Raw genomic sequence first — 72,089 nt, 5'->3', positions numbered from 1 at the left:
AATAAAAGTCTATATTTTAATAGTTACAGTGCTGTATTGTTATTGTTAATAACATTCGTTACAGAGCGTATTATATGAACAGTATTTGAATAGTGTACAGCTTGCTGACTTTTTCTGCCAGGTGGCCCTCGACGTAACCAAATGTGCCGTATAAAGACCGAAAGAACAGCAGCACCTATCGTTACAGGTTCATGTAGTGAGAGCAAAAGCGTCATCGAGATGGTCAGCTAACTCCAATGGCAGACGCTGTAAGAGAGGCCTTGTGTTCCCGGTATGGTCTACCGTTAAGTTTCCGATAGCGAAGGTTCCCAGAGGAGTCAACCAGTATATTGTTACTTCTTACGTATATTTCGCGAAAAGACCATGAAGATAAAATTATAAAGATTTGAGCCCACCTGGAGGCTTCCCAGCAATCGTTCTTCCCGCGAACCATACGCTATAGGAACAGGAAAACAGGGAAATGACGCTGGTACACAAAGTACACTCCGCCACACACCGTACGGTGGCTTGCGGGGTACAGATGCGGATGTAGATTTACATCGCTAATAACGAATAAAAAACTTTTAGCTAGTTTGAAATAGTTTCCGAACATTACATTTTACGAAACGTTTGAAAGTGCGTGGGCTTCTCATGTCCCAGAATAGAAACCCTTTGGTAACAGGCTTTTGTCGACAGTAACAAAGTATTAAAACAACAAGTAGTATAAAATATTTGCGTTCCCGGACTATTAGGATAGTGTCTTTCACTTTCTTTCTTGCTTTAGTCCCTGCTGTTTGCCACTCCTATTTGTGGTGTCATGAACCGTGTTAGATTTGTCGTTGGCAGGGCCGGCCGCGGTGGTCTAGCGGTTCTAGGCGCTCAGTCCGGAACCGCGCGACTGCTACGGTCGCAGGTTCGAATCCTGCTTCGGGCATGGATGTGTGTGATGTCCTTAGGTTAGTTAGGTTTAAGTAGTTCTAAGTTCTAGGGGACTGATGACCACAGATGTTAAGTCCCATAGTCCTCAGAGCCATTCGTTGGCAGGTGACTGTAGGCCTTTACGTCGCTGGCGGTCAGGACGCCAATCCATTCACATAGAAAAGAAACTAAAAAGTATATCATGTTAAACATATCTCGTATTTTTCTTGGATTCTTTGCAATTTTCGAGAAGTTTTCGTGTTTCTTTATTCTCTGTAATATGGTTCAGAAATGTGGAGATTGATATACGAATATGTAAAGATGCAAACACTGTGATTAAAATATTTTTGGGACAGGTCCGTCTCCCACGCCCCTCGCCTTGGGCCGGTGCCTGTCTCCAGGCTTGTTAGTAGCCGTTCTCGTACTCTGAGGGCGAAGCAGGTAAGATTGGCCACCACAGATACATACATAACGAGTAACTACACGGAAGAGCGGAAGACTGGAAAAACTGCCTAATATCGTGTGGGGCCCCCGCGAGCACGAAGAAGTGACGCAACACGACGTGGCATGGACTCGACTAATGTCCTAAGCAGTGCTGGAGGGAATTATCACCACATATCCTGAAGTGCTTTCTATATACCCGTAAGAGTACGAGGGGGTGAAGACATTTCTGAACAGCACGTTGCAAGGCATCACAGATATGCTCAATAATGTTTATGTCTGGAGAGTTTGGTAGCCAGCGAAAATGTTTAAACTCAGCCACTCTGTAGCAATTCTGGACGTGTGGGGTGTCACATTGTCCTGCTGGGATTGCCCAAGTCCGTCGAATGCACAATGGACATGAGTCGATGCAGGTGATCAGACAGGATGCCTACGTGCGTGTCACCTGTCAGAGTCGTATCTAGACGTACAGGAGTCCCATATTACTCCAACTTCACACGCCCCATACTATTACAAAGACTCCACCAGCTTGAACAGTCCCTTGCTTACATGCAGGGTCCATGGATTCATGAGATTGTCTCCATACCAGTACACGCCCATCTACTCGATACAATTTGAAACGAGATTCGTCCAACCAGGCAACACGTTTACAGTCATCAACAGTCAAATGTCGGTGTTGACGAGCCCAAGCGAGGCGTAAAGCTTTGTGCCGTGCAGTCAAGGATACACGAGTGTGCCTTCGGCTCCGAAAGTCCATAACGACGATATTTCGTTGAATGGTTCGCACGTTGACACTCTTGAAAGGCTCGGTATTGAAATCTGCAGCAATTTGCGGTGTGGTTGCACTTCTGTCACATTAAACGATTCGCTCCAGTCGTCATTGGTCCCATTGCTGCAGGATCTTTTGACGGAGGCAGCGATGTCGGAGATTTGATGTTTTACCGGATTCCTGATATTCACGGTACACTCGTGAAATGGTCGTACGGGAAAATCCCCACTTCATCGCTACCTCGAAGACGCTGTGTCCCATCGCTCGTGCGCCGACTATAACACCACGATCAAGCTCACTTAAATCTTGATAATCTGCCATTATTGCAGCAGTAACAGATCTAACAACTGCGCCAGAAACTTGTTGCCTTATATAGGCGTTGCCGACCGTAGCGCCGTATTCCGCCTGTTTACATATCTCTGTATTTGGATACACATGCCTATACCAGTTTTTTGGCGCTTCCGTGTATGTCGAGGTGCAGCCTTCGCCAAGCTGTTGCGGACAGTTAATCCAATTTATTGACCTAGGCAGGTCATTTGTTATGTTTACAGCTGCCGATTTAGAACACATTGTTTTTTAATAGTACTGTATACCTTTTCCTGCGGCATGACTTCAGCGACATAATATGAGTGGAACTTGATTCACTTGATAACAGAGCCTCAAATAGCTGTCCCGCATGCGTCAGCTCTACTGTACGAAACGAAAGCAGACACGCAGCTCAGGTACAAAAAAAAAAAGGTTCAAATGGCTCTGAGCACTATGGGACTCAACTGCTGAGGTCATTAGTCCCCTAGAACTTAGAACTAGTTAAACCTAACTAACCTAAGGACATCACAAACATCCATGCCCGAGGCAGGATTCGAACCTGCGACCGTAGCGGTCTCGCGGTTCCAGACTGCAACTCAGGTACAGTTTGCGTATTTATTATTATCACTGTCTCATCATCTGCTCAAAACGTTGGCCACGATCGCCTATGCACTTTATAGAGCAATTCAGGACGGACGGTACCGCAATTTCACCCCGACTTATTGCAGCACAGACCAGACATTTTGTTTTTTGCCCACAATGTGAATCAACGAAAGGGAATGGAAGTCAACGTTACCATCAAATGAGGGCGTATTCACACTAGATGGTGGGATATAATTCTACTGAACTCACCACTCTTTTTATAAGACTGCGGCCGACTGCGACCACTGGAACCATATCGAATCGATTGCTTCAGATGAACACTGGGCTTGTAAAGCCCGGCGTGGGATAATAGCCTCCACAGAGATTTTTGATCGACTGCCATTGATGTAAGAGTTAGCCACCAGATGGCACGTTTGTCTTATTGTAACTTTTTGTCCCAAGAAAGTACGTAATGACAGGGAGCTCCTGAGGTGAGAAAATGTAAATCTGTTTTTTACTACCTACATTTATTCTTTCTGATGTTTTACATGAACATTGTATAATGTAAGGTTTGAAAAGAAGAATCAATGAATTACTCGTTGATGATACTGCATTTAAGCTTCAGTTCCGCGTTGACATAATTGTTTCAGTTGGTCACCAAAATCATCGGTGTCACATTTGTCGGAAAATGGCGAAACTGGCAAATCTCCACAGGTGTTCTGGCGTAAATCCCCGAAGCTCCAGGAATGTATTTACAATTCTTAAAAGATAATCCCCGCAAAAAATGACATTCAACACATATTGCGTGAGATTATCTGATCTGAATATACAATTCCGCTTTCTAAAATAAAGATTTAGAGGAAACTTAGTGGCAAAAAATTTTATGTGTGCTTTTGATGTCGACACGCAATAAAGAACGAATCGAAGAATGATGAATGGGAGAAGGAAACGTTGCTGCTGAGAAGGAAATACACGCAAAAAAAAATGGTTCAAATGGCTCTGAGCACTATGGGACTCAACTGCCGTGGTTATCAGTCCCCTAGAACTTAGAACTACTTAAACCTAACTAACCTAAGGACATCACGCACATCCATGCCCGAGGCAGGATTCGAACCTGCGACCGTAGCAGTCCCACGGTTCCGGACTGCGCGCCTAGAACCGCGAGACCACCGCGGCCGGCAAATACACGCAAAGAAAGAAACAAGCGTGCTTTAGAAACAAAATGACGTAATACATAAATGTCAAGAAAAGAGAAGAAAACAGATCAAGCAGCCAGCTGACTATTTCAAATGGTTCAAATGGCTCTGCGCCCGGGTTCCCGGGTTCGATTCCCGGCGGGGTCAGGGATTTTCTCTGCCTCGTGATGGCTGGGTGTTGCGTGCTGTCCTTAGGTTAGTTAGGTTTAAGTAGTTCTAAGTTCTAGGGGACTGATGACCATAGATGTAAAGTCCCATAGTGCTCAGAGCCATTTTTTCAAATGGCTCTGAGGACTATGCGACTTAACTTCTGAGGTCATCAGTCGCCTAGAACTTAGAACTAATTAAACCTAACTAACCTAAGGACATTACACACATCCATGCCCGAGGCAGGATTCGAACCTGCGACCGTAGCGGTCGCTCGGCTCCAGGCTGTAGCGCCTAGAGCCGCACGGCCACTCCGGCCGGCAGCTGACTATTCTTCACAGTGAGATTCAGACTTCTCACATCATGACAGACGTAGATACGGGTCCACTATTTAGCGAAGAAGAATATGAATAGGAATAGGAAGAAGAAGAAGAATAATAAATTTTCAAGGAAGAATCAGAGGACATAACCATATTTACTAGGTACCTACGTAAACTGAACTCTTTCAGGTTACTCTACTATTCCTCCTTTCGTGGAGAAAGAAGTACTACTTTTGCACAAATTGTTTTAAGCATTATTTTCTGATTTACGAGATATTTCAGTTCAGTATCGGCCTCAAGACAACTATATTATTACAAAGGGTTACTTCAAGTGTTTTCATTACGCGGTCACTAAGACCTGCACTGTGGGGCTTTACCCCACTTTGTGAGATAAAAACATAAAATTTTTGTTTTAGCTCAATTGTAAATTTCTTTGTAGTTCAGACAGAGCTAGAATTTGAATGGGTTATAGGTAACAATCTAGCCTTTGATTGTGCTCATTGAGCACAATATTAGAAAAATTGAAAACTGCGGGGCTTTAACCGCATCTTCCCTACTTTGTAAACTATAACCTAAAAGTTTACTTAATAAAGTTTGATTCTGATATAATGCTTACTGCATATCAAAGTCAAAGTAGAGCCACACAAAGCGAATGGCTAGGGGTGCAGATGCAGAAATGCTGCGTCACCTTTCTCGGCAACGTCGTAGTGGAGATGGTTTGCCATTGCCTTCGTTCGTCCTTTTATGAACTGTCAAGTATGTATCTGTGTGGATGACTATGATGAGCGCTTGTGCACTATAGTGTACTTGTCGACTACTACAATACTGCACTTGGCCTCTCGTGGCCGTTAAGGGAAACACACGATGACGTTACAGTAAACACTGCACTTGGCCTCTCGTGGCCGTTAAGGGAAACACGCGATGACGTTACAGTAAACACGTACAGTGGTGAGTAAGGAAAGCTAATCGCACTGTGAACCCTTTCAGGACAGTTGTGGGTATGCTATGAAATGGTTCACGACAGCCGACCGAAGCACCCTCACTCCCAAGTACAATAGTACTGTGGTCGACTAATATAGTGTTGTGTCTGTGTTGTTATGGATGAAGGGAAGGGAGAGACTGAAACCCAGTGCAGGCACATAGACTACTCGTTTCGAATAGCACAAAAGTGATCGACGGTCTTAAGTACCCATGCGGACGGACCACCATCAGCAGTATCACATGACTTCATTTCGTGAGACAATGCGATGAAGTTCGGAATTTAATCCATGACATTGGTGCAAACACTGATGATCAGGAACTTCACGCCACAAACCCTCCTCTTCTTACCGCCCAAATACTGGCTGCTGCTGAGCAAGCGTGTAACGAGACTAAACAGTGAAGGTCATCAGTCTCTTCTTCACCCCCTCCCCCCTCCTCCCCCCTCTTCCAGAACACAAGCAGTGTACCCAATGTGTCTGCATATAGAGTAAATACTATGTGCAACTGTGAGAAACTGTTCTGAATGTTTGCGTAGCGTGTGTCTGAGGCGGAACATGGGAACCAGCCTGGTGTACACCTTGTGGGATGTGGGAAACCGCCTAAAAACCACATCGACACCGACCAGCACGCCAATCCCTGATAGTTGATCCGCCGGAAGGATTCGATCCAGGGCCGGCATAACCAATATACAGTGACGGAAAAAAAATCGAACACCAAAAAGTAATTAATGTTGAGTACTGAAATTTCGGAAATACATTTGTCTAGGTAACATATTTAAGTGCCTGACATTGCAAGATCAGAGGCTAATGTAAGTGTGAGATAACCCATTGTTAACTGTGAAATACTGGTACATTAATAAGCCTTGTAACCGCCAGAATGTTGAATGCAATCGTTTTGTGAACATACGAGGATGATGGATGTGTTAAAGGGAGCACCGACTGGAGGAAGGAAAAATTAAGAGAGGACAAAAGTGTTTTTTGGTTAAGATTCGCATGTAAGAAGGAAAATGGAAGATATTCAGAATAACTTAAGTGATGGTTAACATTTATTTGACATTCAAGTAGCTTCGTAGCACAACGGACGAATGGGAGAAGTGTGAAGAAACTGTTAATATCAGACGTTAATTATCTTGTTTATAGAAAGGGTAGCTATTGAATGAACAGTGTACTCGGCTAATTAAAATTGCATGTGAACATTCAAACTAAAAACTAATTAAAACTATCCGATGAATTAATCAGGTGTTCCCCAGGGAAGCGTCCTGGGACCTCTGCTGTTCCTGATCTATATAAATGACGTGGGTGACAATTCTCCTAGGTTGTTCGCAGATGATGCTGTAATTTGCCGTCGAGTAAGGTCATCCGAAGACCAGTATCAGTTGCAAAGCGATTTAGAAAAGATTGCTGTATGGTGTGGCAGGTGGCAGTTGACGCTAAATAACGAAAAGTGTGAGGTGATCCACACGAGTTCCAAAAGAAATCCGTTGGAATTCGATTACTCGATAAATAGTACAATTCTCAAGGCTGTCAATTCAACTAAGTACCTCGGTGTAAAAATTACGAACAACTTCAGTTGCAAAGACCACATAGATAATATTGTGGGGAAGGCGAGCCATAGGTTGCGTTTCATTGGCAGGACACTTAGAAGATGCAACAAGTCCACTAAAGAGACAGCTTACACTACACTCGTTCGCCCTCTGTTAGAATATTGCTGCGCGGTGTGGGATCCTTACCAGGTGGGATTGACGGAGGACATCGAAAGGGTGCAAAAAAGGGCAGCTCGTTTTGTATTATCGTGTAATAGGGCAGAGAGGGTGGCAGATATGATACGCGAGTTGGGATGGAAGTCATTAAAGCAAAGTCGTTTTTCGTCGCAGCGAGATCTATTTACGAAATTTCAGTCACCAACTTTCTCTTCCGAATGCGAAAATATTTTGTTAAGCCCAACCTACATAGGTAGGAATGATCATCAAAATAAAATAAGAGAAATCAGAGCTCGAACAGAAAGGTTTAGGTGTTCGTTTTTCCCGCGCGCTGTTCGGGAGTGGAATGGTAAGGAGATAGTATGATTGTGGATCGATGAACCCTCTGCCAGGCACTTAAATGTGAATTGCAGAGTAATCATGTAGATGTAGATGAAGATGTAGATGTAGATGAAACACAGTTAAATGCATATTTGCTCTGATTAATTCTTGAAGGTGGATCACTTTTGCTTTGCTGTTTGGATTTGGCCCTACAGCTGGCGGCTTAGTAAGTAAAAATCGTTCACGTAACGTTAACTCTCCGTTTCTGTATGCTTTTGCTACCTAAATTATCATGTGATAAACTTCTGCTACGAGTTTATTCCATGTTCTTGTGGTGCGTTTGAGAGTATAAATGCGATTATGAATGTGTGTAGTCGACCCCGTTTAAGGACAGCTTGCTGAGGAAGCAGCTTATTCGAGTATAACAGTCTACTCAGTTGACCAAAGGGAAGACAACAGTGGTTTTAACGAAAAGTAAAGATTCAGCAGTAGTGATGGTAGCAAAGACATAGTAACACAAAGTATGGAAGCTATAGGAGAAAGTAAAAGTGGGGAATTAATGAAATGGTCTACGTCTTTCTATGATGCAGCCATCGGTAAATAACTGTTGAAACCAGTATAGTCACTAACAATACAAGACGGTCAGAAACAGTCTGAAAAATTGTTAGGGCGTTGCAGGGTAGGTCGCGCGGAGAAATAATTGTTAAGGAAAAACAATCGGTACATTGCTCCATTTCTGAGTTAATTAGAACTGAAGTTAGCAAATTAGGCTGCTGCGTGCGCAGATCCAAGCGGCCACTCCAGATACGATTAGCGTCAGTTGTTCTGATAGCGTGGGTCAGGCCTAGTCAATCTTTGTACCCACCGCTCACTTTTGTATCTCTGTTATTATTAATTTTTTAGCTGCCCACCGGTGCCACAGTAATGGTGATTTATGAAGTCGGGAAGTGGCTTTACTTTACAAAATTTTTAAATCAGTGTTACAGCAAATTAAAGCAGACAGCAATGATTACTTACCAAATACTTTATGTCCACATTTTATGGTAAAATAATGAAAGTGTTTTTAAACATCCCTACCTACAAGTATTACCGTACATTATGAGAGCTAGAACGTCCGCTAGTGGACGGTAGGGACCAGGTTGACTACCACTGACATAGATTGTAGTGCATGAGTCTGTTCAGTCTCTGGGTCGGGTTCGATTCTTACTACCGTCCCATGTCCAATTTTTGAATCGCTCTCTTGTTTAGTTCAAGGAAATCAAACGAAGTATACGTTTGGCGACACCATCCCTGGCGCGCCACGTGAATTTGCGCGTGCAACGGCCTGATTGACCAACTTCAAACCTAATTAACTCGGAAACGGAACAACGTATCGAATTTTTTTCTTAACAGTTATTTCTCAGCACAACCTATCCTGCGACACACTTAAAAGCTCCTAAGACTGTTTCTGGCCCCCCTGTGTTTGTGATCAATGACTGAAAAAAATTGTATGGTGAAAAATAAAGGCTTCAATTTGATAGAGAAATCACATCGCTTTTCCGGCTTCTATCAATTCAGTTGCAGAATTTCCAGCCATGTATACTTGAATATAGAGCACTGAAATTAATGCTGTAATTACTTGTTCCTTTCCTCTCCGGCTAGCCAGATAGAAAAAGGGGAAACATGAGTTGGCGTGAAGCGTGCCTGTGAGCCGAATGATAACAGAGTCCATGATGGTGGCGGGAGTGGCTGCGCTGACGTAATGGCGTAGTCGGCCACAGCGGCCAAGGTTGCTGACGAGACAGACTGTCTTGTGTATCTCCGTCTCTCTCTAACGCCGGCAGTGACTTGCGGGATCCGCTTTCCTCATGCAGTCGCATCATTCACGCAGTACTCCATACACTGGACACAGTGCGCACCTTTAGTGAATTCTAGTTTGTTTAAAAAAATAGATTAGAGCCACCCCATTTTCTCAGAATGCATGTAATCTATAAATGAAATTAGTTTCTCAGTACCAAGAGTAGACAGTTTCAGATGTGTGTTCTCTTGCTGCAGTCTTCAGCCCGAAAATGGTTTTATGCAGTTCTCGGCTCCAATCTATCCTGAGTGAACCTCTCCACGTCTGCATAATCAATGCAACCTACATCCATTTGAAGGTGCTTGATGTGTTCAAGCCTTGTTCTGCCTCCACAGCTCTTACCTCTCCACACTTCCTTCTACTATCAAACTGACAATTCCTTGACGTCTGAATCTCTTCTTTTAGTCATGTTACGCCACAATTTTCCTTTTCCCCCTGTTCGATTTACTACCTCTCATTTGTTATTATATCTACCTATTTTTCAGCATTCTACTCACGCATCACATTTCAAAAGCATGTTTTCTTTTTGCCTGAGCTATTTACCATCCGCGTTTCATTTTAGTACAAGGCTACACTTCTTACAAATAACTTCAGAAAACACTTCCCAACACTTAAATGTGTATTCGATTTTAGCATCTTCTCTTTTTGAGAAATGCTTTTACTTTCTAAAATGGTTCAAATGGCTCTGAGCACTATGGGACTTAACATCTGAGGTCATCAGTCCCCTAGAACTTACAACTATTTAAACCTAACTAACCTAAGGACATCACACACATCCATGCCCGAGGCAGGATTCGGACCTGCTACCGTAGCAGTCGCGCGGTTCCGAACTGAAGCGCCTAGAACCGCTCGGCCACCGCGGCTGGCTTTTACTTTCTACCTGAGTTCTGTTATAGCTGTTATCACACTTAAATCATCACTCCTCTTACAAAAACCAAAATGCTTGTCAATTTCAATGGTTTTGTGTATTAAAGTCACTAACTACACGTCTTTGTGCCATGCTGTGCTGTTACTGAAGTCAAAAGAAAGAGGTTTCTGTGCCTCGTGATGACTGGGTGTTGTGTGATATCCTTAGGTTAGTTAGGTTTAAGTAGTTCTAAGTTCTAGGGGACTGATGACCATAGATGTTAAGTCCCATAGTGCTCAGAGCCATTTGAACCGTCAAAAGAAAAAGGGCCTGCAAGACAGTTGTTATTATTATTCTCGTATTGACCCAATAGAACCGCGTGGGGTACACTCAATCAATGTCGCTCCTTTGTGTCCCAATTTGTTTCCCCCTTTCACAATGAAGTGTCTTTCTTTCATCAGATCACGGTGTTCCAGCCCGTCTTCTAATTTCCCTCTGACAAACTTTCCAATCGAATATTTTTGGTCTGAATATCAGTTATAGTGTGTAAAACCTTTGTATGATTTTCAGTGAAATGACCTGAAACGATTCAGTGTGAAAGTTAAGAATACGGTATATGATTCTTTTGTAAGTAGGGCTACCTGCTTGCCGTTTACAGTTTATTAAATAGCAATATAACAGCGAACATAATTAGCCTTTAATGTTACTCACGTAACTTGCGCAAAGTTAGTATCTTTTTAACTATCGATGCCACCAGGGTTTATACAGCGTGTTACAAAAAGGTACGGCCAAACTTTCAGGAAACATTCCTCACACACGAAGAAAGAAAATATGTTATGTGGACATGTGACCGGAAACGCTTACTTTCCATGTTAGAGCTCATTTTATTACTTCTCTTCAAATCAGATTAATCATGGAATGGAAACACACAGCAATAGAACGTACCAGCATGACTTCAAACACTTTGTTACAGGAAATGTTCAAAATGTCCTCCATTAGCGAGGATACATGCATCCACCCTCCGTCGCATGGAATCCCTGATCCGCTGATGCAGCCCTGGAGAATGGCGTCTTGTATCACAGCCGTCCACAATATGAGCACGAAGAGTCTCTACATTTGGTACCGGAGTTGCGTAGACAAGAGCTTTCAAATGCCCCCATAAATGAAAGTCAAGAGGGTTGAGGTCAGGAGAGCGTGGAGACCATGGAATTGGTCCGCCTCTACCAATCCATCGGTCACCGAATCTGTTGTTGAGAAGCGTACGAACACTTCGACTGAAATGTGCAGGAGCTCCATCGTACATGAACCACATGTTGTGTCGTACTTGTAAAGGCACATGTTCTAGCAGCACAGGTAGTGTATCCCGTATGAAATCATGATAACGTGCTCCATTGAGCGTAGGTGGAAGAACATGGGCCCAATCAAGACATCACCAACAATGCCTGCCCAAACGTTCACAGAAAATCTGTCTTGATGACGTGATTGCACAATTGCGTGCGGATTCTCGTCAGCCCACACATGTTGATTGTGAAAATTTACAATTTGATTACATTGGAATGAAGCCTCATCCGTAAAGAGAAATTTGCACTGAAAAGAGGATTGACACATTGTTGGATGAACCATTCGCAGAAGTGTACCCGTGGAGACCAATCAGCTGCTGATAGTGCCTGCACATCCTGTACATGGTACGGAAAGAACTGGTTCTCCCGTAGCACTCTCCATACAGTGACGTGGTCAACGTTACCTTGAACAGCAGCAACTTCTCTGAAGCTGATATTAGGGTTATCGTCAACTGCACGAAGAATTGCCTCGTCCATTGCAGGTGTCCTCGTCGTTCTAGGTCTTCCCCAGTCGCGAGTCATAGGCTGGAATGTTCCGTGCTCCCTAAGACGCCGATCAATTGCTTCGAACGTCTTCCTGTCGGGACACCTTCGTTCTGGAAATCTGTCTCGATACAAACGTACCGCGCCACGGCTGTTGCCCCGTGCTAATCCATACATCAAATGGGCATCTGCCAACTCCGCATTTGTTAACATTGCACTGACTGCAAAACCACGTTAGTGATGAACACTAACCTGTTGATGCTACGTACTGATGTACTTGATGTGCAGAGCAATGAGTCGCATGTCAGCACAAGCACCGAAGTCAACATTACCTTCCTTCATAGGGCCAACTGGCAGTGAATCGAGGAAGTACAGTACATACTGACGAAACTAAAATGGGCTCTAACATGGAAATTAAGCGTTTCCGGACACATGTCCACATAACATCTTTTCTTTATTTGTGTGTGAGGAATGTTTCCTGAAAGTTTGGCCGTACCTTTTTGTAACACCTTGTATAAAAATAATAGCGAACCCAGGTATGCTTCTTCCGCAGCTCCTGGTCGTGCGGTAGCGTTCTCGCTTCCCACGCCCGGGTTCCCGGGTTCGATTCCCGGCGGGGTCAGGGATTTTCTCTGCCTCGTGATGACTGGGTGTTGTGTGATGTCCTTAGGTTAGTTAGGTTTAAGTAGTTCTAAGTTCTAGGGGACTGATGACCATAGATGTTAAGTCCCATAGTGCTCAGAGCCATTTGAACCATTTGAACCAGGTATGCTTCGCAATTGCCAAATTTGAATGGAACTTGGATATACGTCCTCATTTCGCCCTCCCCCTCTCTCTGTCCACCCCCTGTGCCCATATGCTCCCCCCCTCTCTATCTCTCACCATCTCCTCCATCCCCTCTCTCTGTGCGTCTCCTCCTCCTCCTCCTGCTGTATATGCCCCTTTCCTCGCCTCACCCTCTCCGTCCATCTATCTCTCACCTTCTCTGATCTTCAGCCTTGTTTATTCTTATTTCCAATGAAACCTTCATGGCAGTTGAACTCGCTTAACAATCGGTTGGTTTCATTGGTACGCGGGTTATGGGAGACCTTTCCCGCTGCTGGATGTGAATGGATAGTACCTTCAATGATAATATTTTACATAATTTTAATCTGTCCTATATTCGTAATCAAAACTTGTATTGTATTGTTCTGTATGTGAACCGGGAACCTAGAAACGACGGAGAGGCTCCGTCCCCGCCGCAGCCGCACGCAGTAGTCCACAACCCCACGACGACTACCGCAGTCCACTTCACCCCTCCACCGCCCCACACCGAACCCAGGGTTATTGTGCGGTTCGGCCCCCGGTGGACCCCCCCCCCCTCCCCCCCCCAGGGAACGTCTCACACCACACTAGTGTAACCCCTACGTTTGCGTGGTAGAGTAATGGTGGTGTACGCGTACGTGGAGAACTTGATTGCGCAGCAATCGCCGACATAGTGTAACTGAGGCGGAATAAGGGGAACCAGCCCGCATTCCCCCAGGCAGATGGAAAACCGCCTAAATACCATCCACAGACTGGCCGGCTCACCGGACCTCGACACAAGTCCGCCGGGCGGATTCGTGCCGGGGACCAGGCGCTCCTTCCCATTCCGGAAAGCCGTGCGTAGACCGCTCGGGTAACCGGGTGGGCTAATCAAAACTTACTGTCAGAAAGAAAACGGAGCCACACAGTTTCACAGCACAAGATTTTCTTTCTTGTAGCCGACTGAAAAAGAAAATCTGAACATTATCGCTTAAAAAAATAAAATGGCCCCTGTCAGTTTGAACGCTAAATCGGTCGAGAAATTTTCGAGACCTTTGCTGACAACGTTTCCCCTTCATACAGTACACATATATTTATACGTCATTTGTATTTTAAAAAATGTTACATATGTCTGTGCGAACGTTTATTAGAGTACTGTCTAAAATTATGAAACAAATAGCCTAAGTCCGTCCAAGTGTTTATTACGTGTTATGTAAAAGTTTGATGTAAACTGGTCAAGAATTTTAGAGACAGTTTACGTGCCAACTGCTTCACCGCAGTGGTAACACCGGTACCCGTCAGATCACCGCATTTTAGCACTGTCCGGCTTGGCTACCACATGGATGGGTGACCTCCTGCGTGTTCCTACCGCTGTTCGTGAGCGGGATACACTCTGCCCTTGTGAGGCCAATTGAGGAACTACCAAGTGGTTATAATTAAAATTTGCCTAGATTTCCAGAGGGCTTTTGATACCGTTCCTCACAAGCGACTATTAATCAAATTGCGTACATAGGGAGTATCGTCTCAGTTGTGTGACTGGATTCGTGTTTTCTTCTCAAAGAGGTCACATTTCGTAGTGATAGACGGTAAATCATCGAGTAGAATAGAATTGATATCTGGCGTTTTGCAAGGTAGTGTCATAGACCCTCTGCTGTTCCTGATTTACATAAATGATCTAGGTGGTAATCTGAGCAGCCCCCTTCGATTGTTTGCAGATGACGCTGTAATTCACCGTCTAATAAAATCATCAGACGATCAGTTCCAATTACAAAATGATCTAGAGAGAATTTCTGTATGACGCGAAAAAAGGCAATTGACACTAAACAATGAAAAGTGCGAGGTCATCCACATGGGTACTAAAAGAAATCCGATAAAGTTTGGGTATACAATGAATCGCACAAATCTAAGGGCTGTCAATTCGACTAAATACCTAGGTATTACAGTTACGAGCAGCTTAAATTGGAAAGACCACATAGATGATATTGTGGGGAAGGCGAAACAAAGACTGCGCTTTGTTGGCAGAACACTTAGAAGATGCGACAAACCTACTAAAGAGACAGCCTACATTACACTTATCCGTCCTCTGCTGGAATATTGTTGCGCGGTATCGGATCCTTACCATGTAGGATTGACGGAGGACATCGAAAAAGTACAAAGAAGGGCAGCCCGTTTCGTGTTGTCGCGCAATAGGGGCGAGAGTGTCACTGATATGATACGTGAGTTGGGGTGGCAGTCACTGATACAAAGGCGGGTTTCTTTACGGCGAGATCTGTTTACGAAATTTCAATCACCAACTTTCACTTCCGAATGCCAAAATATTTTGCTGAACTCACCTACATAGGGAGAAATGATCATCATAATAAAATAAAACAAATCAGAGCTAGAGGGGGGTTCCTTTTTCCCACGCGCCATTCGAGAGTGGAATGATAGAGAAGTAGTATGAAAATGGTTCGTGAAGCCCTCTCCCGGCCACTCAAGTGTGAATTGCAGAGTAACCATGTAGATGTAAATGTAGATGTAATACGTTGTAACAAGGAAACTAATTACCGTACGAGGACCAAAGTTGGTAGTATTAATGTAAAGAACACGGGTAAGAGAAACAACACAGAGTCAATTCAGCTGAAACACTTTTAATGTGCTGCTACGTTACGTCATACCATTACATACCGGTATCATTACTTCTACAGAAGGGACTCAATATGGTGCCCATCAGTGTCCAGAAGATCTGAAAGCGCTGGATTGCATTCTTCATAGCAGAACGAAGCATGTCCGTAGGTACGCTGGCTACCTCTCATGATACGCTGCGATTCAGATCAGCACATGCGTGAATGTTCCCCTGGTAAATCCTGACCTTCAGGTAGCCCCACAGCCAGAGAGGTGCTGCTGGGTTTGAACCGGTAGACTCGATCAATACATGAATGATACGGAAATAGTTCGTAAACTGAAATGGGAACCCCTAGAGAAGTCCTTCCCGCTAAACACTGTGGAGAAAGGTTGGAGAACCGGCATTTGCGACAGACTGCAGAACGATTCTACTGCCACAAATGTACGTCTCACGTAAGGACGCTAATACAGGATGAGAGTCGCGGCTCGAGCGGAAGCTTATAGTCGTTTTCCCTTCGCTCCATTTGCGAGCAGAACAGGAAAGGGAATGACTGGTATTGGTACAAGGTACCCTCCACCATGCACCATCTGGTGATACGTGGAGTATATATATGTAGATGTAGATGTAGGTGTAGAAGCAGTAACAAGCGCCTGTTGTTTTGCTTCCGCTGGAAAGCAGCAGTTGTCGGGTGGGAGTAAGCCAGGCCTTGCTTATCGCAGTACGAATGACGCAGTGATTTCTGGCCGGCTAGCAGCACGGGTGAAGAGCGCCGCGCGCAGCGTTCTCGCAGTGACTGTCCGACAGCAGCACGAGTGTTGGGTGACACAGCAGGGAGCGCGGCAGATATAAGCAGCGGCCGCAGCCTTCCCAAGTCAGTCCGCACACCACCGGCTACCAGTACAGAGACACAGAGGCAGCAGCATGAAGCTCGAGAGCATCGTACCCAACTTCAAGGCGCCCTCCACGCAGGGGCCACTGGACTTCTACAAGTGGAAAGGCGACTCGTGAGTACTCCAGCTGCAAATACTCACATTTCTGTTTGTTTCACCCTTTCTACGGAATAACGCTATTTTTGTTTCCCACGACGTCATGCGTCTATAAAACAATTATCTGCAGTAACTAGTTTCTGTTCCTGTGTGTTCCACTTCGTAAAAGTAAATGAGTTTTCAATCTTTTCAAACTAATTCCCTAATGTTGTTTTCGTGGTCTTCGAAACGGAAATTGGTTCCTCTCCTCGCTAATACAATCTTTTTGTTTCTGTAAAACAACTGCAACACTTGAACCCCAGTCTTCACCTAAAATTTTTGTCCCTCACCCAGTCCTCTGTTACTAAGTCAAAAACTGTGTTACGCTTAATGTTTTCATTTGTCAACCTATGCCTTCTTTTAATCAAGTTGTGCCTCTATTCAGTATTTCTTCATTAGTATTCCGATCTACTCATTCAACTTTCATCGTTATTCTGTTCCACCACAGCTTATATTTACTTCTTGTCTGTACTGTTAAGCGCTCGTAATTCTGTTCTATATAAGGCTAAATTCAGTTCATTTGCTTTCAGAAGCAATTTATATTAAACGTTACAAAGTCCTCTTTTTCAGAAAAGGTTTTCTTGCTACTGTCAACCAATGCTATACATCCTCTTCACTTCTGCCATTGTCAGTTACTGTCGTGGGCAAACAACAAAACTCTTCTACCTTTCTATCTCTCTACTCATAAGCTAATTCCCCCAGAACCACCTGCTTTAATAATACTAATCTTTTGTTGCTATAATCTATATTTTTTCGGAAGTGTGGCAACTACATTTTCCTTTATTTTCTTTCTTTGTTCGTGTAAATGTGTACCTGTGAATTCAATACCCTTGCTAATGTGAAGATTTCGTTTGTCGTCTTACTACCGAAATCTCTCTTTCAAAAAGCTATGCTCCCAAGAACTATCTTCGTCAGCTAGTCATGTCTCCCAAAGTGCAAACATTTTTAGCCTTCGCTGACTGTTTTTCCATCTGTCGTCTTCTCCATGTTCTGTTTGTTACACTCATAACTTGTACTTCCGCCTCCTCACATACTACGTGGCATAATTTGTAATTAAATTTTTTTCATAGGGTCGAATTGCAATGGCAAAATATAAATTCACTATTAAAGCTCTTGAAACAAGTTTATCTAGCACTAGTAGTTACCGTAATTGGCTCTAGGTTCAAATGGCTCTGAGCACCATGCGACTTAACATCTGAGGTCATCAGTCGCCTAGAACTTAGAACTAATTAAATCTAACTAACCTAAGGACATCACACACATCCATGCCCGAGGCAGGATTCGAACTTGCGACCGTATTGCCTCTAGGAAATGGTTTTTCTACCACTAGTTCCTACAGAGAATCTACCAGAAGCGCCACCATTCTATGAGTTCATACTATACCATAGCGCAATAACCGATGTTTCTGTCCGTAGCATTAAATTTCGTGTACTATACCTGCCGTGTCATAACTAAAGAGAAAAATCAAAAAGTCAATTTTTTTGACCACTCACTAAGATTAACAGTGACGTAATTTGCTAATATGAATCGTACTGTTATTTTTACAGGCATTAAACTTTTACGCTGATTTCGCTTGCTAATTATAAAACCCATAATACTGTCCTCAGCCACACTGATTTTGCACAAATAAAAACGAATCACATATTTTATTTAATTGTAATGTTTTCTAGGTGGTTTCAGTAAATCTAAATCTGAACTATTATAATGTATGAAACTCCAGCGTACGTGTGGAGGATTTATAAACTTTAAAAGTCGATTATCAGTAGCTTTCCAGTAATTATTAATGTAGTTAACAGAACATTCCCCGTTAGTTTCAGTAGTATAATTAGTGCTAATAAATGGACAGTCCTCTAAGTTTAATACTACGAAATCAGTGAAATTCCTCCTGCTTTGTAGAGTAGTTGAAGATTTGATCTTATATCAGGAATACACGTTTTTGCCCTGGATATCCAGGTCATTGTAAAATGGAGAATAATTCATAGGAGCCCTTTTCCTACAAGTCACACAGCGTGGCCACATTATCTTCCTTGCTCAGTCATAACTTTCTGAAGCAGCTATATTTATGGGAAAATCTATATCGTTCACAAACATCCATAACCCATTTCTCGTATATGTTACTCTAAATCAATGCTGAATAATTCGTCTCACAAATAATCATTCGTGAATGCAACTTTCAAGGAGAACTAATTGCTTTAAGCTGTTACAATGTTTATAATGAGTTTCTAGAGGATAAGTGCTTTTTCTTTTTTGTTGCCAAATCTTGTGTAATGGAAATGGGAATAAGATTAAACAAAATGAATAGGAATATTATAACTACTTGATGCAGTACCTAGTAACATCTGTACAACATTTTCCTATAATTACATTTAAAAAATAACGATTAATTGATAATGGTGCCCATTTGTTTTTCGAACACAATCTACAAAACTTCAGCGATCAAGTTTCTGATCATATAGTAGAAAAAAGAACACCCCGAAAAATAAATTCTGTTTATGTTATCAAATAAGAATTAAGTATTCAGTCACATGAACAATTTCAAATTGACAATACAACTGTGGATTAGAATGGTACACAAGTTTAACCTGTATATTTGCACCTTTGCTCGACAGGTGGTGTGTTCTGTTCTCACACCCGGCGGACTTCACGCCAGTGTGTACCACAGAGCTGGGCCGCATCGCCGTCCACAACCCGGAGTTCCAGAAGCGAGGAGTCAAGCTGCTGGCGCTCTCCTGTGACAAGCTCAAGGACCACGTCGACTGGGTCAATGTGAGTGTTCCACACTACTGGCAAACTCTGACTGAATTGAGAGCGAGATGAGATCCATAACACCTCCATATCACACTAGAGCTCATGGCTATCACCCCTGTGTTGTCTACAGGACATCAAGTCGTACTGCAAGGACATTCCCGGCGACTTCCCGTACCCCATCGTGTCCGACGAGACGCGCGAGCTAGCCGTCAAGCTGGACATGATCGACGAGCGCGACAAGGACAACGTGGAGAAGGCGATGACGGTGAGGGCCATGTACGTCATCGGGCCGGACAACCGGCTGCGCCTCTCCATGGTGTACCCCGCGTCCTGCGGCCGCAACGTCGAGTGAGTACCGCTGCCACACCCTCCACGCTCACACACACACACACACACACACACACGTAGTGTACACTGCACTCTGTGCATGGTTGGTGAGACGCGTGTCTGCTGGTGTTTCAGTGAGCTGCTGCGCGTGATCGACTCCCTGCAGCTGACGGACCGGCTGAAGGTGGTGGCCACTCCCGCCAACTGGACGCCCGGTACCAAGGTGATGATCCTGCCGCACGTGCCCGACCAAGACCTGCCCAAGCTCTTCCCCGGAGGCGTCGAGCGCGTCTCCATGCCCTCCGGCAACAACTACGTGCGCACCACCACAGACTACTGAGATACTACAGCTATCTCTCAACTCATTTGTACATGGCTTCAGGTCAATCTTGTAAATAATTTATATTTTTAAAAGCAAATAAACTATCTTGTACCGTGACTATAATCATGAGTTGTTTATCACGAGTTCGCCTGGTTAAATCTGGAAAGAATTAACGCTGTTCATTTGTAGGTACCATGAAGGCAATAATGCCTTCAAAAGACGGAAGCAGAAGAAATGCAAAAGAGACTATGGTAGACCAATGTAACTGATGAGCATTTACAAAAATTTCGTGTGTTTTGGTGTTACAGTCTAGAATATCAAATTTATGAATTACATCCTACAGCTTCTGTTGAAGCAACTGGGAATTTTATCCACAGACTAGTAGTACATTTATTCATTGACGAAATGTGCTGTTAAGAATAACGTACAATCCAGCCCATTAACACTTCAGAAATAAAATACGAGAATTAGAAAATAGGTGCACTTCCCTGTTGTGAATCTAAATGTGGTACAGAAAATAGCATAATATACGGACATTGAACTCTTTGAGTATTTTCCCATGGAAATAAAATGTTTGACAGACAACATAAATGATTTGAAATGTAGGTTGAAGTTAGACTACTTTTACTTAACGTTAATTGGGGCTAGTAGTCAGTTGGTAAAGCACATGCCCAGAAAAGGGGTCATCGGACTGAATCCCTGTCGAACCATGGACATTTTTCAGCCTGTCTTTAAGCTAGCCTTTTTGTATCAATGATGTGAACATTGCCTAAGAACAACCCGTCGTTCAAATAACTTGAGAAACTGTGTGTCACCTTTCCCTAGTAGTATGACTTGGGTAAATTCGGGACACACAACTCGCTGAAATGGCGACCAATTGAAAGACGCTCCAGGCCGTTGAGCCACATGGAATTATTCTTCTCCTGAACAATTCATTTTACTCCTGATCTGATGTAATTACATTTTGCTGGAGATATACTGAGTCTCCACTTTATCTTTGATAACGATTACATCTGAAGAAAAAATTAAAACTTGTGCCAAGGCCAGGACTTGAACCCGAATCTCCTGCTCATTAGGCACATGTGTTTCCAATAGAGCACCCTGATATTCTCTCTAACAGAGCTGCCTGGACTACCGTAGGCCCATGCCCTCCCAAAGCAAACTTCAATTAATACCTCAACCCGACTTGATTTTCCCTTTCTTAAGTCTTCAGTACTACTGAGGCACAACTACTACTACGCCTGACTGATGTTAATTAGAAATAACTTAATCCATAGAAGAATAATGGTTGTAAGTAGCCAGTTACAAATATGTACATGGTGGCATTTGAGTATACAAATAGAAGTAAAGCTGTCCCCAGTCCTAGGGTTGGTTTGTGTATGTTGAAATGTCACTTACTGACTTAATAGTATATGAGATTATAACACTACTGGTCCGCTCGTTATACTGGCATGCAATTTACCTAGTGACGACAAGGTTTATTTTTGTCACAAGGCAGTCACGTATAACTCCACTATGGTAGTAAATTTGGCGAATATGACCTACACTTGCAGTAATTGTTACTATCTGAGAGCAATTTAGACAAGTGACCGAGTAATACCTAATGGTTTTGGCTTATCGAACTTAATACCAATGTTACTTAAGGACACAGAAAAAGACAGATCAAATTTAGAAAATGTTTTAGCTAATCACATTTACTCAACTGAAATAGAATACGGTCGCCAGGCTAATTAGGCATAGAAATGTAAAACATTTTTTAAAATAAACAGCGAATAGTTTTGATGAAAAAAACACAATCTATACTTCTTTCATACAGAAGTGCAGCGAACCCTTTTTCAAGCAGACAAGTAGAATAGTGGATATAACCAGTTTCAGTAGGAAATGCAAGTTCTCACAAACACCATTGACACTTTAGCACTCATAAACAGTAAACACTTTACCTGGCAGAATTTATTTCATCAACAATAAAAGTGGAAATCAATGTTAAACTAAAAATAGACTTGGACCTAGTCCTATTTCATCAGATACTTTCTAAACAGCACAAATTTAAGTAAAATTCACTTGCAGTAAGATTTACACATTCGTTAATAAGCAATGTTGTAACAGTTTTCATTAATAAAGGCACTCACAGTAACTTTACCTTCAGTAAGAAAAACAGTAAATGAAGGCTCACAAGCTGATATTACACTTTTCATCACACACAGCGTGCACAAAACTCAACATTAACTTCAAATGCATTTAGTATATTCATTAATCAAGTAAGTGTATGCATTTGGACCTGATGGGATACCAGTTCAATTTTACACAGAGTACGCGAAGGAACTTGCCCCCCTTCTTGCAGCGGTGTACCGTAGGTCTCTAGAAGAGCGTAGCGTTCCAAAGGATTGGAAAAGGGCACAGGTCATCCCCGTTTTCAAGAAGGGGCGTCGAGCAGATGTGCAGAACTATAGACCTATATCTCTAACGTCGATCAGTTGTAGAATTTTGGAACACGTATTGTGTTCGAGTATAATGACTTTTATGGAGACTAGAAATCTACTCTGTAGGAATCAGCATGGGTTTCAAAAAAGACGGTCATGTGAAACCCAGCTCGCGCTATTCGTCCACGAGACTCAGAGGGCCATAGATACGGGTTCACAGGTAGATGCCGTGTTTCTTGACTTCCGCAAGGCGTTCGATACAGTTCCCCACAGTCGTTTAATGAACAAAGTAAGAGCATATGGACTATCAGACCAATTGTGTGATTGGATTGAGGAGTTCCTAGATAACAGGACGCAGCATGTCATTCTCAATGGAGAGAAGTCTTCCGAAGTAAGAGTGATTTCAGGTGTGCCGCAGGGGAGTGTCATAGGACCGTTGCTATTCACAATATACATAAATGACCTTGTGGATGACATCGGAAGTTCACTGAGGCTTTTTGCGGATGATGCTGTGGTGTATCGAGAGGTTGTAACAATGGAAAATTGTACTGAAATGCAGGAGGATCTGCAGCGAATTGACGCATGGTGCAGGGAATGGCAATTGAATCTCAATGTAGACAAGTGTAATGTGCTGCGAATACACAGAAAGATAGATCCTTTATCATTTAGCTACAAAATAGCAGGTCAGCAACTGGAAGCAGTTAATACCATAAATTATCTGGGAGTACGCATTAGGAGTGATTTAAAATGGAATGATCATATAATGTTGATCGTCGGTAAAGCAGATGCCAGACTGAGATTCATTGGAAGAATCCTAAGGAAATGCAATCCGAAAACAAAGGAAGTAGGTTACAGTACGCTTGTTCGCTCACTGCTTGAATACTGCTCAGCAGTGTGGGATCCGTACCAGATAGGGTTGATAGAAGATATAGAGAAGATCCAACGGAGAGCAGCGCGCTTCGTTACAGGATCATTTAGTAATCGCGAAAGCGTTACGGAAATGATAGGTAAACTCCAGTGGTAGACTCTGCAGGAGAGACGCTCAGTAGCTCGGTACGGGCTTTTGTCAAAGTTTCGAGAACATACCTTCACCGAAGAGTCAAGCAGTATATTGTTCCCTCCTACGTATATCTCGCGAAGAGACCATGAGGATAAAATCAGAGAGATTAGAGCCCACACAGAGGCGCACCGACAATCCTTCTTTCCACGAACAATACGAGAATGGAATAGAAGGGAGAACCGATAGAGGTACTCAAGGTACCCTCCGCCACACACCGTCAGGTGGCTTGCGGAGTATGGATGTAGATGTAGATGTAATGGGTTTTAAATGCCCGTCTTTCTGCCTAAATCGTGTGGATCTACAACCACTTGATCAAGCGAAATTTATGGCTGTATAGATGATTTCTTGGTAGGGAGGATGCAGCATTATATCTTGGAGAGTCATCGACAGATGTAGAAATAATTACTGTCCCCCCCCCCCCCCCCCCTCCCAGGGAAATGTGTTTGGACCTTTGCTGTTCATGTTGTATATTAATGACCTTGCAGCCAATGTAAATAGTAACTTTAAAATTTTCGCAGAAGATGAAGTGGCGTATAATGAAGTAATGTCTGAAAAAGTGTACAAATATTCGTACAGATATTGATTATATTTCAAAGTTGTGCAAACATCGACAATTTTCTTTAAAGTTTCAGATATATAGGATTTTGCACCTCACGGAGCGAAAAAACTTAATAGCCTATGACTGCAACACCAGAGAGTCACAACTAGAGTGGGTCAACCCATACTAATATTTGGGTGTAATAGTTTCAAGGATTATAAAATGGAATGATCCCTCAGGTTGAGTCGAAGGTGACAGACATACAGTAAGTTCATTGGTAGAATACTAGTGAAGTGCATCCTGTCTACAAAGAAGACTGTTTACAGAACACAATTATGTGGAACTCGTACCAAATAGAACTAAAAACAGATACTGAAATCATACAATTAAGGGCAGAATTAATGATCACAAATTTGTTTGACCCATGGGAGAGCGACACAGAGATACTGAAGAAACTGGGCTAGCAAACGCTTGATGATAGGCACAAACTCTACTTCTTACGTAGTTTCGTGAACTAGTATTAAGTGATGAATCTAGGAATGCGCTTCTGATACCTACGTATCGCTCGTACAGGGTTCTCGAAGATAAGATTAGGCTAATTAAAGGAACTCCAGAGGCGACTGAACAATCATTCAACCCGTACTCCATACCCGAATGGACGGGAAGAAGCTTTAATAATTACTGGTACAGTGGAAAGTACTCTCTGACATGCACATGATGCAGGCTCTGGCAGTTGACTCTGAACGTAAATAAATGTAACGCATTGCGCATGCATTGGAAACGAAATCCACTACTGTACAGCTACACTATCGATGACAAATAGCTGGAGACAGCGTCTGCCGTAAAATATCCAGGCGTAACTATCCAGAGCGACCTTAAGTGGAATGACCATATGAAACAGATAGTGGGAAAAGCAGACACCAGACTCAGATTTATCGGAAATGTAACCCACCCACTAAAGAAGTGGCTTAGAAGGTGCTTGTTCGCCCCATCCTTGAGTATTGTTCATCTATCTGGGATCTCTATCAGGTAGGACTGATAGAGCATCCAACGAAGAGCGGCGCGTTTCGTCGCGGAATCGTTTAGCTGGCGAGAGAGCGTTACGGAGATGCTAAACAAACTCCACTGGTAGACGTTACAAGGCATGCGTTGTGCATAAAGGAGAGATTTACTATTGAAATTTGGGGACAGCACTTTTCAGGAGGAGTCGGACAACATATTACTTCGCCCCCTATACGTCTCGCGTATTGAGCACGAGGAGAAAATTCGAGGAATTAGAGCCAATACAGAGGCTCACCGATAATAATTCTTCCCACGCACTATTTGCGAGTGGAACAGGGTTGGAGGGATCAGATAGAACGCAAAATCCCCAAGACTGGCTAAGTTTCACGGAAGCTCGAAATTTAGTGCGGACGCCAGTGCAAGATGCTTTTAATAGTTTCCACAACAAGAGATTCTGGTCGTATGTAAAGTTCATCAGTGCCAAGAAACTGTCAATACCGTCACTGCGCGATAGCGATGGAAATGTTACTGATGATGGTGCCTCTAAAGCGGAGTTACTAAATGCAGTTTTCCGTAATCCCTTCAAGAAAGAAGACGAAGTAAATATTCCAGAATGCGAAACCAGAACAGCTGTTAGCATGAGTGACATAAAAGTAGATATCTTAGATGTTGCGAAACAAATCACTTAAGAAAGGCAAGTCTGCCGGTCCAGATGGTATACCAATCAGGTTCCTTTCAGATATGCAGGCACAATAGCGCCTTTCTTAGCAATCGTATACAACCGCTCACTTGACGAAATGTCTCTTTCTGAAGACTGCAAAGTAGCACAGGTCACCCCAATATTCAAGAAAGGAAATAAGAGTAACCCATTGAATTACAGACCCACATCACTTCAATTGCAGTAGGATTTTGGAGCATATGCTGTACTCGAACATTATGAACCACCTTGAAGAAAATGACTTATTGATGAATAACCAACACGGATTCAGAAAATATCGTTCTTTATTCCCATGAAGTAATGAGTGCTGTCGACAAGGGATCTCAGATCGATTCTGTACTCCTAGATTTCCAGAAGGCTTTTGATACTGTTCCTCACAAGCGACTATTAATCAAATTGCGTGCATATGTAGTATCGTCTCAGTTGTGTGACTGCATTCGTGATTTACTCTCAGAGAGGTTGTAATGTCTCTTGCAGCGGTCTCTACGCGATATTTTCAGAAATTTTATAAATTATATAACTCAGTACATATCTCGAAATATCTCTTCTTATCTTACCGATTATCAATGCAAAGTAGTTTCAAGCCCAATTATTCCTTGGAGCGTCCATTTACTCCATGGAATAGCTTCTCTGCTATCTATGTTTTCTCTTATGAAAAGAATGAGGGACTTCTTGCCGATTAGTCGTGATAGAAGGAGGATGTATATGTATGTATTGTTGAGCTAGTCGCCATCTTGATGAGATTCTGTACGAGAAGGAATTTAATACATGAACTAAACTAAAGTAAGTGTGTTCGCGTATTATTTAACTTATTATTATTGACAGTGTCTGCTTACTACGCTGTGTTGCACGGGATCAGTGGGGAACGTCTGATTTACACTGGACGAACCTGCCGTTTTGTATTCTCAAGACATCCAGTTACTTCAAATAAATAGGCTAACACGGTCTTACCAGCAGATCTCCGGTCTTCCCCATGTGATCACCGAAAGTTCATAATTATTACAAATGTTTTCAGGAGATCGACTGACAATTTTCGTCGCACCGAGACTTCGAAATTGCGTCACTGCCTTATGGAATTTAAGTTAAGCTCAATTTAATCAGGATAGAACACTATTGAACTGTATGAATGTGATAAGCCTGCTTTGTGAATGAAAATTTTTTTAACATACGCATGTTTTTACTATCCTGATCAGTGAAGCTAAATCAGGCCGGTGTGAGAGAGGTTTTTAAATTTTAGATTCTACACAAAAAATATTAAAAGGTCACAGTTCGCAGTGATAGACAGTAAATCATGGAGTAGAACAGAATTGATATCTGGCGTTCCGCAAGGTAGTGTCGTAGGCCCTCTGCTGTTCCTGATTTATATAAATGATCTAGGTGATAATCTGAGCAGCCCCCTTAGATTGTTAACAGATGACGCTGTAATTTACCATCTAGTAAAATCATCAGACGATCAATTCTAATTACAAAATGATATAGAGAGAATTTCTGTATGGCGCGAAAAGTGGCAATTAGTACTAAACAAAGAAAAGTGCGAGGTCATTCATATGGGTACTAAAAGAAATCCGATAAATCGCACAAATCTAAGGGCTGTCAATTCGACTAATACCTACGAATTACAGTTACGAGCAACTTAAATTGGAAAGACCACATTGTGGGGAAGGCGAAACAAAGATTGCGCTTTGTTGGCAGAACACTTAGAAGATGCGACAAACCCACAAAAAAGACAGCCTACATTACACATGTCCATCCTCTGCTGGAATACTGCTGCGCGGTGTGGGATCCTTACCAGTTAGGATTTAAGGAGGACATCGAAAAAGTGCAAAGAAGGGCAGCTCGTTTCGTGTTATCGCGCAATAGGGGTGAGAGTGTCATTGATATGATACGCGAGTTGGGGTGGCAGTCACTGAAACAAAGGCAGTTTTCTTTCAATCACCAACTTTCTCAACCGAATGCGAAAATATTTTGTTGACATTCACCTACGTAGGGAGAAATGATCATCATAATAAAATAAGAGAAATCAGAGCTCGAACGGAAATATTTAGGTGTTCCTTTCTCTCACGCGCCATTCGAGAGTGGAATGGTAGAGAAGTAGTAAGAAAATGGTTCGATGAACCCTCTGCCAGGCACTTAAGTGTGAAGAGTAACCATGTAGATGTAGATAGAGGTACCGAAAGTACCCTCCGCCACACACCATTAGGTGGCTTACTGAGTATGATGTATATGTAGATGTAGATGCACTTTACACTGATTTTAAGAGTGTGGATGTAGATATAGATGTAGATACAGTTGCAAGCCCGAGAAGATTTTGTTTAGTACTTCACGTGTGTAACAGACTTGATGAAACAGCTCCAAGCATTCGAGAGTTATGCTTTAAACGGCACACTTTACTACCCTGAGGTGACAAAGTCATGGGATACCCCCAATATAGCGTCGGACCTCCTGTTTCCCAGCTTAGACCAGCAACTCGACGTGTCATGGACTCAGCAAGTCGTTGGAAGCCCCTGCATAAATACTGAGCCACTCTGCCTTTCCAGCCGTCCATTATTTCGAAGGTGTTTCCGGTGCAGAATTTTGTGAACGGACTGACCTTTCGATTATGTTCCACAAATGTTCGATGGGACTTATGTCGCGCAATGTGGGTGGACAAAGCATTCGCCAGTCGAACTGTCCAGAATACTCTTTCAAACCATTTTGCGTACAATTGTGTCTCACGAGGGGAGGCCGCCAATTGTGAAATTCAGATTCGATTCATACTGCGCATAATAAAAGCTCATGGCCAGAGATGTAATGTGGCAAAGCACCAAGATGCACTTCTCAGCTGTTGTCGAAAAAATCGAGTTAAAAGAAACCGTTGCGATGAAATACTCTCTACGATTAATAATTTTCTACAGCATTGTGGTGCAGCGGTAAGCGCTCGGGTTCGTAATCCGAATGTCGCCGGTTCGAATCTCGCGCAATGCGATTTTTTTTTTTTTATAGTATTTGCTTTTTGTAATTCATATATATATATAATTCCCGGCAATCAGTTGCAACAATTATGCATATAATAAGTTGTTGAAAGTCTTTTGTCGCGGAAAAACTGGCGACTTTCGAACATCATTATGTTTTCCGCAAACAAAGTTGTATTTCACAAATGTTACTAATTGTCTTCATAATGTTAACCACGTATAGTTAACGGAAGACGTAGAAACGATATTCCGAAACGAATACGTATAGCGTAAGTCAAACGTTTCGAATTAGAATAGTAACGCCACGAACACAAATTTTGCTGTGGCAGGTATGAAATATAAACTCCGTTACTCGCTCATTACACTTGAAGGACAGATGTTGAATGGGCCGAAATGAGCCGCCGCATAACAGCGTAGTTGCCTGCTAACTTCGAAAGAAGGTAGATGCGGTCCCTAGCGCAACTTATAACATCGTCGAAAATCAGTGCGGACGGGAGAGCTTTGGTACACCCTGTTAAACAAACGGAAAAATGGAGGCGGTAAAATTGGAGAGCGAACTAGCCGGCACGGTAGTTCAGCGTGTTCGATCAGAGGGTTAGCTGCCCTCTGTAATAAAAAAACTGCGTGAATGGATCAATAACGAACTTCAAAGGGCGTCTGGGGACGTCCGCCACGAACAATTGCAACGAACTATAACGAACAAAATGAGATTACAAAAAAAAAAAAAAAAAAAAAAAAAATGAAGGCGGTACAATTGGAGAGCGATCCGCCTTCACCAACATGCATAAGCAATTCATATATATATATATATATATATATATATATATATATATATATGAATTACAAAAAGCTAGTAACAAAAAAAAAGTTGCATGGTGCGGGATTCGATCCGGCGACCTTCAGATTACGAACCCGAGCGCTTACCGCTGCGCCAGGACGCTCTGGAAAATTATTAATCGTAGAGAGTATTTCACCGCAACGGTTTCTTTTAACTGTCGATTTTCTCAATAACGGCTGAGAAGTGCATCTTGGTGCTTTGCCACATTACTCCTCTGGCCTTGAGCTTTGCGCAGTATGAATCGAATCTGAATTTCGCAATTGGCGGCCTCCCCTTGTTAGTGAAATGGCGCAATGTCATCCATACAAATTATATAGTTGTTTTGAAACATAAAGTACATGAATGGCTGAATATAGTGCCAAGTAGCCGAACATAACCACTTCTAATCAGTGATGGGTTCAGTTGCACCAGAGGACCCAGTCCATTCGGTGTAAACACAGCTCACCCGTTACGGAGCCACCACCAGCTTACACAGTGCCTTGCCGACAACTTGGGCCCATAGCTTAGTGGGGTCTGCATCACACGCGAATCATATTGTCAGCTCTTACCAACTGAAAATTGGACCCATCTGACCAGGTCACGGTTTTCTCGTCGTCTAGGACCCAACCGATATGGTCACAAGCCCAGCAGAGGCGCTGCAGGCGATGTAGCGCTGTTAACAAAGACAGTAACATCGGTCGTCTGCTGTTACAGCTCATTACCGCCAAATTTCGCCGCACTGTCCTTACGGATACGTTCGTCGCACGTTCCGCATTGATTTCTGCGGTTATTTCACGCAGTGTTGGTTGTCTGTTAGCACTCACAAGTCTACGCAAGCGCCGCTGCTCTCAGTCGTTAAGTGAAGGCCGTCGGCCATTGCGTGATGACAAATAATGCCTAGAATCTGGGATTCTCGACTCGCTCTTGACGCTGTGGATCTCGGAATATTTACTTCCCTAACGATATCCGAAATGTAATGCCCCATGCGTCTAGCTCCACATCCCGTTACGCGTTCAGAGTCTAATAATTCCCATCGTGTGACCATAATCACGTCGGAAACCTTTCCACACGAATCACCAAATAACAGATCCATCAATGCATTGCTCTTTTATACCTTGGGTATGTGATACTGCCGCTATCTATATATGTGCATATTACTATTCACTCACTTTTAGCACCTCAGTGTAATTCTAATCCCACCCCTAGAGGTTAAATGCCATCGAGGTTGTTACCAATCAGCCTACCGGGACATAAACTACGAGATCGACATTAGTGGAGTTCATAAAATCCAGGCTATAAGGACTGGCATTTGCGATATTTGTTTTATGCGGTTTAGGCCGTGACAAAAGGTACATTTCTTTGCTAGCGTTTCGTCTCTCAGTCTCTGTAGCCTCTGATGATGCCTTTAGCACTAACAGACGAAACAGCGAAGAAATAGACCGTGGACCACGGACTGCAACCAATAAAACAGTTCGTTTTCGCTAATCTTTACATATCATTCACTTCAATGTCTAAAGGTTAGGGATGTTTAACCAAGATAGTATATTATTTCAGAATTATGTTCTACATACGCACTATATTGGGTGAAATTCTTACATGCGATCCAGAATCAGTAGAAAGTAAAGCTTTGATTTTTTTCCCTCTTAATATTTGATGTTGGGGGCTAGACTCTTGGGAAAATTGTTTCCGCACTCTATAATTTGTTACCCACATAACAGTCGCTGAGTGCACCCACTTTCCGAATGGAAGGTAACCTGACCAAAATTTTGCTTATTGCAAGTTATTCGAATGGGAAGATCAAACATCTGGGCTTGACACACGCGCTTGTCCTATGTTTCTGATGCCAGCCGCTACTTGTTTACACGACAAACATCTCAAGCTGATATTACTAGTTTCGTTATAACACCTTAGACATGCAGGATGTTTCACAATTTATTTTACGCGCCTCTAGAGGTTGTAGAAGGGACTTAGTAGATCAAGTTTTGCAGAGGAATCCATGTCCGAAAACGTCATCAAACGATACTACAGAGCGTCAAAGTTATGGGAGTCGGAGCCTGTAATTTTTTGTAAATACGGGGTTATTCCATGATGATATTATACATGATGATGGATGGTGGAAAAGGATAAGTGTATCAGTTTGAGATAAGGGTCCCTGGTTCGGAAACGAAAGAGTCGAAAGTTACCTCTGACAGTGGGACACATATACCGGTATTGCTGTTGCTAAGAATGTAGGAGAGGCAACTTTCAGATGTGGTCGTATGGGCCAAGAGAAGAAAAAAGTTAGCGTGGGCTCCAAAATGCACACCTGAGGAGCTATGAGCACTTGTTCATCTTCGCTATTGAACACGTGCTCACAACCCATAAGGTATGCATTTTGGAGCCCATGTTTACCAGAATTTTTTCTTGTTTTGGTCCATACTAACCATCTCTGAGCCGGCCGCGGTGGCCGAGCGGTTCTAGACGCTTCAGTTCGGAACCGCACGACTGCTACGGTCGCAGGTTCGAATCCTGCCTAGGGCATGGATGTGTGTGATGTCTTTAGGTTACTCCATTAAATTTCGGGAATGCAGCCGCATAAATTCTGCTTCTTCTTCTAATATTTCGGCTGTATATCTTTCAGCCATCTTCAGAGAGAGCCGTACGACTGACGCTTCAGCGCTCGCTCCATCCTTTTAAACTCGCCGACCGCGCCACTGCGCATGCGGCCACAGATGAACAAGGCGCCAGTGATGTTGATCGGCGGCAAAGACGTAACATATGCATGAGTTACGTCTGTGGCTGCGCATTCGATCCATGCTGGGAGATCGATGTATTACTGGGAGCTGAACTGTAGCGACGTCTTTGTAAGTTCAATATTGAAAGTGCCGGATTCCATGATTTATCTAATATGAAACCGCTGTCTCTATTAATTAAATTCTTCGCCAAGCGGATTTCAATGGCCTCTTTTACTACGGAGTCCCAGAAAGATCCTTGAAAGGATACGGATCCTGTACACCTCCCGCAAACTCGATCCTCCTCACCCGCTCGTCTCCCCGATCCTCTCCCACCCCCGCCCGCTGCCGCGCCTGTATTCGCACGTCCCACCCGGTCTCCATCTCTCCACCCTCCTTACCCTCTCCCAAGGTGGCTTCCGCCAGCTCCCCCTCCCTGATGATGTCCTCCTCCCCTCCATCTACCCCTCCTATCAACTTTGACCCTGCCCCACCCCCCACTTCCGGTGTCCTTTCCTTTAGGCACCCTCCCTCCCTTCTCTTCCCTTCCCTTCTCTTTCCTTTTCCCATGTCCCCTCCCTCCACCCCTCTTCCCCCGGGCTTCCCCTTCCCCTTCCTCCCTCCCCCCTTTCTCCCCTGCCCGTGGCATCTCTGCTCTCCCCTCTCGCTCTCCCACTCCCCTGCCTCCTCCTCCTCTCTTGACAGGTCCCCGGACTCGCACACGCATAGTCAACATTCGCGCGCCGGAGATCGTCGACATCAGTATCTCGTGTGTGTGCTTCGTTTTGTGTTTTGTGCAGTTACGACTCGACTCCACCGTTGACGTGTGCCATCGCCGATCTCCGTGTTTTGTGCGCCGTGTCCACAAGTGTTAGTGTTTTTATCGTCCAACGTGAACGGCTTCATGTTTATTGTTTTTTTTGTATCTCCATTTTTTGCCCGCCGTTTTTTTTGTATTGTCTGTCTCACCTCTATGTCTTGTTGTTGTTCCACTTAAGGCTGAAGAGCAGCGTACTGTGCTGCTGCAAGCCCGCCTGTATAGGTGATTAAAATTACAATAGAAGAAAAAAAAAAAAGCTGGAGCGTCAGTCGTACGGCTCTCTCTGAAGATGGCTGAAAGATATACAGCCGAAATATTAGAAGAAGAAGCAGAATTTATGCGGCTGCATTCCCGAAATTTAATGGAGCAGTCTTTGCGCCGCGAAAACCTGAAGATTCACGTCTTTAGGTTAGTTAGGTTTAAGTGGTTTTAAGTTCAAGGGACTGATGACCGTAGAAGTTAAGTCCCATAGTGCTCAGACCCATTTTGAACCATCTCTGAAAGTTGCCTACCCTACAGTAACTACACATCAGAAAGGTTATCGCTTATAACTTTCGACCCTACACGTTCATCTGAACGGACCCGTGATCTCACAGACGACCAAAAACGGCTTGAAATGCTGTGTGGCGTAGTTGGTCTCTGTGAGGGTACTTGTTTGGGTATAGCCGTGCTGCCTCTCGATCGTTTCCATATGTCTGGCCGTATACAGACACCATCTCAGCCTGTTCCTGACATGAGTACCGGACCATTCAGCTGTTTACAGTACGCTCCGTCAGTCACACGCCCTGCAACGCACAAGGAACACAAGGCATGTGGTCAGAGTAACTCTCATTCGTCAGCGCCATCAACTGTGGCAACGAAGCATTTCCGGACATATGTCCATAGGACCTTTTTTCCTCCGTTTCCAGTCAGGAATCCATCTCTGCAATTCGTCGTTTTTGTTTATGTTCACCCTGCATAGTAGGTCCCAGAAACCTATTAAGTGAATTATTTAATAGATTCCATGTAGTGCGCTGAAACATTTAGCTTTCTGTGGTGTGTAAGTGTCTTATGTGATTAAAAAGTCGCATGGAATTTTATCACATTGCGTATCTAGAGTGATAAACTTAGACGCCGAACTTTCTAAGCAATGTCTTCATGCTGCTTTCATTTCTTATCAGAAAATACAGTCTTCAGTAGGATTTCCGTGCTTAACAGTACTTACCGTCGTGTTCCGTGCTTAACTGTACTTAACGTCGGTACAGCATGTCACGCTTGCACAGCGCAGGATAAAGGACTGTGCACAAAAATATACAGCTCAACACAGTCGCAGCTGCGAAAGCGTCACAGTTTTTACTGTGGAACTATGGCCGCGCTGAGTTGTCTGTGAGTAAGTAGATTGCCTGTCTAAGCCCAGAAGCAGCCTGCCACACCGACAAAGATCATAACTGTTTTGTTATCGAAATAAAAACATCAAGAACGAAAGCACTGTGATTAAGACTGAACGGCCTGCTCTTAACAATCAATAAAAAGAACTGAACGGTGAAACTTAGCATTTTAGATGTCGAATCCTACTCTTTAAAGGTATAATAGGGTACAGCGAGGAAGACATTATTCGTGTAATAGGTATAATTCTGTAACAGTACTATTTTGATGATTGCACGTGTAAGATAGTCCTTGAGTAGCGACATATACCAAGCCTAGCGCAGCGGCAGAACTTCTGCCAGGGGAGCACCCAGTGATCGAGAAGCTCATCTTCGCGCCAGCCATTACGGATGACGCGGAAGGTAAGCAGTAGCGAGGAGTCGTGCCTCGATATCGGACGTGAATGGACGATACATGGCCGCGTGCCGTGAGAAGTTCGATAAATCCGTTAAATGTTGCCGTGTTCGTGGACGGGATTGAGAACTCATCAATATCAGAAGCGAGCCGTTAGCGAAGTTCGGTAGAAGCCGTGGTTACCTTAGAAAAATAATAACAGACTGAAATAACTGTGAACGTCAATACGTGTGCGTAGAAACGTTACGAACGTGTACCGTGCATTGTACTAGAGACAATAAAACTTTCAGTTATGTGAAGACAGTGTCTCCTTTCGAATCCTTTTCGTATCTATTAGAACAAACTGTGTGTGAAGATTTTTGATGGTAAGTGTAGTGATTTTGTTAGGACATGTATTGGTAGACACACGGTCGCGTCTTAGCCTTCAGGTGCATTTTCCTTGGGAGTAAGATGCACACTCAAGCTGTGCAGCATAACCATCACTCAGATCGCCGTGGTTATATCAACACAGCTGGTTTTATAGGGGAACGTGCCCGTTCAAATGGTTCAAATGGCTCTGAGAACTATGGGACTTAACATCTGAGGTCATCAGTCCCCTAGAACTTAGAACTACTTAAACCTAACTAACCTAAGGACATTACACACATCCATGTCCGAGGCAGGATTCGAACCTGCGACCGTAGCGGTCGCGCGATTCCAGAAGCCTAGAACCACTCGGCCACAATGGCCTGCGAACGTGTCCGTGTTACATACGAGTAGAGGAGAAGGTATCCAACACATAAGAATCGCCTATTCCAAGTCAATTCACATTCGATAATAAAAAGGAACCTCAAAGAAAGGATTGTAATTATTTCCTAACGATACGATTTTCACCGTGAGTGTTAAAATTGCTTCCATGGTTACAATGATTTCAAAGGCTTCTTACTTTGGGAGGTCCTCGTTCAGAGAATTCAATATTAGGAATAGAGCCGTAGTGTGGTCTAAACTGACGAGTAATAGTGAATGAATTAGTGACACAAATGAATTCATTAATGGCTCAAATGAATTGCATGAAATTATAAAAAATTAACATTTACGACAGTGGTTCAAAATGTTCAAATGCGTGTGAAATCCTATGGGACTTAACTGCTAAGGTCATCAGTCCCTAAGCTTGCACACTGCTTAACCTAAATTATCCTAGGACAAACACACACACCCATGTCCGAGGGAGGATTCGAACCTCCGCCGGGGCCAGCCGCGCAGTCCATGACTGCAGCGCCTAAGACCGCTCGGCTAATCGCGCGCGGCGACAGTGGTTCCCAATTCTTCTGAGACCATCACCCATCAGTGCAATCAGATATTAGCTATTACCTTACCTCCATCCCGCCCCCCTCTAATCCTCTTCCTCCAATATTAGCAACATTAGCACGTAACTTAACTTCAAAAATAAAAAAAGTTGTTTGAACTCATTCATTTTTAAAATCACCAAAGGTAAGCATTTATTTTTTGCTTGTTTTATTAAAACTGAAACTCATGACTCAATGAGATTATTGGTACTGTTTATTTCACAACATTTTTATAGAATGATGAAATTTATCTCATAAAAGAAAGCTAACTATCCACACTTGGGGTAGACACTTGTTAGAAAACATGCTTCCTCTGTACAAGTCCCCTCCTTAGCGACACTTATTTCGCCTAGCCCCATGTACCCCAGGTAATATCAACCAAATTAAAAGGTGTCTATATACCTTCACCTACTGGTTCTAAATCACTTGACTGCCGGAAATTGGAAGACTTCAGGCTCCAAATGTTTTGTGTGTGACCACTGCCACTAATAATAATACAGGGAGACACAGAATAACGGGAATGTTTGAAATGTGTAGTGGCAGCTATGGGCAGGTGGCAGCACTGCGGGTTCGTGGCAGTTAGCGACTAAACAGTCCGCCATTTCAGTAATCATGGATCAATGGAACGGATAAGAGCATGCGTTAGCTATAAAAATATTTTTTTAACAGCGATAGTCTGGTAGCGGCGCAGTTAGAGTTTAGACGTTTTTATAGTTTAGAACGTGATGATGCCTTTCCGTCGAAACACGCTATAAAATTTTAGATTAATAACTTTGAAGAGACTGGATCTACACTCAAGAAGAAATCAACAGTGCGAATAAGAAGTGTGCGTTCTCCAGCGCACATTAATGTACGCGAGTCTGTCTTACGGAGCCCACGGCGTTCAATTCGCAAGCAAACAGTAGTGGTTGGAATGTCTCGGGAGAGCGTTGGCAGATTCTTCATCTTGATTTAAAATTTCAACCGTACAAATTACAGTTGGTGCAATAATTGGAGGACAACGATTACCGGTTACGATTAGGATTCTGTCAACAAATGTTGATAAACAATGATGATGAATTTCTAAACCAGTTGCCGATGCCAGATGCAAATTTTCATCTCACAGGTTATGCGAATAAACAGAACTACCGTTACTGGCAAACACAAATCCTAATGACGTTCATTTGCGCACTTTACACGCTAGTAAAGTGACAGGATGGTGTGGTGTTTCATCACATGGGATTATCGGACCGTATTTTATCACAAATTAACAGGGAAACACAATAACTGCCATGCCGATCGTTACGTGGAGATGTTACTAACTTCCGTTACACCTGCATTGAACAGCTTTCCAAACGTTCAATAAGCCTGGTTTCAACAGGAAGGAGCGACATCAGACACTGCACGGCAATCAATGGAAAATGAGCGAGGATTGTTTGGCAACCGTGTGACCTCACGATTCGGTAACATTCCCCGGCCCCGTAAATCGCCAGATTTATCCGTTTGTGAGCTTCTCTTGTGGGGCTACCTCAAGAGTAAAGTCTATACAACTCGACCAAGAACTCTGGACGAGTTAAAACAGAGAATTCGGGATGCAATTCACAGTATCCCAGCTGAGATGTTGCAGCGGACAGCGATGGATCTCAACAGCAGATTTCACGAATGTATTCGTACAGGAGGACGCCATCTAAGGGATGTAATTAAAAAAAAATGATAAGTGCCATCAATGTTCGTAAATGAGAAAGTTGTAAGGTTTCAATTATTATGAATGCAATTTCTTTCCTTCATCACTTCTACTTTTATTGGAATGTGGAAATGTTCCCGTTTTTCTGTGCTACCTTGTAATAATAATAATACCGTGTAGGTTCCACAGCGTGTAGTACAACAGTCTGTATTGTGTTGTGCTGTAATTAGTTTCTTTTTGTGAAATGAATATTGGAGTAAATTCTGATCTGTTGTGGGAACTACCAACAACGCGAAGAAGGCATCTCCATGAGATATTGCAGCATACTGGATGTGATATATATGTCTCAATTTCACTGTCAAAGATGCATGGTACAAAACATGTGTATAGTGGATGTACTATGTGAGGAAGATATTTTTCATACATTTGTTTCACAAGCTGTAACCTGCACCACGTTGTGTTGGCAAATGCAAGTATCTGAAAAAAAAATTAAATTCTGATAACTTATGTAATTAGTATTACAGTCTTACAATATAGTGATAATAATAATGATCTTTGAAAAATAATTCAATTTTGTGACCATAATATAATTGAAGCCTTTTGTTTTTACACCTCAGAAAATTACATTTTACCTTTCAGGGAGCTACTGATCTAGAAACTCGGCCAAAACGTTATTAAAGAAAAACTTCAACAAATCCATTATAAATGGTTCTGAAAAAAAATTAAAATTGTGTCTGACGCGGCCTTGCACTCATGTGCCTGCCCGCTAAGGGCAGGAATTCCATCGAGTCAAAGCCCGTTACTCAATTTTAGTTTTTATCGCAGTCCACACTCTCTGTGGAAAACTGTCATTTCTAAGTAAGAAAACTTAGGTTCCTTCTGTTGTGGTATGCATTGTCTATCGCAATTAATAGCAAAAAGTAACACGGGTAAAACATGCTAACAGAAGTACTCAGGGATCCGCAAACAAGCCGACTGCGAGACATTTGCAAACGTCTGTTTACGAAGTGCCACTGATTTCAGTATGAAGTATTGTGCTAGGTAGTACAAATATTTTTGAAATGTAAACATTTCGATTAAATCCAATTTATTTGGTCTCAAATTTGGCGTAAACGAGTATGTCTGTCATAGATATCGAAGGTACTCCTGTCCATAATGTTTTTTGGAAAGGGTGTGTGACCCAAATGAGACGTACCCCTAGTCCGCAATCCACAAATTCACTGAGCAACATTGTTGATGTGGCATCTGGTTAACGTATGTTACTTTACGTCGAATTTGGGCCCATTTAAATGGAAAGTTAATCGCAAACTTTACATATCAAATATATTTCTACTAACTATCACAAAATTTGTATTACGAAACGGCTGAAAGACACCCGTCGGAGTTGCGGGTTGCCTACCTAACGGCTTCCAAAGACAACAAAAATTTGATTTTCAGAAATTCATGTAATAATTGACCTAATTTAAAAATTTGAAATGCTGTGATCCACTTATTAAGAGGTATAATCTTTCTTTAAAGGTTGAACCCTGTAAGTCAAGTTGTAAAGCTAGAAACTATGTCTCGCAGCAGTGTAACTGACGGCTCGGGAATTACCCAGACTATCTTCATCCAGTACTTGAGAATGACAGTATTTAGCGACTCCCAACAGATTTAACTACAAATAATTTCAAACCTTTTCGAAAATTTTTCTGGCTGACTCTTCCGCCTCTCCCCCCCCCCCCCCCCCCCCACCCAACACACACACACACACACACACACACACACACACACACACACACACACATAACACACACACCTAAAGTAATGGAAGGAAAAATGTTTTATTGCATACTACATTTCCCCTGCTCAGGAGATATGACGTCATACACATTGAGATGAAAGAGAAACTGTTTTACGAACTTCTAACAACTTCTGTTAACTAATAACGAAAAACCAGTCAAAAGTTGCAAATTTCACTTCTTTTATTCACTCTATGCCTGGTTTCGGAACGGTACCCATTTTCAGATCATCGTAGCATAAACAAAAAATAGTATTTCCGAAAATGCAAAACCGTGTCAAAAATGTGCAAACGAACAGTTACAGCGGCCCTAAACTAGTCATCGAGTGAATAAAGAAAGGGAAATTTGCAACTTTGGGCTGGTTTTTCGTTGTACTGTAAAACTGTTTTGTACGTAGGGGTTAGATTCTTTACAGAATCAGGGGAGGCTTGGGGTTTAGTGGATTCATAATAATATTACTACTTGCTCGTAACCACAAGTTCGCAATTATCTCGCTCGTTTGCGGACCACGTTTACTGGAACGTCTTTGCTCCTGTAATCGTATAGTTTTCACACGTCTCATTTTTCGCAATTAATAGTGATGCATGCTTTACATTTGGGCAGAATCTGTGAGCATTAGAAGGCTCTTGAATCAACAAAAGTAATAAATTATCAAATTAAGAACTGCCTGAAAAATATTAAATTGCAGTTCAAAATTTTAATCAAGTAACAACCTGTAGCTTGCAATATTTTCATTGCTTGATTGTAACATTTCTATTTTTTTTAGTTTCTTATTTCTATTGTCATAAGAATGAAAACGTTCACAGACACCTACGACTGTTGTCGCCCACTGGCTCAGATAATATTCGCGATTGCGTGTTCGTCATTTCCTTTGCAGTTTATTGTAAATAAATTAGTCTGCCAAATTAAGTCATACACAATCTTTGCTTTACGTAATTTCAGTTTTATGAACAAGTTAGTAATTTCGTAAAGCACACCACTCCTGCCAGGCTGTAATTTTAGTGTCATGCAAGACACCGTTTATTTTTATGTAGTTATTGCAATAATCGTACACCTACGTTGTGATCTGGTTTTTCTGTGTGGGTTTGTAATGCGTCATGTCTAGTTCATATTGTCCGGTGCGAGGAAGACTGTCCCAAGGCGGCATACAACAACACAATTTAAACAGAAAAAAAGAGACAACTATTTAACTGGGTATAGAAAGAAGGGAGGCAGGAGTGGTCACACGTTTGTTTCACGCACAGGAGAGTGGCACGAAATGCTGAAAAACCTGAATTGGCAGACTACTGAAGATCGCCGCAAATAATTATGCGAAAGGCTTCTTACAAAATTCCAAGAACCGTTACTGAGCGAAGAATCTAGAATCATTTTTCAGCACTCAAGAATGAACTAATTACAACTCACACAGAGCTATTTAAATAGTCATTCTTGTAGCTCTCCATTCCTCATTCGAAAGCCAAGAAGCTCTTTAACGTATGGTATAATGCTAAGTGCCCTCTGCCATGCACTTCACAGTAGTTTGCAGCGTTTGTAAGTGGACTGTATCCCTTGCGTTGTGCACGAAGTGACAGATACACGTAGTTAGAATTTCACTGATTTTTCGAAAAGCGTCCGTAGTGCTCCCGATGCTGTTTCCAGCTTGGCGGTGCGAGTCTTACAGAGTACTGACTGAATCTAAGTCGCTCACAGCGACTCCGTGACTCGGCACAATGGCGACCCGTGTGTCCTTGAGACTTGCGGTGGCCAATGGGGACTCGGAGAGCGAGGCACACCTCCCTGTGACGAAGTTCCTCCGTCGGCAGATGAAGGGTTCCGCAGCGCCAGGCGTAGAGCCAACGTCTGGGGTCATGAAACCTACGAGAAACATTTTGTAAAAGCGTTTAAATTTCCTAATTTCTCTACTAATATCCAGACCGTAAAGTAGCATGAAGACTAGCAGTCTTGTAATCGGGAAAGGAAATCTAGGTGAACGGAATTGGAGAACCGTGATTGTTAGAGCTCTAAAGTTCCATAAAATTTCAAGTAATTTTCTATTTCGAATGCATACTTTGGAACTCGTCACTATGCGTCAGTCTTCCGTTACAAGATTTCCTTTTCCGACTTACTAAACTACACGACACACTTGTGAAGAAATCGCAAGATGGAATTTACACAAACAGTATACGACAAAACACTAGGATACAGTTCTTTTGTTATGGTGATACACATTTACACGCCTGCACCAAACGCTAATATCTTATTAATATTGCCTACAAGCATTGTATCTTAAAACATTTTTCCAGTGGATTTCACCTGTTCCTGTTCGCTAATAATCTTCGTAACGTTGTTGTTGATATAGTCTTCGGCTCGAAGAGCAGTTTGATTCAGTTCCCCACGCTTATTTATCATGTGAAAGTTTCTTCATCTCTGCATAAATACTGCAATCTGTATTATCTTTAACCTGCTTACAGTATTCATGTCTAGGTCTCCCTTTACAATTTCTACCCCTCACAGTTTCCTCCAATACTGAACTGACGATTTATTGATATCTCACGGTGTATCCTATCAACCGATACCTTCTTTTAGTCAATAATAATTTCTTTTCTCCCCAGTTCGATTCAGTACCTCCACATTATCTGCCCGATCTACGTATCTTGTATTGATAATTATTCTGCGGCACCACATTTCAAAAGCATCTTGCCTCAGTTGCTTATCGTATATGTATCACTTCCAAACAAGCCAAATTCCACACAAATAACATCAGAAAAGACTCTTTATAGTTTAATTTTTGCTCGGTCTTAACAGACTACTCATTTTCCATAACTCTTTTCTTGCTATTGCCAGTCAGCATTTTATATCCTCTCTTCTTTACCCATCATCACTTATTTAGCTATCCACATAACAAAATTCGTCTAATGATTTTAGTGTTTAATTCCATAATCTAACTCCTCAGCAGAAAAATGGTTCAAATGGCTCTGAGCACTATGGGACTTAACTTCTGAGGTCATCAGTCCCCTAGAAGTTAGAATTAGTTAAACCTAACTAAACTAAGGACATCACACACATCCATGCCCGAGGCAGGATTCGAACCTAAGACCGTAGCGGTCGCGCGGTTACGGACTGCAGCGCCTAGAACGCTCGGCCACACTGGCCGGCTCCTGTATTCGACTGTATTCCTTTATCGTTATTTTACTTCTGTTGATATTCATTTCAGCATTCTGTTTTAAGACACTGTACATCCCGTTCAACTGCTGTTCCAAGTCCTTTGCCGTCTCTGACAGAAGTACGTTGAAAGCAGCAAACCTCTTAGTTTCAATTTCTTTTCTCTCAACTTTAGTTCATTTCCCAAATTCCTCCAGGGTTTTCTGTACTTCTTACTCAGTTGTAGTTGTGATCTTCAGTCCAAAGACTTGTTTGATGCAGCTCTCCATGCTACTCTATCCGGTGCAAGCCTCTTCATCTCCTAGTACCTACTGCAATCAACATCCCTCTGAATCTGCTACTGTATTCATCGCTTGGCCTCCCTCAATGATTTCCCCCCCCCCCCCCAAGCTTCCCTCCCGTACTAAATTGGTGACCTCTTGATGCCCCAGAACGTGTTCTAGCAACCGGTTCCTTCTTTTAGTCAAGCTGTGCAATATATTTCTTTTTTCCACAGTTCTGTTCAGTACCTCCTCATTAGTTACTTGGTCTACCCATCTAATCTTCAACATTTTGGAAGCTTCTATTCTCTTCTTCTCCGAATTGTTTATCGTCCACCTTTCTGTTCCATTCATGTCTACGCTCCATGCAAATACGTTCAGGAAGGACTTCCTGACATTTATATCTATACTCGATGTCTACAAATTTCTCTTCTTCAAGAATACTTTTCTTGCCATTGCCAGCCTGCATTTTATATCCTCCCTACTTCGACCATCATCAGTTATTTTACTTCTCAAATAGCAAAACTCATTTACTACTTTTAAGTGTATCATTTCCTAATCTAATTTCCTCAGCATCACCTGATTTAATTAGACTACATTCCGTTATCCTCGTTTTGCTTTTGTTGATGTTCATCTTGTATCCTCCTTTCAAGATAGTGTCCATTTCGTTCAAATGCTCTTCCTAGTATTTTGCCGTCTCTGACAGAATTACAATGTCATCGGCAAACCTCAAAGTTTTTATTTATTCTGCGTGGACTTTAATTCCTACTCCAAATTTTTTTTTTGTTTCCTTTACAGCTTGCTCAATATACAGATTGAATAACACTGGGGATAGGCTACAACAGTGTCTCACACCCTTCTCAACCACTGCTTCCCTTTCGTGCCTCCCTACTCTTATAACTGCCATCTGGTTTCTGTACAAATTGTAAATAGCCTTTCGCTCCATGTGTTTTACCCCTGCCACCTGTAGAGTTTGAAAGAGAGTATTGCAGTCAACGTTGTCAAAAGGTTTCTCTAAGACTACAAATGCTATAAACTTAGGTTTGCCTTTCCTTAACCTATCTTCTAAGATAAGTCGTAGGGTCAATATTGCCTCGCGTGTTGCTACATTTCTCCGGAATCCAAACTGATCTACCCCTAAGTTCGCTTCTACCAGCATCGAGCTACATGACTGGCTCTAAACTACTCAGATTACCGCTTCAGTTGCTTGTAGAATTATTGTTGGAGTGTGTACGACTGGACGGATAGCAATGTGAGAAGGAAAGTGAGCCAGCAGATATAGAAGCCAAGCCCACGCCGGCGACGGGAGGGCCGAGGCCTTACGTAACGCCGCGTGCTGTGCGGGCCCGAGTGCACCGGCCAAGGCTGGTGACGCTGCGTTTGTTGTGTGTCTCCGTCTCTCTCTAGTGCCGGCGGTGACTCGCCGAATCCCAGGACGCCCTTCCCTGCTGTTCTTCTGTTGCAGCCGCGTCATCCACGTAGCGCTGGATGCAGTACCTTGCGCTTAGAGTGTCTCTGTACAAATGTTTGCATCCTATTGGATCTTAAAAGCTGCTCAGGTTCGTTTCCGATCGTTTTGTTAAAAATCATGAGTGCTTTGAACGTTTATAGCGTCAAAAGTAAGTACTTTGTTTATCGTTTTGTATTCCGATTGAATTACCACGGCCAGGGAAGTACATTTCCCGGTACTGTGTGTGTGCAGCAGCGAGGGAGGGGGCGGGGGTCGAGGTTGGTGGGGAGGGGGGGGGGGAGGGAAGAGGTCTGCTTACAGTCGATTTCCCACTCTTTCCTTGTCCTGCTCCACCTTTGCCTATCTCGAAGTTGGCGAGACGCGGACTTACTTTTCATTTATCTACTGTCGAAGCACAGATCGCCACGTCTCATGTGTTTAATAAATATGGTCAGTTTCAATTCTTGGTCCTAGGCTGCTGCTCAGTCACATCTCCATAAAACTTTCCTTCGAGTAGTCCTAATCTCGCAAGGTACGCAGGAATACTGAGAAATGTGGAAGGTAGGAGATGAGGTAGGTAGTGGGGGAAGTAAAATTGTGAGGGAGAGTCGTACTTGGATAGCTTGATGCGCCCGCAAATGAGGTACAAACCTGTTTTAATAATTTCGTCCGTATTATAACGTTCTCACCTTAACCAATGACCAAACACCGTCCCAACTCCATATCGTTCCGTACTCTCAATTCACTTCCTTCTACAACTGCAGAGGAGAAATATGGTAATTTAATATTTGTTTGTTACTTCCGGTACGCTTTCGATCTGAGAGACATATCGCTGACTGAAGCATCAACGGGAATGCTATGGTCATTCAAGAATTCAGCTTGTTAAATTATGTAAGTGTTATTTCGTTTTGGTTTAACGTAAGATTGCTTTGATATCAAGAGCGTGAAACAATATCAATACTGATGAAGGCACCTCAGTGCAGATGATGGATTTGTTTTTCAACAACGAATATGGATTAATAATGGAAAGTCTAGAATAAAGTAGACCAATACTTTTTGTCAAGTTCTACACATGACAGAAAAATCAGACACCGATGAAGACGTTTTGGCGAGCGATGGAACGGCAAAAGTTAAAAAAAAAAAGAAAAAAGTAGCTCAGCTGGTAGAGCATTTGCCCGCGAAAGACACAGTCCCAAGTTTCGAATTTTAACTTGCCAGGAAGTTCTGAATCAGCGCACATTTCGCGGCAGAGCGAAAATTCACTCTGTAAATTACTACTCCTTGCCCGTCGTCTATGCCGACGTGGCTGTCTAAATTATCTTTTCTCTGGCCGACAAAATGAAGTGGGCATTTGAGGTACTCCACAGAACGGAACGTTGATGGGATGGGCCTGAGATATTTTTCTGACATCTAGGAGCTCAGAAAGAGTTATTAATAGTGTGATGAAATATATGATTGTGTGGTGAAAAATTGAACTATCTTTTTCGAAGTGATCAGCGCGGGTGAAAAATAAAAATCTCAAAAGACGGCTGAAGGAAACACTGCGGCAGTTGGAAAGTCTACAGGCAGTAAACACACGGTCTGAAAGGCGTACTTCTGAAAAAGGGTAGTGTATTTAGTGCAACATGAACACCATTGTCGAGTAGGACATCCTGGACTGTACCGGATAATCAGATGCGATTGCTTTGCTGCCGTATGCGAAGAAAGGAGCACACAAAATCAGCAGAGTTTAGGAGGCAGACATCAACCTATACATTTGGGAAAAAAGTACAAGAATCAGTCGATCAGAAATTTAGTCTCCAGATCAGAGCAATGCGGTCTAAATATCACAGATGACCTCGTGGGCACTGAACGAATATAGTCACGTGGTTCCAAATTAATTCACCTTTTGACATATGGTACATCCCCAGAGATGGTCGCTACACTTTGACGGAAGTTGGCTGCTAGGGAGGAAAAGAGTGTTGTTAAGTTTCGCTTCCATTAGAAAGCTCCATCTAATTGTATGAGGATATGGGACACTGTTAACGGCACTCTGCGCGTTGGATGGGGACGCTACGCTCGACCTTCGTACTATTCGAGAGGAATAGGCCATATGACAGAATCTCCTTTCTATTTATAACAGGACAACACGACTCAACACTGAAGAAGCACTCATCACACACAACGCACCTGACATTTCAAAACATGTCGGAGGAAGGCAAAAGAAAATCAGTTCCATTTAGCCCAGCGTTTGAAAACGGTAGCAGTTTTGGAAATCAGTTTCATCATTAAAGAATTCCTCCCTTACGATTAATTTAAGTACGTCCAGAAAGCAGGTGTTGACAGATGTGAAAATTACCGAACTATCAGTTTAATAAGTCACAGCTGCAAAATACTAACGCGAATTATTTACAGACGAATGGAAAAACTGGTAGCAGCCGACCTCGGGGAAGATCAGTTTGGATTCCGTAGAAATGTTGGAACACGTGAGGCAATACTGACCTTACGACTTATCTTAGAAGAAAGATTAAGGAAAGGCAAACCTACGTTTCTAGCATTTGTAGACTTAGAGAAAGCTTTTGACAATGTTGACTGGAATACTCTCTTTCAAATTCTAAAGGTGGCAGGGGTAAAATACAGGGAGCGAAAGGCTATTTACAATTTATACAGAAACCAGATGGCAGTTATAAGAGTCGAGGGGCATGAAAGGGAAGCAGTGGTTGGGAAGGGAGTGAGACAGGGTTGTAGCCTCTCCCCGATGTTATTCAAGCTGTATATTGAGCAAGCAGTAAAGGAAACAAAAGAAAAATTTGGAGTAGGTATCAATATCCATGGAGAAGAAATAGAAACTTTGAGGCTCGCCGATGACATCGTAATCCTGTCAGAGACAGCAAAGGACTTGGAAGAGCAGTTGAACGGGATGGACAGTGTCTTGAAAGGAGGGTACAAGATGAACATCAACAAAAGCAAAACGAGGATAATGGAATGTTGTCGAATTAAGTCGGGTGATGCTGAGGGAATTAGGCTAGGAAATGACTCACTTAAAGTAGTAAAGGAGTTTTGCTATTTGGGGAGCAAAATAACTGATGATGGTCGGAGTAGAGAGGATATAAAATGTAGACTGGCAATGGGAAGGAAAGCGTTTCTGAAGAAGAGAAATTTGTTAACATCGAGTATAGATTTAAGTGTCAGGAAGTCGTTTCTGAAAGTATTTGTATGGAGTGTAGCCATGTATGGAAGTGAAACATGGACAATAAATAGTTTGGACAAGAAGAGAATAGAAGCTTTCGAAATGTGGTGCTACAGAAGAATGTTGAAGATTAGGTGGGTAGATCACGTAACTAATGAGGAGGTATCGAATAGGATTGGGGAGAAGAGAAATTTGAGGCACAACTTGACTAGAAGAAGGGGTCGGTTGGTAGGACATGTCCTGAGGCATCAAGGGATCACAAATTTAGCATTGGAGGGCAGCGTGGAGGGTAAAAGTCGTAGAGGGAGACCAAGAGATGAATACACTAAGCAGATTCAGAAGGATGTAGGTTGCAGTAGGTACTGGGAGATGATGGAGCTTGCACAGGATAGATTAGCATGGAGAGCTGCATCAAACCAGTCTGAGGACTGAAGTTCACGACAACAAGTTCGTCCAGATTTCCGAGTTGAACTACAGATGAAAATATGTCGAAATTTTCGCACTTTTTCCAGTTCTCCTAAGCTCTTAATTCAAAGGTACATCGATACATATAATATCGAACATTAAATTCGGAGTCTACTAAGTACTAATACGATTCAGTCTGATGAAAAGGTGCTGTAGGAACACTATATCAAAAGCAGTAAGCTTTCCAACATTTATTGAAAAATCGCTTTTGACTCCACAATACGTACAATATCTATGAAACGACGAGGGAGGAGATTTTTGACACGGTGATCCCTTCCGTTATTACTTCCCGACAAGTGATGATCGAAATGATCGTTGTATTGAAAATCTACTGACAGCACTCATTGAATGATAATGCCAATTTTGATTGCACCAGAGGTGGGAATCTTCCAGCATGTCGGTCAGATGCACTGAAGATGGCTTAATTATATCGGCGAAACTGGTTCCTCAGTAAAACAACAATCTGAAATTTAGAAGGCTGAAAGGCGTTTTCATTAGACATCCTGGAGCGATTTAGAGTGCAACAATCACATAAAAGTAATCACAGATAACGGAAATGCCAGATGTTTTCATTGGAAGAATCCTTGCAAAGTGCTGTACACCCACAAAGGAGGTTGCATACAAAACCCTTGTTAGACCAATACCTGAATGTTGCTCGTTAGTCCGGAATCAGTACCAAACAGGATTGATAGACGAAATAGAAGAGCAGCCAGTTCCTGTATAGGTTCATTTAGAAAGCACGACAGCACCAGGGAGATACAAAGCCAACTCTTAATGGCACACGCTACAAGTGACGAATTCTGCATCACTGGGGTTTTTAATGTTAAAATTTCGAAAGCGTATGTTCCTAGAACTGTACCAATATATTGCTTCGTCCTACATACATCTCGCGGCAAGATCGTGACTGTAAAATTAAGATAATTTCGTGGTCACACGAAGGCTTATCAATAATCGCTCTTCATGCGCACCAGTAGCGACTGGAAATGCAAAGGTCAAATGGGGCAGTGATACACAATGTACTTTCGGAACCCATAAGGCTGGTTTGAGGAATATGAATGTAGAGGGTAGATTTAGGTTTTCACCCGACGCTCAGTTCCTGAGTATAGGGCTGACCTTGAGAAAGCAGCAGTTCGCTGGAAACCGTTGCCATTCATCCTCTACGTCTCCCCGTCTCCGACCTTGCGTACCGCAGCGCCAGTGACGGCGTGCTTACGCGCTGGTCTACAGTGCGGGCTCCCGCTTCGCAGTGACTGTGAGATAGCAGTGCGGGTGACGCAGCACGGAGCGCGGTAGATATAAGCAGCGGCCGCAGCCTTCCCAAGTCAGTCCGCACACCACCGACCAGCAGTACAGAGACACAGAGGCAGCAGCATGAAGCTCGAGAGCATCGTACCCAACTTCAAGGCGCCCTCCACGCAGGGGCCCCTGGACTTCTACAAGTGGAAAGGCGACTCGTGAGTACTCCAGCTGCAATACTCACATTTCTGTGTTGTTCGTCATTCTACGGAATACCACGATTTTCATCTCTCAACATTCCTGTATCAACAAAATAATAGCCGTATACTTGTACGTCAAGCTCTTCTGCCGTTTACTACAGAGTATTTAATGGTTTCTCTCCCATTTCTATTCTACGCATTATCGGTAAATTAGGTCTCGCTTCTCTCAAATTAAATCCGTTACATTTATTTCGCAAAAAAATTTTTGCTAGCCTCGTCGTTTTACTATAGAGAAAAGCTATCCTCCTGATAAGAATCTGTCTTCCTGAGCCACTTACGTCTTGTAGTATCACAAATCCCCCAGCTGCGACATAACGCAATCCGTTTGATTCCGTGCTTGTAATAGTATTGTAATTTTTTTATACATTTCTTTGCTTATCTCCTTTGCAATCGATTAGGAGCTCCCTTCAGCAAAATACGTGGCCGCTGCCAAATCATTTTTACTTGTTACAAAGCCATGCACAAAACGAATCAAGTGTTTGCATTGCTTTCTTGTTTTGTGACCTTCTTTATTGGTTTCAGGCAGTGACTATTTCCGCAGTGGCAATTATGTCTCTTAATGATACAAACAGGATACTTAACTATTTCTTTCGAAAATATACAACAGAATGTATTACATAATCAAACTGTGTTAAGAAGAACGAAAAATTGTGTGAGATAATTAGTCTACAAAATTACTTTAGTTTGACTCCACTTTTAGAATGAAAATTGCAATTTTGTATGTAACACAACTGAATAGTTTTTTTATGTTTCAGTACATATACTGAAACTCAAGGAAAGCTCTTCACTTCTCAAACTTCCCCTATATACTATTATTTAAAAAAAAAATGTAGCTCTATTATAGCGGCAGAGTCAGACTAACGTACTTTGCAGATTAATTCAAAAAAAGTTCAAATGTGCGTGAAATCTTATGGGAGTTAACTGCGAAGGTCATCAGTCCCTAAGCTTACACACTACTTAACCCAAATTATCCTAAGGACAAACACGCACACTCATGTCCGAGGGAGGACTCGAACCTCCGCCGGGCCCAGCCGCACAGTCTATGAGCAGATTAATTATCTTGTAAAATTTTTTGTTTGCTCTTTTCTTATATTACAACATTCAGGGTGAATCACCTAAAACTTACACCGCAAATATTTCGATACTGGAACGCCATTGACATGCGGATTTCACAGATTGGAATGGTAGGCAAGGGGCCTCCTATACAGCCCATGCATAGAGTGTTATGAGTTTCAAATGTATATTTATTTTAAAAAGGTATAAGTATTTCAATGGAACAATGCCTGTTGACTCTAACACAATCAAAGGAGACTAATTTAGAACATCAATGGTATTTGTTGCAGGAGTCTAGTGCAAGTAGTTTACGAGATACCGTAGTTTGAATACTGTAAACATCGACAGTTGTTTATTCCATGTCGTTGCACAAACGAATGTGAATTTCACATTGGTGGCTACGTACAGCACTATACAGATGTTACGAAGTCTCCGGAGGCGTTGTGTTGTTAAATGAGACATTTTCTAGGACAAACGAAAGACAGAGGTGAATGCAGAATCTCCACGCAAAGGACCAATGTATCTCAAAGTTTGTGCTCTAAATGAGCAGCACCAGCATCAGTTCTAGCTTTCAGTATGCCATGCAACCATTGCTGCACACTTTCTAGCATTTCAGTGGAAACCGCAGTGCAGGCAGCGGTAATGCGTCGTTTCGTATCATCCGTAATTGTTTGAAGAGGTTGACGTCTATTGGGATGTCTTTCGCCGTACACGGTACACGAAAGAACGGCATACGTTTTACAATCACCATAAACCATGAACGTGTCTGCTGTTTTCGCATTAGCAAATACCGTCTTCCGAGCAGGTCTTATAACGTCCACTATCACACAGTACATGACAGTGCCGTCGCAATGCAATCGCAGTGTACACACAACACGATGTAAGCAACATGATGGAATAAGGAGCTGTCAGCGTCTATAATGTTCACAATACGATAATTCGTAAACTTCTTCCACTAGCTTCCTGAATTAAACACCACTAACATTCTCCTTTACATTACTTCTAGCATTTCACAGTCAATAGGCATTGTCCAATCCAAAAAATTTTAACTCCTGTACAAAACTGCACTTTGGTCAATATTTCAAAATTTGTGTATGTGCTGTCAATACACGCCCTTGCCTACAATTGTGTGAGGACCGCTACCGATAGTGCTCTCCATGTCTGAAATATCTGCGGTGAAAGAGTCAATGATTCACCCTGTATGTATCTCCTTAATGCTTAAGCTTCCCTTTTAGCCCTATCACGGCGGATAAAATGGGTCTGTTCATGGAACTAAGATCTAGGCTAACTGAAAAATAATCTCCAAGGTTTAAAATATTTTACACTGAAATTGTTCTTGAATGGTTATATTTATCACATTGTATTAGTATACGCACTAGGTCCTCTTCTATGAAGGACGAAGTACGGTCTGGTAGAAGGTATCAAATTTGTGGCATTCGTATCGGGCCGATTTAATTTGAGAAGCGCTTTAACGCTGAGTAAATGATCCACGCAATAAATGCGTATCGTTCATAATTGCGTTGCCTACATTATTGACAATTAAAGGATTCATATCTACATATTTTGAAGCTACCGTCTCACTATCCGAGAAAGAAACATAAGACTGGATGGGGTATAGAATTTTTCATGTGATAGCTTTGCAGAGAGCAGTGTTCTCTCCCATTTATGTCTGTCGTCGTTGCTTCTGTATGCCACAACAATAACTTTTGTTTTTCGTCATTGCAGTCACACTTAACTTATTGTCACTCGCATTATTGATTCCTGTACACAGGAACACATTGCGATGATACGTCATAAATCCAACATTAATGCTTCTGAAGTAATCTAGTATCGGCAGATATTTAGTCTCTGAGAGCGACCAGTGATCCCTACGAAGAGTCTAACACTACTGTCCTATTCTTACTAAAATTTACTGGACTGTACTAAAAGGAAAAATGTTGATATTTACTGTATGAAAGACACTCTTCTGTAACTACTGTGATGCAAAAAAAGAGAAAAATTAGGTAGTGTTTTTATTTTATTGATCTCTCAGTAGCATTAACAATATAGTAGTTACAGGAATATAGTTTAAAAGTCAATTGTGCTGTAACGTTTTACTGTTTTAAATTGATTTATAGGTCTTTTATAACTTCTTAGATCCAGGTGTTTGTTACTCATTCTCACAGAGGTGCTAAATAAATTTCTTTTGTTTGGAAAATTTTCATCCATTCTGTATAAATACAAAACAAGTGGTTAACTTCCATTTATTTTTCATTCTATAATTTTTTAGTGTGTGATTGTTATATGATCACTGCTTCTTAATATTTTTCTGTCTTGGGTTCTTAGCAGATATAAAGCATTCAGGTCAATTTGTAGCTCATTAATCAGTATTTTGCTTGTATTTTAGCGTCTCTGCATATCCATGTTTTTTGAAATAGTTATTGGATATGAATTTTCCATTAGATGCAGCGCTCCATGTAAGGCTACTTCTATTAAATGTTTTCTTTAGTAATCACTCCTAAATATGTAAACATTTGACCTTTTATTTTCTTGTAACTTCGTTAATGCGCCTTCTTATTTCCTTTTTGTGTACTGGAAACAATCTTTATCCTGCAAAATAGTAATGAAGAAACAATGTCACAGAAAACGACAACTTTAAAAATGTCTTCGAAATATGTGTCACAGAGTATTAACCTGCAAATTTATATCTTTGTTGCACAGGTGGTGTGTTCTGTTCTCACACCCGGCAGACTTCACGCCGGTGTGTACCACAGAGCTGGGCCGCATCGCCGTCCACAACCCGGAGTTCCAGAAGCGAGGAGTCAAGCTGCTGGCGCTCTCCTGCGACAAGCTCAAGGACCACGTCGACTGGGTCAATGTGAGTGTTCCACATTACTGGCTAACTCTGACTGAATTGAGAGCGAGATGAGATCCATAACACCTCCATATCACACTAGAGCTCACCAAATCACCCCTGTGTTGTCCACAGGACATCAAGTCGTACTGCAAGGACATCCCCGGCGACTTCCCGTACCCCATCGTGTCCGACGAGACGCGCGAGCTGGCCGTCAAGCTGGACATGATCGACGAACGCGACAAGGACAACGTGGAGAAGGCGATGACGGTGAGGGCCATGTACGTCATCGGGCCCGACAACCGGCTGCGCCTCTCCATGGTGTACCCCGCGTCCTGCGGCCGGAACGTCGAGTGAGTACCGCTGCCACACCCTCCACGCACGCACAGACACACACACACACACACATTTACACTGCACTCTGTACATGGTTGATGAGACGCGTGTCTGCTGGTGTTTCAGTGAGCTGCTGCGCGTGATCGACTCCCTGCAGCTGACGGACCGGCTGAAGGTGGTGGCCACTCCCGCCAACTGGACGCCCGGCACCAAGGTGATGATCCTGCCGCACGTGCCCGACCAAGACCTGCCCAAACTCTTCCCTGGCGGCGTCGAGCGCGTCTCCATGCCCTCCGGCAACAACTACGTGCGCACCACAACCGACTACTGATACATGCGTCACCTATAAACGTTCTGAGTGTAATATTATTTATGTTTGAAAATTTATTTATATTGTAAACATTATTTCTAATAAAATATCTGTTACTCTAAGTGTACGTTTATTTCATTTGATTATCATTTTTTTTCTGAAGTAGATTTGTTTTCTTACTAAAATCTTCAGTATAAATACACCGCTTCCTCTTTCACTCTCTTGTTATCCAATTTAGACGAAAAATACATCAATTGTTGTTTTTCTTGACTGGATCCGCAGCCATTAGACCCTTCTTGAATGAAGACATGTTCCCAGTGAGTCTATAACTTTATGTAATACTTTTATTTGGTAGTAGCCTTTCTCAACGTCAAAGTCGTTATGAAATATATGCCTATTAACACAAAACAGCCAAACATATATCAAACACACAACTTTAAATGAAAAGATAAATCCGAGTTTCAAAATCTCAGGCAATTCATTGATAATAACGCTACAAGGATGTTACTTACATATACTTGGGCCTACATCTACTGTCTGCAAGTCATTTGTGAATCAAAAAAGAAAATATTGGCAAAGAATACCAAAATATGTTCCAGTTAGCAGTGTTGAACCTGTTTATAACGAAGACATGATCAGAATATGGTGAGTGCGCAATATTTGTACATTCAGCTATTACGCTGAATCTTGTCATTATAATATAAATCACACACAATGACGTATTGGTGGTGGTGGTGGTGGTTAGTGTTTAACGTCCCGTCGACAACGAGGTCATTAGAGACGGAGCGCAAGCTCGGGTTAGGGAAGGATTGGGAAGGAAATCGGCCGTGCCCTTTCAAAGGAACCATCCCGGCATTTGCCTGAAACGATTTAGGGAAATCACGGAAAACCTAAATCAGGATGGCCGGAGACGGGATTGAACCGTCGTCCTCCCGAATGCGAGTCCAGTGTGCTAACCATTGCGCCACCTCGCTCGGTAATGACGTATTGAGAGCTACTACTGAACATCTGAGCACGTCATTTCAACTGGCCTGAAACACTGACCAATAGGAAATAAAAGTATTACTTTGCAGCTGCAGCAGAAACATGTCTCCGTATATATATATATATATATATATATATATATATATATATATATATATATATATATATATATATATACTCCTGGAAATTGAAATAAGAACACCGTGAATTCATTGTCCCAGGAAGGGGAAACTTTATTGACACATTCCTGGGGTCAGATACATCACATGATCACACTGACAGGACCACAGGCACATAGACACAGGCAACAGAGCATGCACAATGTCGGCACTAGTACAGTGTATATCCACCTTTCGCAGCAATGCAGGCTGCTATTCTCCCATGGAGACGATCGTAGAGATGCTGGATGTAGTCCTGTGGAACGGCTTGCCATGCCATTTCCACCTGGCGCCTCAGTTGGACCAGCGTTCGTGCTGGACGTGCAGACCGCGTGAGACGACGCTTCATCCAGTCCCAAACATGCTCAATGGGGGACAGATCCGGAGATCTTCCTGGCCAGGGTAGTTGACTTACACCTTCTAGAGCACGTTGGGTGGCACGGGATACATGCGGACGTGCATTGTCCTGTTGGAACAGCAAGTTCCCTTGCCGGTCTAGGAATGGTAGAACGATGGGTTCGATGACGGTTTGGATGTACCGTGCACTATTCAGTGTCCCCTCGACGATCACCAGTGGTGTACGGCCAGTGTAGGAGATCGCTCCCCACACCATGATGCCGGGTGTTGGCCCTGTGTGCCTCGGTCGTATGCAGTCCTGATTGTGGCGCTCACCTGCACGGCGCCAAACACGCATACGACCATCATTGGCACCAAGGCAGAAGCGACTCTCATCGCTGAAGACGACACGTCTCCATTCGTCCCTCCATTCACGCCTGTCGCGACACCACTGGAGGCGGGATGCACGATGTTGGGGCGTGAACGGAAGGCGGCCTAACGGTGTGCGGGACCGTAGCCCAGCTTCATGGAGACGGTTGCGAATGGTCCTCGCCGATACCCCAGGAGCAACAGTGTCCCTAATTTGCTGGGAAGTGGCGGTGCGGTCCCCTACGGCACTGCGTAGGATCCTACGATCTTGGCGTGCATCCGTGCGTCGCTGCGGTCCGGTCCCAGGTCGACGGGCACGTGCACCTTCCGCCGACCACTGGCGACAACATCGATGTACTGTGGAGACCTCACGCCCCACGTGTTGAGCAATTCGGTGGTACGTCCACCCGGCCTCCCGCATGCCTACTATACGTCCTCGCTCAAAGTCCGTCAACTGCACATACGGTTCACGTCCACGCTGTCGCGCCATGCTACCAGTGTTAAAGACTGCGATGGAGCTCCGTATGCCACGGCAAACTGGCTGACACTGACGGCGGCGGTGCACAAATGCTGCGCAGCTAGCGCCATTCGACGGCCAACACCGCGGTTCCTGGTGTGTCCGCTGTGCCGTGCGTGTGATCATTGCTTGTACAGCCCTCTCGCAGTGTCCGGAGCAAGTATGGTGGGTCTGACACACCGGTGTCAATGTGTTCTTTTTTCCATTTCCAGGAGTATATATATATATATATATATATATATATATATATATATATATATATATGGAAATGGAGTATATATATATGGAAATGGAGTGTATATATACACTCCTGGAGTGTATATAAAAAAAGGTGAAGATGTGAAAATTTCGAATGTTGTAGCCTTTGATTGTGTTGACTGAATTACACTATTTTGTATGACGTAGTAATCTGAGCTAAAATAAAATGCAGCGAGAGATTATTCATAATATGTATAGATACCAGACTGCAGTTCTAAGCGTCGTAGGACATCAGAGTGTCGCAGTTGCTGATGGAGTGAGACTGGATTTATGCCTATTTTCACGTTATCCTATCTGAGCATTAAACAATAAACAAAATGAGGACAAATTTTAAAAATGAATTGAGCTACAGGAAGATGAAATAAAACTTTTACTGCTTGTGATGACGCTATAAACCTGTCAGTGACTGCATAGCGAGGGCGAAAATTTGGGATGCAACTCTGGTTAAAGTCGTGAATTTTAAAATTTTCCCGGCGAATTGACTGTTCAAACAAATTTCGGGTTTGCAGCCTGTCGTCGTTCAATACTTCGCACGATATTTCAACTGGGCACCTGCCAGTCATCTTCAGGTGAGCCGTCAGTCTGCGACGGCTCACCTGAAGATGACTGGCAGGTGCCCAGTTGAAATATCGTGCGAAGTATTGAACGACGACAGGCTGCAAGCCCGAAATTTGTTTGAATTGGTTAAAGTTGATTACTTATTACAATAAGCAACTATCGACATGAAAGAAACATAAATTCATATCATACTAATGGTAAAACTGTAAAGTCCTTCACTCACATGATAATCACGCTTAAACAAAATTACAGGGGAAAGCCAGTGTAATTGCCTTTAGAGGCAAAGTCGTGGAAGTTGGGGATCCATTCATAGAGGAGAATCATCCTGCCCGCATCTCGTGGTTGTGCGGTAGCGTTCTCGCTTCCCACGCCCGGGTTCCCGGGTTCGATTCCCGGCGGGGTCAGGGATTTTCTCTGCCTCGTGATGGCTGGGTGTTGTGTGCTGTCCTTAGGTTAGTTAGGTTTAAGTAGTTCTAAGTTCTAGGGGACTTATGACCACAGCAGTTGAGTCCCATAGTGCTCAGAGCCATTTGACCCATTAGAATCATCCTGCACTGACATTAGAAAAAACACAAGTAACGTAGTAAAGACGCAATTGTTTCTCCCCCACCATTGAACCAGAAAGGTGAAAGTCATTGAGTTACAACGTGGTTGAAGGCAATGTTAGAGCCTTCCCACATTTTATTTCTCTTCCCGTGAGTCATCAGTCTTCTGACTGGTTTGATGCGTCCCGCCACGAATTCCTCCCCTATGCCAACCTCTTCATCTCAGAGTAGCACTTGCAATCTACGTTCTCAATTATTTTCTGGATATATTCCAATCTCTTTCTTCCTCTATAGTTTCTACCCTCTACAGCTCCCTCTAGTACCATAGAAGTTATTCCCTGATGTCTTAACAGATGTCATAGCATCCTATCACTTCTTCTTGTCAGTATTTTTCCTTTCCTCACCGATTCAGCAGAGAATATCCTCATTCCTTACCTGACCAGTCCACCTTATTTTCGACATTCATCTGTAGCATCACATCTGAAGTGCTTCGATTCTCTTCTGTTACTATTTTCCCACAGTCCATGTCTCACTGTCATGCAATACTGTGTTCCAAACACACATTCTCAGAATTTCTTCCTCAACTTAAAACCTATCATTGGTAGTAGTGGACTTCTCTTGGCCAGGAACGCCCTTTTTGCCAGTGCTTGTCCGCTTTTTATGTCCTTCTTGCACCGTCCATCCTGCGCTATTTTTCTGGATAGCAGAATTCCATAACTTCATTTAGTTCATGCAAATTGCTGTTCATTCTGCATACAATCACTTGTTCTATTCAACATCCTGTGCTGGCAAGGCTTTTACTTTCTTCACACATGGCGGTCAAGTCATACAGAGGTACCACGCCAGGAACAGAAGTGCTGCATCAGATCACACGATAAAATTCACGTTAATACATATCACTCTTGCGCGTTGATAGCTGAAGGCGATAACTTCCAACATCAGTTGCAAACTATCTTTCCTCTATGAAATTTTCACTCTGCAGCGGAGTGTGCGCTGATGTGAAACTTCCTGGCAGATTAAAACTGTGTGACAGACCGAGAGTCGAACTCGGGACCTTTGCCATTCGCGGGTACGAAGTTTCATATCAGCGCACACTCCGTTGGAGAGTGAAAATTTCATTTTGGAAACGTCCCCTAGGCTGTATCTAAGCCATGTCTCCGTAATATCCTTTCTTCCAGGAGTGCTAGTTCTGCAAGGTATGCAGGAGAGCTTCTGCGAAGTTTGGAAGGTAGGAGACGAGGTACTGGCGGAATTAAACCTGTGAGGACGGGGCGTGAATCGTGCTTGGGTAGCACAGTTGGTAGAGCACTTCCCCGCGTAAGGCAAAGGTCACGAGTTCGAGTCTCGGTCCGGCACACAGTTTTAATCTACCAGGAAGTTTCTTATCTTTCCTCTACTCGAGGATCATGACATGAAACCATCAATCAGCTTACGCTGCAAGAAACTGTTCTCGCAAATTTAAGGAAACGCTTCTTTCAAATAAATGGAAAAAGATCGTCAATTAAATAAATACCATAGCTGGCAGTATATGATTGGTATTGATATGAGCAAATGAAGAAATCAAATTTAAATATCACTCGCGAAAGTAAATTAAAAAAAAGTTAATTCCACGATTCGAAATAATAAACGCACCCATACATTTAATGAAATTAATGAAGCGCTTTTCTACCGAATGACAAGTATCTGTGCTCAATAACCGGAATAGAAATCGCACCAAAGCATATTCTAAGGAACATCCATGGTTACCAGCTCTATGAAGGAGTCCAGAAGAGACGGTCGAGAACGCCAGCCGTGGCCGTTACCGCGAGGGTCCTTGCCAGACCTCTCTCGACAACATTATCGAGGTGGGTACTACACTATGACAGCACAGGAAATGGCTCTAAACACTATGGGACTTAACTGCTGTGGTCATCAGTCCCCTAGAACTTAGAACTACGTAAACCTAACTAACCTAAGGACTTTACACACATCCATGCCCGAGGCAGGATTCGAATCTGCGACCGTAGCGGTTGCGCGGTTCCAGACTGAAGCGCCTAGAACCGCTCGGCCACTTCGGCCGGCCAGCACAGGAAAGTCTCGGCTTACCACATCGGCTGATTTGATTACATACATCCTCACATTAATGCTTGAAGAGATTATTCTTGGGTAAATGGTGGGTCAGGAGGGCACGCTGGTTACTAGACAAAATAAATATTTTCACGTCATGACAATTCTCTTTCTAAGGGACTACAACACACATAAAAGCCATCTGTGCAATACATAAACGAGGTTAAAGATTAATATTATACTAGAAAAATGAAACTGGGCTTGGACATCCCCCTGTGAAGCTGAAACCACAGAAAGTAGTGATGCTGGACACTGGGATGTGAAGCAAAGTCGACGTTCTAATTCATCCTAATCTTCGATAAGGGTAGAAGCTGAAGCAGTGACTCAAAATTTGTGCTACAGCCAGGACATGAAACCAGGTCTCCTGCTTCGTAGACATACATGCTAAACTCTACACCACCGTAGCACTGCAAGAGCTGCTCTAATCCAATGCCTAACCTAACACAAACTTCAGTTCATACCTTCAACCCATTTTCCGCTTCTTAAATGGACTGAAAGTGTGAAATGAAGTTTGTGTTAGCGATTGCACTGGACCGGGGTGCGCTCTGCACGAGAGGCAGCCACAATGCTATGGTGACGTTTGTTTAGGACATATGCCTAGTGAGCAGGACACCTGGGTTCATATCCTGGCCATGGCACAAATTTCAATTCTTTGCCTCAGCTTGTATCCTTATCAGAGATAAGTTGAGGCTCATGTCTCCAGGAAAATATAATTCAATGATATCACCCCAAAGTGTTTCACTGGGTGCCAGAAACGTTATTGTCCAAATCCAAACCCTTCCATCGGATTGCCACAGGGCGTAGCGTGTTTAATCACTCCACATCACTTATTTCAGTAATACACTGTCCAGAGGCGTCACTCTTTATGCCACCTCAAGCACTGATGAGCATTTTTCAGAAATGTGTGGCTTCTGAGGATTTGCTCTACCATTTTAACCTATTTTCTTTAACCCTCCACACACAGCCATTGTGGTAGCTGCAACGAAGGTAGAACTTCGGAATCACAAGTGAATTCTTCTGTTGATTTTTTTACAACCACCCTCTGCAATGCTCAGTGGATCCTGCCTGTCAGTATATGAGGTCTATATGATCTTGCGTGGCTGTCGTTGTTTATTTGTATTTCCAGTTTCCAATTACATCGCGAACAATCGACTTGGGCAGCCTTGGGACGGTTGAGAGGTCACTGATTGATTTGTTCCTCAGGTGACACTCCATGTCTAGTCCACATTTGAAGTTATTGATCTGTCTTGACCCACCATTTCTTCTGTGACTGCTTCACTACTGAAAAAAACGATACTCCTCGCCTCCTTTTATGCTGGTGGATCCGACCTTCGCAACAGCTAATGGTCAATTCCACATTACAAGATGGTATCCACATAATTTTGATTCAACAGAGTAGACGACTAATACATATGTTTGTTTTGGCCACCCTGGGCCGTTGGCTGGCAACTTAACACAAAAATCTATTTTAGTATAAACCAAAAACTAAGAGAATGCTTTGATTGTATGGGTAAGCAGTGGCCACTGAAAGTTCTTTATATTCATATTAACGTTTACGTGTGCGATTAAACTATTCTGATAAGCTTGTACAATGTATTAAAATAGTTTTTGTCCTGAGTTGCCGACAGCGCAATAGATTCTTCAGAAAAGTTGGATGGACAAATCGTTCTTAAGATGAAGGAGGATAATCCTCCAAAACGGGAAGATCAGTAAAAGAGTCTGGTGACAGTGTATTTCAAGAGGATGTTTCCAAAATGTCCGTTAAAGATTTCATTGTGGCACACTCATTCGATTCTGTAGATAAGTTACCGGTAACAGTTTAGAACTTTTTTCTCTGTAACGTTTTATTTATTTTTAATGTTCCTGTACCTACTACCTGTACTTTCGTGTTTTATTGATTCTTTAAATCTTTGTAAAGTTTCTAATGATCAAGAGACGTTCCGCTCCAAAGCACAAGATGATGCACACTGAAAGAAGAATGGCTTAAACGTCCACGACTTATGTAACTAATTTTAAAAATATCCAGGTTTTTACTCACAATAACAATCTGTAACTGTAAGAATTAATTAATACCCTCCAGATAACTTTAATACATTACTCAAGAACTTAAATATGTGGAACTCGAAATGTTTACAAACGCTGCGTAGATCACAACCTCATATGTTGTAACAACGACAAACAGTAGAAAAGGCGGAAAAACGTTTTTGTGGCAGGTTCCTGGTTCGCATGCCTTTACGTGATCCTAAAATGAGTGACTAGAACGAAACGCCCGACCAGGAAAGATCGCGTGTTCCTATGTACATCACTTCTCCCCTACCAACCACTAATCAGTTCCATAGAATACGTTTTAGGCTACTCGTTCTAAGGAACATACAGAATGTTCATCGCGCAGTCTCGGCTCGTCATTCTCGGTAGTAGTGTGTGTGTGTGTGTGTGTGTGTGTGTGTGAGAGACAGAGAGAGAGAGAGCGCGAGGAGTGCTGTGTCAGCAGATTCGTGATGTCGCAGTGCCGTTGAGATTAAGCTATTACGATCCATCAACGCCTCTCCCAGAGGAGGACTTTGGTTTCAACCCGCTTATCGTAGGGACGGCTAGTCACTGTAACGAGATAACAGGATCTCGGCGGTATCACACACGCTTAGTGTTACTCAACTACAGATACGGTTCCACTCTAATGTCAACAGTGCAAATCAAGTCAAAGGCTCACGGCTCAATGTCAAACTCCAGTCGTGAGGCCGATCCGAATGCATTGGGAAAAAAAAATCATATCAAGTTATTTTAAACGAAACAAAATAATCAAAACAGCTATTCATAGCCCCAAAAAATTAGCTTTTCGAGCTTCATTTTGAAATTAACATATTTTTTAATTTCAGTTAAAAAATGTGAACAATTTTTGTGTTTCTCTCCTAGTAATTGTCTCTTCTCTATCGTTTCCGAAGCTAGTTTCAGCTTAATCTTGTATAGAAAGAGTCATTTCAAACAAAGACTGCACAGATAGAGATGGGCGCAGTAGTTAAAGTCACTGTAATCGGATACTTGGGAACCAGCAGATGGAGTCCTGTCCCTCTTTCCAGATTTAGATTTCAGCAGTTTCCATAAATCTTCTTCTTCCTAGCCATATGCCTGTAGTCAAAGCAATTCGCTAGGTCACGATCTGGTAAATCTTTTTATTTTAACAATATAGCGGATAACCTTTCTTACCGCCACAGTCGTCAGTTAACCTACGGATGAAAGCGAATGCCCTGTATACATGGTGTCTCTCGTAAGAGTCTTCAGTCGCATTTTCGCTAGTGTTTCGGCAGACGTTTCTATTTAACGTTTTTGGTATATGTAACTGATGTCAGTCCAAGGAAATACTGTTCATCGCGTTCCTTCTCATGCGATGTTCAGCATCGACGCAAAGTGTCGATTTGTGTCCCGTCACAAGAAAAAAAAAGTTTAAGGTGGAATGCAATAGCAGCGCAGTTAAGTAGCTGTCGCAGTACTGTTTACTCTTCGTGTTTTATTGTCCCTGTTAATACAAATCGATAAAACAACGGCCGGCCGAAGTGGCCGTGCGGTTAAAGGCGCTGCAGTCTGGAACCGCAAGACCGCTACGGTCGCAGGTTCGAATCCTGCCTCGGGCATGGATGTTTGTGACGTCCTTACGTTAGTTAGGTTTAACTAGTTCTAAGTGCTAGGGGACTAAAGACCTCAGCAGTTGAGTCCCATAGTGCTCAGAAGCCATTTTTTTGATAAAACAAAAATCGCACTAGACTAATTAGGAATCGCTATATCTAACGGGTATGTAAAATTCCACTTTCAAAATAATTTTGTGCTTTACCGGAATCAATCCACACTGGATGCATGAAAGACGTGATGAGCTGTATTTGTCTGGACTGACTCCCGCTACACACTGCAAAAATGTAGACTGCAAATATCTGCCGAAATTCCACAGAGAAAGCACCTGACGACTCGTAGGAGATTCCTCCCCCCCCCCCCCCCCCCCTCCATACTCCCATATACGTGACTAATAACAAGCTTTGTTCCGTGTGCGACATACTTTCAGTGTTTGTGTATCGCGTTTCCTGCGGCGGCGATTTGACACCAGCGTGGTATTTGTCCTTGACAAGCGGGGAAATCACCTAAAATGATTACTGAAATTGGCCAGTGGTGCCGGACGAAGGGTTGTTAATCCTGTCCTGGGGTTCTATGTTCTATCCGAGCCGAAAACGTTATGACCGCTTACTTAACAGCGCGTTGGCCCACCCTTTGGAACGCAGTACAGCAGAGATTTTGCCTAGCGTGGGACTGGACAAATCCCTGGTACGTTGCCAGGGATATGTGCCAGCAGATATCTGCGTGCAGGTCACACAATTTCCTGTGATTTACAGGACGTTGGGTTTGTGACGGATGTGATCCAATCAGGTGCAGATCAGTCGAATTTGGTAACTCGTACAGCTTGAGTTCACTATCAAATACCTCGGACTACTGCAAGCGTAATTCTGGCCTTGTGATATGGAGAAATATCTTGCTGGAAGATACTACCGGCGCCGGCCAAGACATCAAGCATTAAGCGATACAGGGCGTTTTTTCTTAATAATGTTCACGTAATCCACAGCTGTCCTCGATTACAACCAGAGGTCCCATGGAAGCTCAGGTGAATGAACCCAAAAGCAAAAAAACTCGCCCAAACAGCCTTTGTCCGTGGCGCTGTGCGTGTTTCGAGAGTTCATTCGCCTACGTGACAGAACATACGGACACGATAGATGACCGGGTGTAACAACAAACGACATTCATCAGAGGCAAGCTACATATTTTCAATAGGACCACAGCCCGTCTCGATGCTGCTGTACTCTCTGCAATCGTAGCCGACGCTATCACTGCATAAGCATGGAAACACGTGGTGGTCATTTGCTGCCGAGCCCCATTTCGAAAAATGTGCTCTGAACGGTATGCTCCGAAACATTTGTGTCTGCTCCAGGACTGCATACTCTGTATCGTGGGGTCTGCCACGGATCGCTCTCTTGGATAGAACAATATTACATCGTAAAGAAGCGAGAGTACGTTCAGAGGAGCGTCGTGAAGAATAGGCCAAAGAAGAAGCTCTTTATGTTATAGTCGTAGCGGTGTTGAGCAATTTCTTTCAGTGGGAGGAAAGGGAGGGATAGGGAGCGATGCAGTCTAAAGTGTATAACGGATACAACATTTACTATTGAAGTCCATCCCAAAATTAGATCGATATTAAGGAAACTGTCAAACAGACAAGAGCTGCTACCACTTACGTTTAGCAGCTAGTCAAGTTATTAAATGAAATCATCCCGGTTTAGACCGTTAAAACATGATTTATTGCGATTGCAATTTCGACACGTGCTCATTTTCAAGTATTCTGAAAACAACCAATCGTCAAATATACCAACGTAATTATGAAATTAACAAACGTTATAAGCGAAAATTTCGAAGCTACTTATGTGAGATGTTGTAACCCACTCAGTAATACGTATAAAGCTGTGACGTGCTGTGTAAGAGTAGTTGCATGTGGTTTTATGAATTTACATGCTGCTTTGTATGCTATACGCGCCAGAAAGCTATTGAAACAGTGGTATAAATACTTACGTTTACATTTAATGTAGCAGGCGTGGTAAATGGATCACAATATATTTTCAGTGTCATTTGCGGATTCCATTATTATTTATCACATATTTCTGTCACTTTACCCTTTCCCCGCACACATTTCCCCATCCACATGGCATCGACTCCATATATTAGCATATTTTAACTCCATAGCTCATACTCTTGGTATGTTTACAGGTTTGCCGATTTTGTGGTCCGTTTACCACGTCTGTTAAATGTTTATATTGTCACGTAAAAGAAGGTTTATTCAACACTTACACATACAAGAGCGCGGAGCGAACTGCCTCCGACCAGAGCACATACGGTATATGTACAGCTACAGAACTTTCCAGTACAATGATTCTTGCCATTTGTGGATACTTCTAGAATGCACTCGAACCGAATATAGATCTTAAAATTTTACAGCTCAGGTGAGTTTTGAACGACCCTCCATGCAACAGTCATGTATCATAACCACTACACTACGGCGACTGTGCTACTCAGCTTATTCTACGACTGCATCATTATTTCACCAACTTTCTAATGTCTATGGTATATGGAACAGCAGATAAATTCGCAACGCCGCAAGGAACTGCTCTTATGTGGCACATCTCAGCTTTGTATTATTGAGCGTGTTACAGCATCCCACGTAAGCAGCTTCCAAATCTTCATCTTTAACCATTTGTCAATTTCATAATTACCTGTATTATATTTGACGATTGATTGTTTTCAGAATGCTTGAAAACGACCATGTGCCTAAACTGCAATTGCAATAAATAATGTTTTATCAGCATAAGGCGGAATCATTTCATTTAAAAAATTCACAAAAGCTGTGGATCCAGACATCATAAAAAGTATTCAAGTATTTATCCGTTGCGGCAGTTTGGAATAGTAAATCACTACTTCCCTGGAACAACTGGAATGCTGGGATACACACAGAGGAGAGCAAGCGCATTCAGTCCATTTTGATTGTGCTATTCCTTCAGTATTTTTTAAATGTTTTAAAGTCTATAATGTCGTTTCTGGCGTTGTTGTTCATGTTAGGAGGGTGGCTGGAGTTTGGAGCAGAGGGCTACCAGTAGGAACAATTCGGCCTCAATGTAACACACCAGTTGGACAGAATTTGATACGACATCCCTCAGGAGGACATCCAACAACTCTGTCAATCGAGGCTAAGCCGAATAACTGCTTGTATAAGGATCAGAGGTGGACCAACGCCTTAATGACTTACTCGATTTGTGAAGCTCCTTCATTTGAATAAATCATCCAATTTGTCTGAAATTTAATTATTTCTTTGTCCGTACGTTTATATCACATCTAACGATTTTTTTTCCATTCAGATACTTCCTTTGTGAGGCGGCGTCTTTTTTTTTTATCTTAGAGTGTACATAAGCATACGATGCAATTCTTATGTATATGAGAACAACATAAAATGCAGACAATGTATTGAGAAATTATTTGGACGAAAGGGCGGAAATGTTAATCACAGTTCAAAATACTCTCTCCTTTGTTTATTGTGACTTGTCGAAAACCTTGTTCCAAAGTCTTGAACACTTTATGAAATAATGGTTTTGATAACTTTTCTGTCTTGACCACACTTTCATTTTTCCAACAACCTTACGCGTTTCAACTTTACGTCATTTTCAAAGGCTACAAAATACAACGTAAAACTGGTATATGATATATTTCACCATCGGTAAGGGACATACTACAATGAGAAGGATATGGCTTCCTAGCTTACCAGTGCTATGTCAGTTGTATAAAACTGTTAGTAGATACATTGTATCACGTCAATATTCTCGATCACTTGTACTTGTCTCGTGATCGGAAATGTTGATGTGGTACAATGTTTCTACGAACAATTTTACATAACTGAAATAACACTGGTACGTGTAGTGTCCCTTTTGCGATGTTTAAGAATAATGAATGTGAAGTGTGTGTAAAAATGTTGAATAAGACCAAACAGATCACACTGAAAGTCAATTGTGAAAAAAATATAAAATTATTTACAAAAAATATAACATCGATACTACGGTAGGAAAAGACAATAACGATGATAAACAACATCGCAGTAAAGAATAGGGTGAAATAAAACATTTATAAATATTTACTATCAAAAACAGTCTTGATCACAATTTATTTATTATTTACGGTGACCGGTTTCGACCACTACTGTGGTCATCTTCAGACCAATGAGTAAGAACCTCCTTTCTTACTCATTGGTCTGAAGATGACCACAGTAGTGGTCGAAACTGGTCACCGTAAATAATAAATAAATTGTGATCAAGACTGTTTTTGATAGTAAATATTTGTAACACATTGATCACTGTTCACTCCCACAATGTATTCAAAAGTAAAACATTTATATCTTTGTATAACTATAGAAGATGGAAAAGATAACTTATTAATAGCTCTTCTGCTGTTTCTGATTCTCGTGTTACTATTGTTAGATAGATACTGTGTGTAGCGCTGAACGCTAGCAGATGTTATTTTTGTTCTTTCGACTAGACGATAAAAAAGGTGTGTATTAGGTTATTGTCTGAAATACATATGTAAAAGTGAGTTCAATGTATTATTTGAAGAACATGCCAGCCACTAATCGCAATGTTTTAATTGAAAAGAGAGAATAATTAGTATTTTTCAGCTATCAAGTAGACGAAAGCAGTGTTCGCTGACCGGCAATAGTTGGTCGCCATTACGCGGCGGACTTAGTATTAACTTTTCTTATAGCTTTCCACGAGAGCAGAAGTGATAAAATCATTTAAAAACATTATTTAATTTAAATCTGAGTAGTTCCATGAGTTAATTTTGCGAGAGTTCAAATACTTTCAGAGATACCATTTGTCGTAGATCTGTGAACTTTGACGTTGACAGTATTTACATGAAAACCAGTTATGATAATCTTGTAGGGAGTCTGGCGCTCATTTAAATTGAAAACAAACGTTTATTTTGGCCTCCTATGAGATACTTTGCTTCTAACGGTCACACCTACGTAAAGAAAATAATTAATGCTAACCTCTAATCTTATGTAGCATCAAAAAGCATAAAACCAATATGTAATATTAAAAGAGAAACGTTAGATACGGCAGGAAGCCATATTCATGTCGTTGTAGCATGTTTGTTATCAATGGTGAAATGTATCTTATTTTCATATCTTCTGATACCAGTTTTATGTTGTATTTTGCAGCCTTTGAAAATGACGTAAAGTCGAAACACTTGAGGTTGTTGGGAAAATGAAAGTGTGGTCAAGACATAAGAAAAGTAATCGAAAGCGCATCCAAATGACCGCATCGTCTCACGGAATTTACATGCAAATTGCAGTTGAAATAATAGTGCTGACTGCACTATTTGCTTTCTAACTGTTCATGGGAATGTGGTTGTCGATTCTAGAAACCCTGTCACAGACTAAGGAGAGTGTGTCAGTGACATTCTTGCTCTGTAAGAAAAGTATGTGAGCTATCGCGCTGGTATTCACAATTTTCCGGGAAGTTAGACGCGTCATATTTACGGGTTACCGGCTTCCGGCGGATTGATACAGTTAAGGGAGTTGCTTGCGATGACTCAGCACTGCGGCAGTCACGTGTTTTTGAAGTTAGTGGTTTCCAATGGGGACACGGCGAGATGGCACATACCGAGGCCTACGATCTCGTGGGCCTCGCACATACTCTTGTGACATAGCACTACAGCGTCACCTCTGAAGCGGGAATTTTGTCATATCACGTGGAAGGTGTCTGACACTGCTATGATATTTACTGTTACCTAACTTACCGTCGCCCAACTTTTGGCATGCCTCAGATGCGTACTCACGAATACCAGAAAATCTTGAGGAAAGTTTCCCAGTAACAGAGCTACAATCTCACGAAGCAATCAAAACACACAAAAACAATAAAGCAAGTGGTGAAGACTCCATTACGGTATAATTACTGAAATGTGTCAGAACCAAGTATTTATATGTCATCTGCACTTGCTCTTTGAGAATATTCTGGATTAATAAAAGACTCCAGAAGAGTGGAAAATAGCAATAATCCACCCACTACATGAAAAGGTAGGGAACAAAATGTCAACAAGTACAGAGAAGTATCTACTCTTGCTAGTGGCATACAAAATGGTGCCAATAATTCTCCGAAAAAGAGTTAAAAAAAACCGTAGATGAAAGCTGGGAGGATATCAGAGAGGTTTTCGAAAGGCGAAATCCTGCATAAGAACACAATTTTAACTTAAAATGAATAAACTGCCACAAAATGTTAACTGTAATAGTATCATTTATTGAATTCAAGAAAGCACTTGATTCTGTAGACAGAGAAAAATATACAAAATCATTAGAGAATCTGGTGTTAAAGCAAAATTAGCAAACATATTTGTCGAAGCACTAACAAATACGAATCTAAAGTTAAAATTTATGGGTGACGTATCACAGCCATTCGAAATGAAAACAGCTGTTACACAAGGAGATAGATTGTCATCTTTACCGTTTTAGAAAAAAATTGTAAAGATCTTGAATCTGGAGATAAAATCACCAAATTTCAGCAGTAATTCTGGGAAGAAAATCCAGTAGAATTAAAATAAACTGCTTTGCTTTTATAAATAACAGTAATACTTCCAAAAAATCTGGCAGAAACAGTTACTCAGACCATCTGCAAAATGTAGAAGATAGAACTGGTCTCAAAATTTCACCTGGATCTCAACATTCATGAGAAATATAAAAAGATGCAACAAACTACATAGTAACAGGTAAAACAGTTAGTAAATTTAACTATTTTTGGAGAAACCATATAGCAGAACGGACTACAAAAATTTTCAATACAAGCAAGAGTTAATAAAGTGGGAAATGCGTGGCTGGGCAAAATATTTGCAACAAGAGATATAAGTTTAGGCAAACAAAACTAAAACACCATACCACAATACAAGTGTAGGCAAACAAAACTAAAACACCATGCCACACTTGTAAGACAAGAAAGTTTATATGCATGTGAATGCGTGACGATGTACTGTACGCTGGATAGAATAGAGGTAACTGAAAAACGGCATATTAAGAAAGTAATAGGTGCAATAAAAATTACACATAGTTGGAAAACGAGAAATAATAAGGAAATGTACAGAAGTAAAGAGAAAAGAACAGAAGTAATGCGAGAGTAATAATTAATCTTCTTTGAGCATCTGCACAGAATGACTGAGAACTGGCTAACGAGAAAAAATTCCTGTATTTCTGGGAAAAGAAATCGAAAATAGTGTGAATTCCCTAAACAAAAAAAAAAAGAACTAGAAATAAACAAAAGCAAAGATTTGCAAATAACAAAAAGCAACCTTTTTAAGAATAAAATACAACATTCAGTAGACTTTCAAGTCAGAAGAAGTAAGACATCAGGAACTACATGGACAGAAAAAAGGAAAAAAAAACATGGGGAAAATGAAGGAATATTAGAAAAATAGGAAAAAACAAAGGAAGAAAGGAACTGAAGTTATTACGTGATCCTAGCTGGTCAATACAAAGATAAAAAAATGAAAAAATACGCATATAAAAAATTTTAATGCAATAATAATCTTTTTACATCAATTCTTAGCTCGTAGCTACAGCATTACTTCCAAGATACTGAAATTCAGGAAAAGACAGTTTTTGGAAAGCATTCTTCCGAAAATTTCAGAAGTTCATGTATCATACAGCTGGTTTAAGAGCTGTAGTAGTAACAAACTCTTACAACTTTTACGTCATGATAATTTACTGAGTCTAAAGTCAAAGGCTTCAATAAACATTACGACTGATCCACTTGCGACTACAAATGTGAACAAAGGTCTACACACATGTCAGTCTTTCTGTGATTATTTCCTTGTAGTCCAGGTACCTGCGGTGTATAAGGACAACCATTTTATGCTAGTTGGTGTTTTAATACGTTGTTATTGTCGCCTTAACAAACAACAGCGCATTATCAAAAAGTTCGGTTTCAGGGACATGCGCCACCCCCGTACTTTCAGATATGTCGTAAAATTTAATGTCCTAAAACTACCTCATACTAAATTTTATGCATCATTTGCAATATAAATTGTTGATGGATAAAGTCAGCAGTACGTAGCGGGGACTAAACGCCATCAGCAACATTCCAGAGGTGTTCAAAACGTATACAGAGTAATCATTTTATACTATTTGAAAGCTTCGTCTTTTGCTTCGTTTCTCACCATATTATAATAAGAATTAGAAAGTAGATTTATTCGGGGATTTTGGGTGGTCATTACCGTTGAAAGTGACAATGCGAGCGCGGTACGCGCCGCGCGTTTTACTGTTTTTTATTCTAAGTTATTTTACAGTGCTATAGTTCTTATGTAGCATTATAGTTATTTAATATTATTATAGTTATTATGTAGTATTATATTTATTATATAGTATTATAGTTATTTTTAAAGTAAGTCTTTAAACAAATGTCTGTTATTAATATAAGTATGTATTTTAATACTTACAGCGCAATATTGTTATTAGTATAACATTCGTTACAGAACGTATTATTCGAATTGCTGACTTTTTCTGTCAATTGACCCTCGACGTAAACAAATGTAATATATTGGGGATAAATAGATAGAAAGGCCCTTTACTGTATGATTAAAAAAATTACAGTACAATCACTGG

General features: G+C 42.2%; 2 protein-coding genes across 2 annotated transcripts; both read left to right on the top strand.

The window, feature by feature from the left end:
* Window positions 1-16,405: 16,405 nt before the first annotated feature.
* On the top strand, window positions 16,406-20,099 carry LOC124798381 (peroxiredoxin-6-like). Its single transcript, XM_047261754.1, has 4 exons — window positions 16,406-16,558; window positions 19,189-19,345; window positions 19,458-19,675; window positions 19,790-20,099. The coding sequence occupies exons 1-4, from the start codon at window positions 16,476-16,478 to the stop codon at window positions 19,992-19,994; spliced, it is 663 nt and encodes a 220-aa protein (XP_047117710.1). The 5' UTR covers window positions 16,406-16,475; the 3' UTR covers window positions 19,995-20,099.
* A 29,257-nt stretch (window positions 20,100-49,356) lies between these two features.
* On the top strand, window positions 49,357-54,096 carry LOC124798382 (peroxiredoxin-6-like). Its single transcript, XM_047261755.1, has 4 exons — window positions 49,357-49,476; window positions 53,272-53,428; window positions 53,540-53,757; window positions 53,867-54,096. The coding sequence occupies exons 1-4, from the start codon at window positions 49,394-49,396 to the stop codon at window positions 54,069-54,071; spliced, it is 663 nt and encodes a 220-aa protein (XP_047117711.1). The 5' UTR covers window positions 49,357-49,393; the 3' UTR covers window positions 54,072-54,096.
* Window positions 54,097-72,089: the final 17,993 nt, after the last annotated feature.

The sequence above is a fragment of the Schistocerca piceifrons genome, chromosome 5 (genome assembly GCF_021461385.2).
Source record: "Schistocerca piceifrons isolate TAMUIC-IGC-003096 chromosome 5, iqSchPice1.1, whole genome shotgun sequence".
NCBI lineage: Eukaryota > Metazoa > Arthropoda > Insecta > Orthoptera > Acrididae > Schistocerca > Schistocerca piceifrons.
Note: the sequence above shows the minus strand (reverse complement) of the source record. Positions and strands in the feature narration are given on the sequence as shown.

Coding starts and splice junctions, on each gene's coding strand:
- LOC124798381 (XM_047261754.1), top strand. CDS start 16,476: ATGAAGCTCGAGAGCATCGTACCCAACTTCAAGGCGCCCTCCACGCAG. Junction 16,559..19,188: donor TACAAGTGGAAAGGCGACTC/GTGAGTACTCCA, acceptor TTTGCTCGACAG/GTGGTGTGTTCTGTTCTCAC. Junction 19,346..19,457: donor ACCACGTCGACTGGGTCAAT/GTGAGTGTTCCA, acceptor TGTTGTCTACAG/GACATCAAGTCGTACTGCAA.
- LOC124798382 (XM_047261755.1), top strand. CDS start 49,394: ATGAAGCTCGAGAGCATCGTACCCAACTTCAAGGCGCCCTCCACGCAG. Junction 53,429..53,539: donor ACCACGTCGACTGGGTCAAT/GTGAGTGTTCCA, acceptor TGTTGTCCACAG/GACATCAAGTCGTACTGCAA. Junction 53,758..53,866: donor TCCTGCGGCCGGAACGTCGA/GTGAGTACCGCT, acceptor CTGGTGTTTCAG/TGAGCTGCTGCGCGTGATCG.